The sequence below is a fragment of the Haliotis asinina genome, chromosome 3 (genome assembly GCF_037392515.1).
Source record: "Haliotis asinina isolate JCU_RB_2024 chromosome 3, JCU_Hal_asi_v2, whole genome shotgun sequence".
NCBI classification, from domain to species: domain Eukaryota; kingdom Metazoa; phylum Mollusca; class Gastropoda; order Lepetellida; family Haliotidae; genus Haliotis; species Haliotis asinina.
This window is the reverse complement of record NC_090282.1, coordinates 28,401,151-28,462,098: the sequence shown is the minus strand read 5'-3', so window position 1 is coordinate 28,462,098 and position 60,948 is coordinate 28,401,151. Positions and strand designations below refer to the sequence as shown.

Below are 60,948 nucleotides of genomic sequence, written 5' to 3'. Positions count from 1 at the left end.
AAACCCTCAGGCACGGTCACCCAATCTAGTGACACTCTGCACCCAACGTTGTTTAACTTCACCTGATTTGTGAACTGAGGACTATGCACAGGACCACACACCGTCACAAATGCATGTGTCTGGACACTGAGACACGGACACTGATCCTCTGTCGTTGATGTATGGTTCCAGTGCACTAAACCCGTGAAGGTCCCGGGGTAGAATAGGCCTTCAGCAACCCATGCTTGCCATAAAAGGCGACTCAGCTTGTCGTAAGAGGCGACTAACGGGATCGGGTGGTCAGACTCGCTGACTTGGTTGACGCATGTCATCGGTTCCCAATTGCGCAGATCGATGCTCATGTTGTTGATCACTGGTTTGTTTGGTCCAGACTCGATTATTTACAGACCGCCGCCATATAGCTGTAATATTGCTGAGTGCGGCGTAAAACTCAACTCACTCACTCACTTCAGTGCACTGGTCTGGACGTTGGATCGTTACTGATCCTGCAAGAGTACTGGGTGTGCTTAATTAGGTTCTTTGCGTATATGCAATGTCATCTGCCTGTATTATGGGCCGAAGGCCTCTTCACTGAATAATAACTGTCTGTCAGGTCTGTAAAAATCATCCTTTGAATAGTGATGGTGACATGTGTCATCAAATCATGGCCTCTTCCAACCGGAGGGATACCAGTGCTAGGTCTGAATTCATATTGTCTTTGTATACTTTGAGAGTCAGAGTATTTTTTCACTATGCAAATTGCTGAGAAGTGATATTTGTTTCAAATTCTACATTGGTGTATTGAACCATTGTGTAGGTATATCAATCATATACATTTGTGATCTACAAAGCTGTAGATCCAAGCTCATTTGTATTTTGCTCATGTCCTATGCGTCGAAATCTTTTTTTTATCTGAAATGTCATAATCTTCAATGATACGATTCAGTCTTCTACTTTCAGGATAGATTTCATATTGAGCCTGGTTAATAAGGACGCAGTAATCACTCAGAACCGGTGCTGATGTACTTGTAGATGTCAGGAAGCTGGGAGTAACTTTTACAGACATAGATACCCTTTGACAAGACAACGTCTTCTGACATAAATCACCAAAGAGAAGAATATATTTCATCCACTTCAGTCTCAGATATAAGGTGACAGGAAGTCGATTGTCATTAATTGGTTTTGGGTGGAAATCGAATTTTTGACTTTGATACGTATGCAAAACGGATTCCCATGCGTATGCACCAAACAACCGTTTGATCTTTATATACACATTGTAGAAGCGTTGGTTGAAGCAGCTAATGAATAAATCATTTAAGAAGTTGGATCATGTCAACAGTTATCTAAAATGTCACTAAGCTGATATCCCAAATGAACGTCGAATACAGGTGTTTGTGATATTTATGAGAATGAGAACCTGCGTGTGTGTCCAAAAATATGAGAACTTTCTCTCGAGTTTGCCTTGTACAAATACCTTGAAGATACTGAAAATGTCAGGAGACAGTATATGCTGACAACATTGATATATATGAAAACGCCTGACCATTAGATATTTGTTGACTAAACTCAGCAATGATTAGTAAGCTATATATTTTTGCCAGCATTTCAATATTCCTCATGACAATGGCCACTGAGGCATTTTACTCATACATAGAGATTTTTAAATGTTGTCTGTTATAGATACGAATAAGAATGTTTAGCAGGAAAACGCATTTATGTTATAGTATAGTTTATTATATGAAACTGTGTAGTTATATTCTAAGTGAGAATTAACGTCTCGAAACACATTCTTGAACTATTTGGAGTGTTATGGGAGAATGGTAGCAGAATCTGAATGAATGTTAACTGGCCTTCCCGTTTGATTGGGAGTGGATCCTTGTCTGGCATAGTGAATGTTTCAACATTTTACCAGTAAAATGTCGTTCCAAGTAATTTTCCTAACATGTCACATCCACATGGTAAGGTCGGAATAATGTCAAATTTACTGTACGGGCTCAATCACTAGAAAATTAGAAAGAAAAACCGTTATCGTGGATGCCTTTAATTCTAACCACATATGTCATTGGGGAAAGACACTACAATACAATGTCAGGAGTAATAACAATAGTTGATGGCGATGTTGGTACGATCTCCGATTTGGAAAGGAGTTGAACCCTCTCTGGCATTCTGGTTGTTGGTGTCTTCATCGTCCCAAAGCTGTGTCTCTTTTGTCACTGACATCCCAGTGACTTTCTGACACACGTCTTTCTTCATCAGGAGGTAGAAGGGTGCAGATATTGGCAATGCTATCTCTTGAGATGGAACAGCGTCCTCACGACAACAATAAAACAGCTTAGTGTCCTTGTTGAAGTCACCGTCGGGAAGGGTGCTCTGCTCTGTAACATGGTTCATGTTGTAGTTGTTTTCATCATCCCAAAGGATGGACCCTTCCTGAAAACCTCCAGGACAGACTCCGTTCTTCCTCAAGATGCAGTAGGCACCGGCAGGCCAGACCCCAGACCCGGTCGTGGCGTCATCCATGACACAGTAAGTATTCAAATAACCGTCTTTCTTCTTCCTGCCGCTCATGTTCGTGGTGTTCCATGTATTCCCGTTGTAATAATCTTCAGTGTCTTGATAGAAAGACCCTTCCTTCCACTCTGTACCAGGACAGCCAGCAATGGGTTTGGGAAGAGCAAAGGATCCATCCGGCCATGTTGTCGGTGTTTGTACGGTAGTTGGGGAAGCCGTGGGGACTTCTGTTGTGTGTCCACAGTCTCTGGCACTGGAGGCAGCGATAACGGTGAACAGCAAGAACAGGTTGTTCATGATGGTGGGAAGACGAAACCGGGGCTGTGAAACTCAACGAGAGTTCAGTGATGTCGGTAGATTGGGCCATGATTTTTATACATCATACACAGTTCGCCATAACGTCATCGACAGGTGTCTATCAGAATGAATGCATCACTGATGAGACTGATTGGAAACATTTAAGTAATTTAGTTATGGCTTCAGGCAGATATGTAGAATCTGACAATGGAAATCCGATATGATGTAATGAAACGTTCATGAAACAGTCACTTAAAGATACTAAATGGAAGGCCAATATATTCAGTGAACCGAAAATACACTCTCTTCAATTCAGCTTAGTGTTTCAACAGAAGTGGAAAGTGTTGAGTATTGAAAATTGTGAATACATGCAATACGAAACCCTTGTACAGTCACTCTAAACTATTTCCATTGCTGTATGTATAAAATATAATGATGTGTGTTTCCACCACATATATTTTGTTTAGAGTGAACGAATAAAGAAATAATTATTGCTTTACATCACATTCGCAATATTACAGCTATTCTCAACAAGAATAAGTTATCAAAGGGTCTAAACATGAGCATATAGAGAATACAAATGCATAAGAAAGTTTGGAAAAAATATCCATATTTCCAGAAAAAAGGAGGAAAGTCACTGCGGCAACTGATATCTACATGTTTCGATTATAATGAACTTCTTTTTACAATGTTTAAGTCTGAATGTTATGGACTTGAGTAATAAGGCTTGCATTGCAGAAACATGACATTATTTCTGATGTATTAAAACTGTATCCACGCAGTCGTGTTGTGTTTGATGGTTACCTGCGTAGAATCCACAATGGAGCACCATCCCATTTTAGTAAGAAAGCATGGGTCCGGTGGCAATGCCCTATTTGGCACCGACTTAATACAACGTTATCTCTATGACACGGGGAACTGAGAGTAGTATTTTTCATCACTGGCTCTGTATGTTATACATCAAGTGCCAGCATTGATTTACATGTTTCCTTATAGCAGACTTACAAACGGCGTGAGGAACAGTATTTGATACTGGTTACTCTTGAGCATCTTTAACGGTTACCATTTATTCTAACATGTCTTGGAATAAAAAAACACATCCTTATTGGCCACTGATAGAACAAGGTGATTCTTATTCAAATGGAAATGTTTTCAAAAGCATGTGAATACATATATGCCACACCTTTACTTTATTCTTGCTCTTTGTCGTAATATGTAATTGTATTTGTTTATGGTATACTTTACTACACAAATATATTCTCCTGTTCTATTTATGTCTCTCCAGTTGTGTGTTAAAAGCATTTTTACCATTATAAAGTTTCTCAGTAACATTTTTGGTCAAGGTAAAATTTTTGTAATACTGATACATTTATTTGTGTTGTAAATAGCGGCCGTATACCAAAATCCCATAAAACATCTGTGTATCTATTATAAGATTCTGTCTGTAGTACAATCATGAAATTAAAACTTGGTCAAATGTTGAAAGAGACATGTGTTGTTACATTCCTGTACATTAAAGAATAGCTTTATCAAGGTTTAGATGTAGTTATTCTAATCTTACTGTTAATGTGGCCGGTTTAACGAGCGACTATGTCCCTTTTGTAAAGCAAAGGTCATCACTGGCTGAACTGGAATGTTAAAATTACCAGATGCGACGGAAAATAGTTGTGGAATGATAAGGGATTTCAAGTTCGAGTTGTCTTATGTTGAGTTCCGTTCACAAGACGGTCTCGGTGCCTGTGTTAACGAATCTGAGCACAGTGATCACTTTGAAGAACCCGAAGTAGATGAAATACTTCCTGTTCGTACCAGAAAACCGTGTCAAGACAAAACGTCCGACTACCGGTAACAACTACTGTCAGAAAATGGATTTTTTTCAGTCTCAATGAGTCGCTTTCACGAATACAAGTTCTTATCCATTAAGTTTGATCTATAGTATTTCAAGTAATTTATTGATATCTAGCTGGGTGTCTCACTTCTTCTGCAACAGATCATGGATGTTCTATCTAATGTAAACCTTGTAATCAGAGTATGATTTGAAGTGGTGTCACAGATTTGTTGAGTACTGCTTTAGCAGGAAATTTGGTCATTGTGTTCCCAGAAATGCCTACATCGCTGGGTAACCAACAAAAGACGGTCCGCATTGGCCAATAGCAAGTTCATTATACACTTCAATAATTTCGATTAAAAGTGGATGTTTACAAGAAAGATTGCTATTAGCCTAAAGACACAAAAGAGAATCGGAAAGAAATATGTAACTATGGTTTATGTTTAATGTGTCTGCATATATCTAAGAGTCGTTAATATGTCGTTTGCTTCTGCTTTGAAAATACAGCTGTTATCCGGTATTCTAGAGGATATATGTCTCACCACCCTTGGACCCATCTGTATATAAGGATGTATATGTATCATACTTTAGTCTTAATTGATCACATTCTTGTTTATATTGTAATTTATTGGGTTCTGATTTCTTAAATATTGTCAGAGGTAGGTCAACTTCAAGCCTCACAAGCTGCCAAGGAGGAGAAGAAAGAAGACGGGAAGGAGTTATATTTTCCAGCTCAATGTCAGCAGGCAGCAGAAATGAGCGGTTTAATTCTTGTCCCATGAGACGGAACAAAAGAAGACTTGTACAAATCCTCATGAAGAGGATTGAAAACAGTCAAATGCAGATTTAGAATAGATAAAACAGAATTTTGTTATATACTGTAAGGATATTTGTATACGACGATGGTTAAGGGATGGCTCATCAGTTTCAGCATAGAGCCCGTCAACAGGAGAGTTTTAAAAGATCCAAGACAAAGTCGCACAGTTTGATTTGCATCCTCATCAACAGATCCCGTCAGTTCAGTATCGCATCATGTAAGAATGCGGAATTATTTAGAAACCAATATCCAGCGTTATAGACTAAGTCTTGTTTTGATATTACTGCCAAGCTACACGTTCTGTTTTACTCTTTGACATTTTACATAATCATAACATAGATGAAGATTATTTCACAATATCGGTGGAAATGGACGTGGGCATCAAGACTACAATCACTGTAAAGACGGTGCAGGTTTACGTTCTGTGTGAAGTTAGTCTTTAACCAAATTACGAGGCATAAAGAACATAACGCGGTAGCAGAAAATGTAGTTTGGATGGAATACCAGTAATGAACTTCCTTTAATAATATATTGATGTCATTTACGCTTTTTATACGACGCAGTATATAACACTTGACGTATCAAGGGTTGAATGAATTTGTCAGACCATGCATGCATACATGTTGCTTAGCTAGAAATTGAACAGCCATGCCGTATTTTCAAGAGCTGTTCCTTTATGATCTCATGCAGGCGATCATGTTGAAAGATAAAAAAAATATTGCGCAATGAAATGCCGTAAATACCGAGCCTTTTAAAGATAATTGACAGTAAGATTTCTTTCAGTTTCTGAGTCCAGGGACACATGGATTTTATCAAATGAATCAGAAGGGTTACGAAACTGTTATCACAAGGAATGTATTTATTTCTTCTGAGAAATACTGAGATAGAGGTATGAGTTGCAGGAATGTATCTACTCTTTAATAACAGGTTTGTAAAATATGACACTAGAAGAAAGTATGTGCGTGTGCATACATGTTGGAAATTAAATCGGAGTGTAGGTGTAGCTAAGTAGTCAAAGAGTTTGTTTGTCTTGCTGAAGACCCGGGTTCGATTTCCCACAGGGATATAATGTGTGAAGTCCATTTCCGGTGTCCCCGCCGTGATTATGTTGGAATATTGCTAAGAGCGTCACAGCCACCTTCATCTTATTACGACTTGAGTGAAGATTTGATCTAATGCTAGGAGATATTTATTTCGATTTTATCGATCGTTAACTTCCCTTTGTGGTTGATCAAAATACGATTTGCTCAGTTCTTCGTTTCTAAACGTGACCTGAGCTTCTTTGATAGGTTTCATCGTCGAAACCACGGTAGCGTCATTTAAAGAAATGGATGGTCGACATTTATCAGAATTAACACAATAAGCTTCTTGTCTATATGATTCGAGACAGTATTTTGAGGCGTAACCTTCACATCAGAGTTTCTGAAGTCTTTAAATTTTCAAGTCAAGTTTCGAATTTCAAATCTTTCCACAGATAATAATATTGGTGTACACTTTGAAACCAGTTTGTTTCATCCTGGAACAGAGGGGCTGAGATCAGGAAAAGTTTCATGAACAAATTGATTTTCACTTCAAACAAAAAAGTAAACCATTTGAATTATTTTACCTTGCCACTTGAACATTTAAATCTAAGAATTTTATTCCGCCTAGGATGAAAGTTGTTCAAGAAAACGATCACAGTTTCAAATAGCTTTTTTTACTTGTATTACAAGGGAGTATGCACATTAAATGAAACACCGAGACGCAGTGTTGCTAACGCTCATCACGTACCGCAGGAGCATTTGTTTCACTGTCCCAACTACTGCGCTTTCCCCCTTTAATACAAATAGCGATTTGAAACTATGATGGTTTGTTAAAGAACATTTATACTTTTCTTAAGTTGAATAAAATTCTGAGACTTAAATTTTCAAATGGCAAGCTAAAATTAGGAGGATTTGTCATCTTAATTTCACGATGTTTGGTTTACCTATTTGTTTAAAGTAAAATTCATCAGCATGATTTCACTGCAAACAGACTGTAGGAATAAAATGTATGTTTCCAGTCAGAGATGTGATACTCATATGTACCTGTCGATGAGCCTGCCGCAGTTTTTTTTATGCCACGCACTTACTGCAGAGCTATTCAACATGACTTTTCGGGTTAGAAGTCATCTTCAGGGTCGCATGCTAGTCGCAAGAGGCAAGAGGATGGACAGGTTCGCTAAGTTGGTTGACACAGGTAGGTCATGCTCACGCATCACTGGATTGTCTGTTTCCAGATTCGATTAGACAGAGATCGTTTCTACATAGCTGTAATATTCCTGAGGGCGGCGTAAAACGCACTCCCTCACTCAGCACAACTGAATTCTCCCTCGATTGTCACGGCCACACCCTCACGAATCCCTAACCACAGTGATCGCATGTCCCCAATACTGAAACTGAGGGCACACGACGGAAATCTCTACAGAAATAAAACCAGATGCGGCAAAATGTGGATCGCTGAAAAAATATCCGCGATAACACCAGGTGTTCTCGAAATAGGTACACATGTCGTGCCCATCGGTAGCATCTGCGAAGTACGCAATACATACACTGCAGCAACCTGTAAACAAACACACAAAAATGGAGAATCATGAGATGATGGACGAGGATATCCTGTGACAGGATAACAAGTTTTCAGGTGGGTTTGTAAAATATACATAACGATTGTAAATGATTACGTCTCACTCACACACACATGTAGAGATTTTGTTACAAGAAGGGGAAGAAAAATGTTCTTTTTATATCATAATTGTGCCATTTTTAATGTCTCCGTAGTTGACTCAGTAAAACTGACAAATGGTCCTGCTTACAATGAAGCTGCACCACCAGACCCAGCCCAAAGCAGATATATTACACCTACATCATAGAATAACCACTCTCGAGTAACCGACAAGGAGCAGCAGTACTGGACACGCGATGACATCCCAGTAAGTAAACCTGAACCATTACGTAGACCCCAGTACCCAACATACACCAACAGAATCGTCTGAAGGATCCACTGCTCTTTCCAAAAGGACTTCCAGTTTCCTCTAGTAAACTCTCCATGTCGAACAATATATCACTATCTCCGTCATTCCGTACCCTTTGCGCGAAAGGTTGGTGTAAATTACTGAATTTTAGTGATTGAGTTCTCCGAGTCAGTTTTTCTCTTCTATTTCTCGTTGGAATTACTTTTGCCAGAAGTACGAGACTCTAGCGTTGAAAAATACTCAACTAAACTCTGATACTTTTGGAGAGAACCATTCTACTTTCTATGTCGTTTATGCCGAACGCCAGGCAAGGTAACAACAAGCGCCATATTTTAACATGTTATGCTACGCTGCGGCCGGGGCTCGAGTCACTCGTGTCGCCGTCTTTGCACACGCTTTATTAACTGAACCGCAACGACGGCCAACAGGCATTGGACGTTAACAAATATATATCCCAATGGCACGAGTAATACGCGTGGCAGTACTCCTGTGATGGCTGAAGAAAGCAGAACATTCTTTCGGTACAAATTTCTTGTACAGTATCGTGTTTTTTTTTAGCTCATTAGAGCTTCGTACACTGAAATATTTCGTCAAGCTTGTGCACTGTTTCACTTGTTAAATAGGTCTTTAGTGGTTTGGGAAATAGTAGCCGTCCAAAATATACTGTGATACACTTGGTCAAACTACTCACGCTCTTCCGTTTAAAGTAATCTGTTTTCAGGAATACATTCGGTTGAAAAAAAACCTCAATTTATTACTCGCACGTGGAAGATACTCCAAAGCAACATTTTTACGTCAGTATTACACTCGTGTAATATCTTTTGACGTATGACGTCATAATGTTTTACGGTTATGACGTGACACTGCTAATATCTCTGTCACAGTTGTATCAGACCTTGCTTGACCCGCGGAAATTTGTGAGTCATCACACTGTACTTTCTATCAATATATGTTGAGGAGTAATAAACAGAAGACTAAATTCGCTTTTTCTTGTTTGATACCAAAGCATTAACTCATCTAAAAAGGTGGTATTACACGGAAGGTCTTTTAGTATCCTGTGTATATCCTAATCTTCAGGAACGTATGATACCTTCATTGTACAATCCAAGCATTGTGCAATGCATAAATTATGCTAGACAATCGATGTAAGAAATCCCCTTGTGAACCAGCAAAACAGAACAAAGACAAGTCATAAAAGTTCAAATTATGTATTATTATTATGCAAGAAGAGCAACGTATACAAAGTCACAAGTCAATTTCACAACACAGATTTCAAATGCAATATATGTGTGACAAAATCTATGGCAATGGGTCACAAAATATATTTAGTAGCAAACTCACCAAAGTCTTGGTATGAGAGAGAATCAACTATGCAGAATGTTAACACAGGGATCGGTCTGACAGCGGATGATGTAGATAAGGCGTTGATGATTGTTGGCGATGTAACTCCAGTTACAATTACTCCCGGAAGCAAACACATAGAAAACTAGGAGCAGATAAATTCCGGAAAACCAGATCCTAAAAGTGTTGATCACTAATAAAACGAAATATGACCCATCATAATTATTATTCAAAACACTAAATGTTGTGACCCAATAATAATTATTACTGAATTAATAACAAAATATACAAGAAATACACACTCGTAACATATATTTCAGTTTTACCTCAGCGTTTCACAGTGTATGCACTAATACGAAAAATGGTTATCGTATTAATTCCTATATGACATGTACATCATATTTGTTCATTTTTAGTCGGTACTGTACTTTAAATCTGTACATAAATAAACTTACTAATCTTAAATGAAAGTCATTTGGTGTATTCTTCATTCCATATTGATTTCACAATGACCCCGAGGAGACAGGAATCTGTTGATCAGACGGAGAAATCCAGGACGTCAGTGAAGATGGTGATACATAATGTCATATATATGACAGGAGTGAGTGAGTGAGTGAGTTAATATTTTACGTCACATCGGCAATATCTCAGCCATATCGTGACGAGAACATTTAAATGAAATATATGCATGTGGTAAAATCGGTCAACGAAGGACAGTAAAACAACTAGAATATCACAATTTCAATTAAAACTAGCATGGAAAGTCAAAACTAATATCACTATTTAGACAATACAATATACAAACAGACTATAGATCGCCAACAACAGAAGGTAGGTCACCACACTAGGGACCATGGGGACTTACAGTACCTTTGCTACCTACATGGACCCTAGTTGGATTTACACCATCCCTTCGGCTGCTGGCGATTGTACGAAAAGTTAGCCAAAATTAAATGAACATGAATACTATGATTAAAAACCTGGTAAACTTAAATTTACTGTGAATGTTTGTGGACTTACGTACCCTCTCAGGAGGACAATAATTTTACTATACTTCAACCAGCTTTGAGGGTACAGCCACCAACAATCCAAGTTACTAATTCAAACAACCAATCACTAAAATATTTACAGAACATACTATTCAAAATTCAGTCTATAATAAAATAAGAATTAACGCTGGTAAAAGATCCTTCATTGTTTTAACTGTAAAATACTTATCCCTTGTGATGGAGAATTCAACACAGTCAAGCAGAATATGCTTGACTGTGACTCTCTCATCACAAGGGATACAAAATGGAGGATCCTCACCTTTTAACAGGTACGCATGAGTATATCTAGTGGGGCCAACACGACATCGTCGTAAAATAACCTCTTCAAATCTGGACTGACAACCCAAATGGGTATAACCAATGTAAGGTTTTATCTCATGTAATTTATTGATACCCACTTGGGTGTCCCACTTCTTTTGCATCGGATCACGGATATAAGATCGAATGGTAGCTTTGTAATCACTATAAGGAATAAGAAGTGGTGTCACAGATTTGTTGAGTGCTGCTTTAGCAGCAAAGTAAGCCAATGTGTTACCAGAGATTCCTACATGGCTTGGTAACCAACAGAAGACGATGTCATATTGGCCAGTGGCAAGATCATTACACAATTCAATAATTTCTATTAAAAGTGGATGTTTACAAGAAATATTTTTAATAGCCTGAAGGCAAGAAAGAGAGTCGGAATAGATTATATATTGTTTATGTTTAGGGTGTCTTTCGATATATTTAAGAGCTGTTAATATGGCGTTAATATGGCGTTGACACACAGAAGGGAGCAAGCTACAAAGACATATTTTATATCATTGGAAAGATCTCGAGGAGATGAACACGAAAAGTTCATTTGCCAGTGTATTCACGTGTTAATAAGCTCAGAAACTGGCTCTGAAAATGCATTTCTGCAGAACTTTCTGACAGAATTTTTTTTCCCGCAGAAATTTCTGGCAGAAATTTTTTTTCCTGCAGAAATTTCTGGCAGAATTTTTTGATTTCACTACCAGAATTATCTCAATTTAACAAAAGTAGAGAGTATATCTGATATTTTTGTTTTGCTACCAGAATTATCTTAGTTGAATAAGATTAAACACAATCGTTAAATAATTTAAGATAGACTTGCTTTAAATGATGTCGTTTTCCCTGTTTAAAGCCTATTAGTACCAGTACCAGAACCACGTCCCGCCCGGCCTTATTGCTATATTTTCCAGCTCAATGATAGAAGCAGCAAGAATGGCTTAATTCTGAGACCAAGAAGCTGAACAAGGGAAGACTTTTTGTTATGCAAATGCTCATAGAGAGGATTAAAGACACAATTAAATGCGGGATTAAACTCATTAGAAGCTAATTTTGTAATGTATTGTAAAGATAGTTTTATGCGGCGTTGGTTGAGAGAAGGCTCATCAACTTCAACGTATAGACTGTCGATAGGAGAGGTTCTAAAAGAGCCCAGACAAAGTCTTAGACCTTGATGATGAACAGAATCTAATACCTTTAAGTTGCTGTTGCAGGCTCCACCATATACGATTGGAGCCATAATCAAGTTTAGAACGGACAAGTGATCGATATAGATGGAGGAGGGTAGCTTGATCACCTCCTCATTTAGAATTTGATACCACTTTCAACAAAGCAAGTGCTTTCAGGCATTTAGTTTTCAGAGTTTTAATATGAGGCAGAAACGTTAGGTGTGAGTCAAAAATTAATCCCAAGAACTTGGCTTCCTTGACAACTTTAATGGGAGTGCCATCTAGAGATAGTTCAGGGTCTCTATGTGGTTTGTATTTACGACAAAATGTATGCAATTAGTTTTTGATTTAGAAAATTTAAAGCCGTTTTCAAAACACCATTTATTTATTTTGTTTAAACACAACTGCAACTGCCGCTCTGTGGTATTCATATTTGAATAGTTTAAAACTTTTGATAAACTATTTATCTTTATACTAAAAACTGTGGCTGACAAAATACTGCCTTGTGGAACACCCTGATCCTGATTGTAATGATCAGACAGGGTAGAACCCACGCGGAAATTGTCTGTTATTTAAAAATTTGCCTATGAATTCAGGCAAACGACCTTCAACCGAAATCATGTAAATCTCTCAAAATGCCATATTTCCAGGTTGTGTCAATGGCCTTTCCGAGATCAAAAAAAGATAGACACAGCGTGTTCTTCATTAATCAGCGCGTTTTTCACAAACGGAAACGGAAACCACATTGTATATCTGTTATGAGGTTATTTGTTTCCAAGTACCAAACTAGTCGATTATTTATCATGCGTTCCATGGTCTTACAAACACAGCTAGTTAATGAAATCGGACGATAATTGGATGGATCCGTATGATCACGTCCAGGTTTAGGTATTGGTACTACTATAGCGTCACGCCATGAAGAAGGAAATTTCCCGGAAGTCCAAATATCATCAAAAATTGGTAAGAGCGTCTCTAAAGCGCTTCAGGAGTTGATAATGTATGTTATCAGCTCCTGTAGCAGTGTCATGAGCTTGATCAAGAGCAGTATGGAGTTCATGAATAGAAAACGTTTCATTATAATCTTCCCCATTATCAGAATTGAAATTAATAGTTTTCTTTTCTTCTTGTTTTTGATATTGCTGAAATGTAGGTATATGATTAGAAGAGGAAGAATGTTTAGCGAGAGTTTCGCCCAGTTTATTCGCAATATCTGATTTATCAGTAAGTAATTGATCTCCATGTTTAAGATGATGGACTGTAGATTTAGTACCCTTACCTTTAATTTTCTGGACCATGTTCCATACCTTGGACATGGGTGTCCGAGAACTGATTTTGGATACATAATTTTGCCAAGATTGGCGTTTGTTGTGTTTAAAAGTACAGTTTAAATTTATTTAAATTATGCACCATAGGATGGCAACGGAAATGTTGCTTCCACAGAGGTCACCGTGGACTGATCATTCAAATTCATTAAGTAGTTCTGAATTTGTGAGTGACAAATCGAGAGCAGAATACGTCCCTGTACCAGGGTGCAAATATGTGTTGGAACGTTTTGTCTGACTAGAGTGGATGATCCACCAGTGGCCCTATCACCCGGAGGTGCAAAACAATGATATGCATTAAATTGACAAAGGTCAAATGTGTCTGTTTGTTTTAAATATGTCTCTTGGAGACATATCGCTGAAGGTGTAAAATCGTGGACTAATAGCTGTAATTCATGTAAATTAGTCCTCAATCCTCTGCAGTTTCACTGTACAATATTATTGGAATAAACTATCTTTTGGGGGGATTTATTGGGGATCTATCCCGCACTCTTTTGGAGGGCGACAAGCTATGTGCCCTAGAATGGACGTTTTCAGAAACGTCCATGTCTTCAAGAGACCCGTATTTATTGAACAATTGAATTTTGTTCTGTGACCCTTTAGGAGCTCTGCCACATTGTTGTTTTGAAGGATCAGGCTTTGGATTCGGTTTACTTTTCACCGTTTGTTGACTATCAGCTGTCGATTGAGACGTTGAGCGTGACTGAGATGATGATTTGTGATCAGAAGAAGACTTTGGGGTAGTAGGAAGTGATTCCTCAGTCTGTGATGATATAGCAGGGTACAAAAGCTGTGGAGAATCGCAATTTACCCAAGTTAAAGTAGTGTGGCAGCATGTGGTTGATGTTTTAGAGCTAGACCCCGATGATGTTTTTGCTACTGTAGCATAACTTTCTGTAAGTTCAGATCTCTTTACCAGTTTTTTTTGGCCTCAGAAAAAGAGATATTTTGTGTAATGTTTTTTTATTGATCTCCATTTGCTCTTTCCAAATTGGACACTCTTTAGAAAATGAAGAATGGTCGCCTGAGCAATTGGTGCATTTTTTTATAATCACTGTCACAATCTTCTGTTGTGCGTGTCTTCTCACCACAGTGAGCACACACAACAGACAATGTGCAACTATTCACACCGTGTCCATATTTCTGACATTTAAAACACCTTAGCGGGTTGGGGATGTAGGTATCAACTGGAATGTTACAGTAGCCTGCCTTCACTGATTTGGGAGCATTAGGACATGAAAAAGTAAACAGATACGTGTTCGTTTTGATGGTTTCACTGTTTCTCCGAGTTGAAAAGCGCTTGACGTAGAGTACACCATGATCCTTCATTTCAGATCCTATATCAAGTTCCGACATATCATCAAACAATCGGCCTCGATCTCTAACGATACCTTTGCTTGAGTTCAAGGTTTTGTGTGCAGAGACCGTGACCGGAATGCCCACGAAAGATTTGATGTTCAGCAAATTAGTTGCTTGTTGCTTTTTCCCGCACTCTACTAGTAGGCCACCTGAACGTAAGCGTCCTATGTTCTTCACGTCTGCTGCAATACCTTGAATACCCTTGGATACAGCAAAGGGATTCAACTTCAAGGGTGTTTTGTCAGGAGTCTCAAACCACAATGAAACGCGGTCAATACTCAATCGATGCAGACGGTCTATGGTCAGTATCAACAGGGTCAATATCAAGTGGACGTTTTGTTGTTTTGTGTTGGGTTTTCATAAGCCATGGTTAGTGTAAATGGTTCATCATCCGAGCTCCCCACCCACCACGGAGTATCACAAGGACAATGCTAAAGTAACGGGCCTCCAGCTTACAGCACCAAGGATACTCGGATGACATACTCCAGCAGAAGAATTAAAACATTAATAATTCTACCAGATTGACCCATGCGCCACCGCCTTCTGGGCATACGACTCTAGCCAAAAACATGAATTAGTAAAATTTGAAATTCACAGAAGATAAAAAAATCGGCCAAGACCTAATAATAAACATATTACAATTCTCAAACCTTTGTACAACATTACATACAGTAATGCTCAGGGCTTGGCGTGACCAGCCGATTGGTTGAACCGGGCCCATTCAACCTCCCGTCTAGGTGAAGTCAGGGCCGAAGTGGTGTGTTGAGCAATAGGAACAGTGGTCCTGCTCCCATTGCCCTCAACCACCAGGGCCCCTCCTCCACCGACACAGAGCCGCAACCCACGGCAAACGGGTTGGTGGACCAAATATCCCCACGGGTCCACTACGGGGGTGTCGGCGAGCTCTTGGCGTTACCCAGCACCCACCACGAGGAGTTAGCTCGCCACAGGTGCCTATATGACAGTAGGCGGGCAGTAACTGTTGGCGATAACGTTCACAACACTGACCCCAAACCTCTGCGAATAGTATGGCTTCATAATTTATCTTTATATGCATGGATACTACAGTAAAGGTTACTAGAGTAAAGGCTTCTACAATAAAGGTGGCTACAATAAGGGTTTCTCTGTTTTGAATTTCTATTTCAGGATGTAAGTGAATGAGTGAGTGAGTCAGTCAGTCAGTTAAAAGTATACGTCACATCGACAATATTTCAGCCAATTCGTGTCGACATCAATAAGAATAGCTAGATTAATATTTTATGAAAAGTTGTCATCGAAAGACAGTATAACTACTAGATCTTCACATATGTTATTAAAACTAGTTTGAGAACATTAAAATGTTTAATTAATTATTACAAAGATGTAAATATGGGCTCTAGATTGCCAACAACTAAAGTCAGGGGTTCACTTGGTAACTGAAGTTATTTTGGTAACGTTTTTTATTTTACCTTTTGTTTTGTTGTCTACATCAGTGCATCTATTTTGGGCAGTTTTTTTTATCTGGACAAGCGTAATATGAATCCCGAACTTGGGTCTGAAGAACTCCTGCACACCGATATTTAAACACCATGATGTGCTCTAATAGCACAGGTGCTTCATTCATTCTACACTACGTCTTCAGTCCCACCTTGACTGATGATGGTTCAGAATGATAGATTCTCTGAAGAAAAGCTGTGAGGTGAAGAAGGGGAAACAAGGATGGCTACTTGTGTGAAGACAAGAAAACTATTCATCACTTACGTTGTCTTAAGACCTACATGTGAAGGTGTTTCTGTTTATAGTGTAACCTTATGCCACAGCGTATACTCGAGTAAACCTAATATGTAACGTAATGTTACATGCTGCCGTACAGTGACTGGAGTGAGTGAGTGAGTGAGTGAGTGAGTGAGTTTAGTTCTTCAATGACTAGAAGTACGAAACGTAAGTGGTTGTATCCTGGCAATAGTTCCAGACTACTCCAGCTACACTGATTATCATCAAGTACCAGGACTGTGCTGAATACGCTCGAGACTGAGAAGTGAAAATTGTTCATACATACACCAATGGATCTTATCTACTTATTCTTCACATAATCTGTATACATGTAATTCCAACATTGCGTCGCTCAGTAGTATACAGGAATTTCTATGCTCTCACTGGCGTTCAGATAATAAGATGAGTGAATGAGTTTAGCTTTATACGGGAGGTAAGCGCTTTTGGCAATATTCCAGCAAAATCGTGGCGGGGAACACCAGAAACGGGTTTCTCACAGTGTACAAATGTGAGACTTCACTGTGACGGGCAAAAGCTTAAACCACGGGGCTACAAAACCGCTCCTAGTACATTAGACCGTGTATGAATGAGATCAGAAATTTAACAGACTATACATTCCAACTGTTTGAAACAGTCATGTACATAAATAAGAGAGAGGGCAACAGTGAATTTCTGAAACCATGAAGGCATGCATGTTTTAAATGCTCATGCAGCCATTAAGTCGGGTAAATGGTGGGAAAAAATCAATATGAAATAATCATTTTCTAGAATTTGCTCTATACTGGCGCTTTATCTGATATCTTCTGAAACCTTATCGTACCTGTTTGTGTGACGCGTGAGTTAGTGAAGAAGTTGGATTGACAGAGAACGTAAACGGGCCCCACACAGAAATGTCAAACAACAAATATTGTCCTCCATCTGTTCATTTGTTCCTCTCAAATGTTCTGAAATATGCAGGGTAAAGCAGTTCATAAGAAAACCAGATCTTATGTTGATAATATTAGTGATTCCTCACAGGTGTTTTCATAAAACAACCACTACACCGATCAAATATGTATGTCTACCTACATGTACATGTACATCACGATACATCAAAAAGACATTCGTTTGTTGATTAATGCAATAAAATGTTAACTCAAAGGCCAAAGGTATAGTGACAAACAAACAACAAACAGAACAGGTATTAAAGTTTTATTGCCCCAAATGAAATGACGTTGTTCTGGAAGGATTCGGATAGCGTTGTAAATGTCGCTTCATCTCACCTCCAGACATGCTGAGTTGGAGCGGGCCGGAGGTTGCCCATTAATACTGCCCTGATTAAGATACTGCTGCTGAAAAAGGAAACGTGACTCATTTGTTGAGAGAACTCTTCTCCACCCACGTGATCTTCATCGCAAATGTTCTTTGCTCCACTGGAGACATCGATGTCGACATTCCAGCGTCAGAGTTTTCCCTCGAGATGAGGGTCTTGCGCAATAAATACGCAGACGTTGTCCACCCGTCCACACACACCTTTGTTGTGTTCATTTATATACCGCCAAACTCCACACTAGGTATGCTCATAGAGCTAACACTAAACCACAACATATTATTACCCCGCCCGTTAGGTGGCAGACGGTTGACCTATACTACCCGGTACCCATTTTCTGCTGGGTGACCGGAGACAATTTTGAATAAACTCACTTGACTGACGACTTAAAAACCCTCAGGAGTCAAACTGTACATGTTAAGCACGGTCACCCAATCTAGTGACACTCTGCACCCAGCGTTGGTTAACTTCACCTGATTTATGAATTGAGCACTATGCACAGGACCACACACCGTCACAAATGCATGTGTCTGGACACTGAGACACGGACAATGAGCCTATGTCGTTGATGGATGGTTCCAGTGCACTGGTCTGGACGTTGGATCGTTACTGATCCTGCAAGAGTGCTTGGTGTGCTTAATTAGGTTCTTTGCGTATATGCAATGTCATCTGCCTGTATTATGGGCCGGAGGCCTCTTCACTGAATAACAACTGTCTGTCAGGTCTGTAAAAATAGTGATGATGACATGTGTCATCAAAATCATGGCCTCTACCAACAGGAGGGATAACAGTGTTAGGTCTTATTGCCTTGTATACTTTGAGAGTCAGAGTCACTTTTTCACTATGCAAATTGCTGAGAAGTGATATTTGTTTCAAATTCTCCATTGGTGTATTGAACCATTGTGTAGGTATATTAAATCATATACATTTGTGAGATGTACAAAGCTGTAGATCCAAGCTATTTTGTATTTTTGCCCATGTCCTATGCGTCGAAATCTTTAATTTCATTATCTGAAATGTCATAATCATCACTGACAGCGATTTAGTCTTCCACTTTCAGGATAGATTTCATATTGAGCCTGGTTAATAAGGACGCAGTAATCACTCAGAACCGGTGCTGATGTACTTGTAGATGTCAGGAAGCTGGGAGTAACTTTTACAGACATAGATACCCTTTGACAAGACAACGTCTTCTGACATAAATCACCAAAGAGAAGAATATATTTCATCCATTTCAGTCTCAGATATAAGGTGACAGGAAGTCGATTGTCATTAATTGGTTTTGGGTGGAAATCGAATTCTTGGCTTTGATACGTATGCAAAACGGATTCCCATGCGTATGCACCAAACAACCGTTTGATCTTTATATACACATTGTAGAAGCGTTGGTTGAAGCAGCTAATGAATAAATCATTTAAGAAGTTGGATCATGTCAACAGTTATCTAAAATGTCACTAAGCTGATATCCCAAATGAACGTCGAATACAGGTGTTAAGCTCGAGAGTTTGCCATGTACTAATACCTTGAAGATGCTGAAAATGTCAGAAGACAGTATATGCTGACAACATTGATATATATGAAAATGCCTGACCATTAGATATTTGTTGACTAAACTCAGCAATGATTAGTAAGCTATATATTTTTGCCAGCATTTCAATATTCCTCATGACAATGGCCACTGAGGCCTTTTACTCATACATAGAGATTTTTAAATGTTGTCTGTTATAGATACGAATAAGAATGTTTAGCAGGAAAACGCATTTATGTAATAGCATAGTTTATTATATGAAACTGTGTAGTTATATTCTAAGTGAGAATTAACGTCTCGGAACACATTCTTGAACTATTTGGAGTGTTATGGGAGAATGGTAGCAGAATCTGAATGAATGTTAACTGGCCTTCCCGTTTGATTGGGAGTGGATCCTTGTCTGGCATAGTGAATGTTTCAACATTTTACCGGTAAAATGTCGTTCCAAGCTATTTTCCTAACATGTCACATCCACATGGTAAGGTCGGAATAATGTCAAATTTACTGTACGGGCTCAATCACTAGAAAATTAGAAAGAAAAACCGTTATCGTGGATGTCTTTAATTCTAACCACATATGCCATTGGGGAAAGACACTACAATACAATGTCAGGAGTAATAACAATAGTTGATGGCGATGTTGGTACGATCTCCGATTTGGAAAGGAGTTGAACCCTCTCTGGCATTCTGGTTGTTGGTGTCTTCATCGTCCCAAAGCTGTGTCTCTTTTGTCACTGACATCCCAGTGACTTTCTGACACACGTCTTTCTTCATCAGGAGGTAGAAGGGTGCAGATATTGGCAATGCTATCTCTTGAGATGGAACAGCGTCCTCACGACAACAATAAAACAGTTTAGTGTCCTTGTTGAAGTCACCGTCGGGAAGGGTGCTCTGCTCTGTGACATGGTTCATGTTGTAGTTGTTTTCATCATCCCAAAGGATGGATCCCTCCTGAAAACCTCCAGGACAGACTCCGTTCTTCCTCAAGATGCAGTAGGCACCGGCAGGCCACACCCAAGACCCGGTCGTGGCGTCATCCATGACACAGTAAGTATTCAAATAACCGTCTTTCTTCTTCCTGCCACTCATGTTAGTGGTGTTCCATGTATTCCCGTTGTAATAATCTTCAGTGTCTTGATAGAAAGACCCTTCCTTCCACTCTGTACCAGGACAGCCAGCAATGGGTTTGGGAAGAGCAAAGGATCCATCCGGCCATGTTGTCGGTGTTTGTACGGTAGTTGGGGAAGCCGTGGGGACTTCTGTTGTGTGTCCACAGTCTCTGGCACTGGAGGTAGCGATAACGGTGAACAGGAAGAAAAGGTTGTTCATGATGGTGGGAAGACGAAACCGGGGCTGTGAAACTCAACGAGAGTTCAGTGATGTCGTTAGATTGGGCCATGATTTTTATACATCATACACAGTTCGCCATAACGTCATCGACAGGTGTCTATCAGAATGATTGCATCACTGATGAGACTGATTGGAAACATTTAATTAATTTAGTTATGGCTTCAGGCAGATATGTAGAATCTGACGATGGAAATCCGTTTTCATTTAATGAAACGTTCATGAAACAGTCACTTAAAGATACTAAATGGAAGTCCAATATATTCAGTGAACCGAAAATACACTCTCTACAATTCAGCTTAGTGTTTCAACTGAAGTGGAAAGTGTTGAGTATTCAAAATTTTGAATATATGCAATACGAAACCCTTCTACAGTCACTCTAAACTATTTCCATTGCTGTATGTATAAAATATATTGATGTGTGTTTCCACCATATATATATTTTGTTTAGAATGAATGAATAAAGAAATAATTATTGCTTTACATCACATTCGCAATATTACAGCTATTCTTAACAAGAATATGTTATCAAAGGGTCTAACATGAGCATATAGAGAATACAAATGCATAAGTGAGTTTGGTAAAAATAACCATATTTCCAGAAAAAAGGAGGAAAGTCACAAACGTCAACTGATATCTACATCTTTCGATTATAATGAATTTCTTTTTACAGTGATTAAGTCTGAATGTTATGGACTTGAGTAATAAGGCTTGCATTGCAGAAACATGACATTATTTCTGATGTATTAAAACTGATTCCACGCAGTCGAAAAATTGTGTTTGATGGTTACTTGCATAGAATCCACAATGGAACACCATCCACTTTCAGTAAGAAAGCATGGGTCCGGTGGGAATGCCCTATTTGGGACCGACTTAATACAACGTAATCTCTACGACACGGGGCACTGAGAGTAGTATTTTTGATCACTGGCTCTGTATGTTATGCAGAATGTTTGTCATTTGTTTATCCGAATTTAAGTGCCAGGATTGATTTACATGTTTCCTTATAGCAGACTTACAAACGGCGTGAGGGACAGTATTTGATACTGGTTACTCTTGAGCATCTTTAATGTCTTGGAATAAAAAACATATCCCTATCGGCCACTGATAGAACAAGATGATTCTTATTCAAATGGAAATGTTTTCAAAAGCATGTGAATACATATATGCCACATCTTTACTTTATTCTTGCTCTTTGTCATAATATTTAATTGTATTTGTTTATGGTATACTTTACTACACAAATATATTTTGTTCTATTTATGTCTCTCCAGCTGTGTGTTAAAGCATTTTTACCATTATAAAGTTTCTCAGTAACATTTTTGGGCACTAAAGGCCCACTTTTCCTTGGAACTGATACATTCATTTGTGTTGTAAATAGTAACTGTGTACCAAAATTCCTTAAAAACATCTGTTTATCTATTATAAGATTCTGTCTGTAGTACAATCATGAAATTGAAACTTGGTCAAATGTTGAAAGAGACATGTGTTGTTACATTCCTGTGTATTAAAGAATAGCTTTATGAAGGTTTAGATGTAGTAATTTTAATCTCACTGTTGAGTGGGCGGTATAAGGAATTACTATGTCCCTTTTGTAAAACAAAGGTCATCATTATTAGAAGAATGAATATCATGTACTGTATATCCGTATGCCTATGATACACTTTGAGCATAATACTTACATACATAATTTCACTAAACAACCATATTCCTATCATTCAACTGCAATGCATTTGAAAAACAAAAAGATATATGATGTTATAAATATATATACAGTGTTGTTTATGTTTATTACATGTGCAGAAATTGATTTATTCGAGGATGTGGAGAAGCATTAGAGCTGTAAAGTCAAAGTGTACACTCCTATTAAATACACACAAAGAATTTAGTTAAGCACCCCTGACATATCTCACGGCCGAATGAACCCCGATCCTAACGCTTTAGAGCATATCTAGGAAACGATTAGTCGTCATGTGCAACAAATGGATACTCCTGTGTGCAGAACCTGGCCCAGTTGGACGGTGCTTTGAACGAGGAATGGCACAGACTGCCACGTCAAAGAATGAATTGGCTGACCGGGGTATGAAGTGGGGAGCATTGGTTATCATACAGTCACATGGAAGTTACACTCATTATTAACCATGAACCATGTGAGACATTCACCAATAAATTCAACTCGAAACATTCCAGTGCCATACTTGTACAGACATGATTTTGTTTGAAAATCAGTGCTTGGTGTTTTTAATGAACAGTTCTCGTAATAAAATCAAAACGGATTCCGATCAGTTTTATGGGCCAAAGGACCATTAGGGTCAGAAAAGAAAAACTGACGAATCTCCATCGTGGTCAAGCTTTATATACATGTTGAAAATCTATCACTGCAAAATAATTGGGTGTGCTTAATTAGGTTCTTTCTGTACATTCAATGTCACCTGCCTGTATTATGGGCCGAAGGCCTCTTTACTGAATGACAACTGTCTGTCTGTCAGGTCTTTATAAATCATCCTTTGAATATTGATGATGCCATGTGTCATCAAAATCATAGCCTCCACCCCCGTAGGATAACACTGTTATGTCTGAATGGATATTATTTTTGGATACTTGTGAAAGTCAGAGTACTATTTCAGTATGCAAATTGCTGAGAAAAGATATTTGTTTCAAATTCTACATTGCTGTATTGAACAATTGTGTAGATATATCAGATCATATACATTCTTGAAATGAACAAAGGTGTAGATCCAAGCTATGTATTTTGCTCATGTCCTTTGCGTCGAAATCTTTAATTTCATTATCTGAAATGTCATAATTTTCAATTATAGCGATTTAGTCTTTCACATTCAGGATTGATTTCATATTGAGACTGGTTAATAAGGGTTTTACCAGTCAGACACAGTAATCACTTAGAACCGGCAGAGCTTGTAGATGTCAGGAAGCTGGCAGTGACTATTGCAGACACAGATAGCCTTTGACAAGACAAAGTCTTCTGACATTAACCATCAAAGAGAAGAAAATATTTCATCAACTTGATTCTCAAATATAAGGTGACAGGAAATTGTCATTAATTGGCTTTAGGGTGGAAGTGGAATCTCTGACAATGATACGAATGCAAAACGGATTCCCACGCGTTTGCAGCAAGCAATCATTTGATCTCTTTTATACGCATTGTATGAGTGTCTGTTGCTGCAACCACTTAATAAATTGTTGAAGAAGTTCCTTGAAAAAGTATAACCATGCCTACGACTGATGAAAAAGTACACGTTTTAAAAACTTATTATTTCAATAACATAATTAGGTTTATATTGAAGCATAGCAGATGTTTAGTGTGTGAGTTCAGTTTTACTCCGGACTTGGTAATGTTAGATTAATAGTAAAGTTGGAATAGTGTCAGATTTACTGTACGGGCTGACGTAAAAAGAAATAAAAATCGTGTTGGATGTCTTTAATTCTAGCCACATATGTCATTGGGGAAAGACACTACAATACAATGTCAGGAGTAATAACAATAGTTGATGGCGACGTTGGCGCGACCTCTGCTTTGAAATGGAGTTGAACCCTCTCTGGCATTCTGGTTGTTGGTGTCTTCATCGTCCCAAAGCTGTGTCTCCATGGTCACTGACATTCCAGCGACTTTCTGACACGCGTCTTTCTTCATCAGGAGGTAGAAGGGTGCAGTTATTGGCAATGCTATCTCTTGAGATGGAACAGCGTCCTCACGACAACAATAAAACAGTTTAGTGTCCTTGTTGAAGTCACCGTCGGGAAGGGTGCTCTGCTCTGTGACATGGTTCATATTGTAGTTGTTTTCATCATCCCAAAGGATGGATCCCTCCTGAAAACCTCCAGGACAGACTCCGTTCTTCCTCAAGATGCAGTAGGCACCGGCAGGCCACATCCCAGACCCGGTCGTGGCGTCATCCATGACACAGTAAGTATTCAAATAACCGTCTTTCTTCTTCCTGCCACTCATGTTAGTGGTGTTCCATGTATTCCCGTTGTAATAATCTTCAGTGTCTTGATAGAAAGACCCTTCCTTCCACTCTGTACCAGGACAGCCAGCAATGGGTTTGGGAAGAGCAAAGGATCCATCCGGCCATGTTGTCGGTGTTTGTACGGTAGTTGGGGAAGCCGTGGGGACTTCTGTTGTGTGTCCACAGTCTCTGGCACTGGAGGCAGCGATAACGGTGAACAGGAAGAAAAGGTTGTTCATGATGGTGGGAAGACGAAACCAGGGCTGTGAAACTCAACGAGAGTTCAGTGATGTCGGTAGATTGGGCCATGATTTTTATACATCATACACAGTTCGCCATAACGTCATCGACAGGTGTCTATCAGAATGATTGCATCACTGATGAGACTGATTGGAAACATTTAATTAATTTAGTTATGGCTTCAGGCAGATATGTAGAATCTGACGATGGAAATCCTTTTTCATTTAATGAAACGTTCATGAAACAGTCACTTAAAGATACTAAATGGAAGTCCAATATATTCAGTGAACCGAAAATACACTCTCTACAATTCAGCTTAGTGTTTCAACTGAAGTGGAAAGTGTTGAGTATTCAAAATTTTGAATATATGCAATACGAAACCCTTCTACAGTCACTCTAAACTATTTCCATTGCTGTATGTATAAAATATATTGATGTGTGTTTCCACCATATATATATTTTGTTTAGAATGAATGAATAAAGAAATAATTATTGCTTTACATCACATTCGCAATATTACAGCTATTCTTAACAAGAATATGTTATCAAAGGGTCTAACATGAGCATATAGAGAATACAAATGCATAAGTGAGTTTGGTAAAAATAACCATATTTCCAGAAAAAAGGAGGAAAGTCACAAACGTCAACTGATATCTACATCTTTCGATTATAATGAATTTCTTTTTACAGTGATTAAGTCTGAATGTTATGGACTTGAGTAATAAGGCTTGCATTGCAGAAACATGACATTATTTCTGATGTATTAAAACTGTATCCACGCAGTCGAAAAATTGTGTTTGATGGTTACTTGCATAGAATCCACAATGGAACACCATCCACTTTCAGTAAGAAAGCATGGGTCCGGTGGGAATGCCCTATTTGGGACCGACTTAATACAACGTAATCTCTACGACACGGGGCACTGAGAGTAGTATTTTTGATCACTGGCTCTGTATGTTATGCAGAATGTTTGTCATTTGTTTATCCGAATTTAAGTGCCAGGATTGATTTACATGTTTCCTTATAGCAGACTTACAAACGGCGTGAGGGACAGTATTTGATACTGGTTACTCTTGAGCATCTTTAATGTCTTGGAATAAAAAACATATCCCTATCGGCCACTGATTGAACAAGATGATTCTTATTCAAATGGAAATGTTTTCAAAAGCATGTGAATACATATATGCCACATCTTTACTTTATTCTTGCTCTTTGTCATAATATTTAATTGTATTTGTTTATGGTATACTTTACTACACAAATATATTTTGTTCTATTTATGTCTCTCCAGCTGTGTGTTAAAGCATTTTTACCATTATAAAGTTTCTCAGTAACATTTTTGGGCACTAAAGGCCCACTTTTCCTTGGAACTGATACATTCATTTGTGTTGTAAATAGTAACTGTGTACCAAAATTCCTTAAAAACATCTGTTTATCTATTATAAGATTCTGTCTGTAGTACAATCATGAAATTGAAACTTGGTCAAATGTTGAAAGAGACATGTGTTGTTACATTCCTGTGTATTAAAGAATAGCTTTATGAAGGTTTAGATGTAGTAATTTTAATCTCACTGTTGAATGTGGGCGGTATAAGGAATTACTATGTCCCTTTTGTAAAACAAAGGTCATCATTATTAGAAAAATGAATATCATGTACTGTATATCCGTATGCCTATGATACACTTTGAGCATAATACTTACATACATAATTTCACTAAACAACCATATTCCTATCATTCAACTGCAATGCATTTGAAAAACAAAAAGATATATGATGTTATAAATATATATACAGTGTTGTTTATGTTTATTACATGTGCAGAAATTGATTTATTCGAGGATGTGGAGAAGCATTAGAGCTGTAAAGTCAAAGTGTACACTCCTATTAAATACACACAAAGAATTTAGTTAAGCACCCCTGACATATCTCACGGCCGAATGAACCCCGATCCTAACGCTTTAGAGCATATCTAGGAAACGATTAGTCGTCATGTGCAACAAATGGATACTCCTGTGTGCAGAACCTGGCCCAGTTGGACGGTGCTTTGAACGAGGAATGGCACAGACTGTCACGTCAAAGAATGAATTGGCTGACCGAGGTATGAAGTGGGGAGCATTGGTTATCATACAGTCACATGGAAGTTACACTCGTTATTAACCATGAACCATGTGAGACATTCACCAATAAATTCAACTCGAAACATTCCAGTGCCATACTTGTACAGACATGATTTTGTTTGAAAATCAGTGCTTGGTGTTTTTAATGAACAGTTCTCGTAATAAAATCAAAACGGATTCCGATCAGTTTTATGGGCCAAAGGACCATTAGGGTCAGAAAAGAAAAACTGACGAATCTCCATCGTGGTCAAGCTTTATATACATGTTGAAAATCTATCACTGCAAAATAATTGGGTGTGCTTAATTAGGTTCTTTCTGTACATTCAATGTCATCTGCCTGTATTATGGGCCGAAGGCCTCTTTACTGAATGACAACTGTCTGTCTGTCAGGTCTTTATAAATCATCCTTTGAATATTGATGATGCCATGTGTCATCAAAATCATAGCCTCCACCCCCGTAGGATAACACTGTTATGTCTGAATGGATATTATTTTTGGATACTTGTGAAAGTCAGAGTACTATTTCAGTATGCAAATTGCTGAGAAAAGATATTTGTTTCAAATTCTACATTGCTGTATTGAACAATTGTGTAGATATATCAGATCATATACATTCTTGAAATGAACAAAGGTGTAGATCCAAGCTATGTATTTTGCTCATGTCCTTTGCGTCGAAATCTTTAATTTCATTATCTGAAATGTCATAATTTTCAATTATAGCGATTTAGTCTTTCACATTCAGGATTGATTTCATATTGAGACTGGTTAATAAGGGTTTTACCAGTCAGACACAGTAATCACTTAGAACCGGCAGAGCTTGTAGATGTCAGGAAGCTGGCAGTGACTATTGCAGACACAGATAGCCTTTGACAAGACAAAGTCTTCTGACATTAACCATCAAAGAGAAGAAAATATTTCATCAACTTGATTCTCAAATATAAGGTGACAGGAAATTGTCATTAATTGGCTTTAGGGTGGAAGTGGAATCTCTGACAATGATACGAATGCAAAACGGATTCCCACGCGTTTGCAGCAAGCAATCATTTGATCTCTTTTATACGCATTGTATGAGTGTCTGTTGCTGCAACCACTTAATAAATTGTTGAAGAAGTTCCTTGAAAAAGTATAACCATGCCTACGACTGATGAAAAAGTACACGTTTTAAAAACTTATTATTTCAATAACATAATTAGGTTTATATTGAAGCATAGCAGATGTTTAGTGTGTGAGTTCAGTTTTACTCCGGACTTGGTAATGTTAGATTAATAGTAAAGTTGGAATAGTGTCAGATTTACTGTACGGGCTGACGTAAAAAGAAATAAAAATCGTGTTGGATGTCTTTAATTCTAGCCACATATGTCATTGGGGAAAGACACTACAATACAATGTCAGGAGTAATAACAATAGTTGATGGCGACGTTGGCGCGACCTCTGCTTTGAAATGGAGTTGAACCCTCTCTGGCATTCTGGTTGTTGGTGTCTTCATCGTCCCAAAGCTGTGTCTCCATGGTCACTGACATTCCAGCGACTTTCTGACACGCGTCTTTCTTCATCAGGAGGTAGAAGGGTGCAGTTATTGGCAATGCTATCTCTTGAGATGGAACAGCGTCCTCACGACAACAATAAAACAGTTTAGTGTCCTTGTTGAAGTCACCGTCGGGAAGGGTGCTCTGCTCTGTGACATGGTTCATGTTGTAGTTGTTTTCATCATCCCAAAGGATGGATCCCTCCTGAAAACCTCCAGGACAGACTCCGTTCTTCCTCAAGATGCAGTAGGCACCGGCAGGCCACATCCCAGACCCGGTCGTGGCGTCATCCATGACACAGTAAGTATTCAAATAACCGTCTTTCTTCTTCCTGCCACTCATGTTAGTGGTGTTCCATGTATTCCCGTTGTAATAATCTTCAGTGTCTTGATAGAAAGACCCTTCCTTCCACTCTGTACCAGGACAGCCAGCAATGGGTTTGGGAAGAGCAAAGGATCCATCCGGCCATGTTGTCGGTGTTTGTACGGTAGTTGGGGAAGCCGTGGGGACTTCTGTTGTGTGTCCACAGTCTCTGGCACTGGAGGCAGCGATAACGGTGAACAGGAAGAAAAGGTTGTTCATGATGGTGGGAAGACGAAACCAGGGCTGTGAAACTCAACGAGAGTTCAGTGATGTCGGTAGATTGGGCCATGATTTTTATACATCATACACAGTTCGCCATAACGTCATCGACAGGTGTCTATCAGAATGATTGCATCACTGATGAGACTGATTGGAAACATTTAATTAATTTAGTTATGGCTTCAGGCAGATATGTAGAATCTGACGATGGAAATCCTTTTTCATTTAATGAAACGTTCATGAAACAGTCACTTAAAGATACTAAATGGAAGTCCAATATATTCAGTGAACCGAAAATACACTCTCTACAATTCAGCTTAGTGTTTCAACTGAAGTGGAAAGTGTTGAGTATTCAAAATTTTGAATATATGCAATACGAAACCCTTCTACAGTCACTCTAAACTATTTCCATTGCTGTATGTATAAAATATATTGATGTGTGTTTCCACCATATATATATTTTGTTTAGAATGAATGAATAAAGAAATAATTATTGCTTTACATCACATTCGCAATATTACAGCTATTCTTAACAAGAATATGTTATCAAAGGGTCTAACATGAGCATATAGAGAATACAAATGCATAAGTGAGTTTGGTAAAAATAACCATATTTCCAGAAAAAAGGAGGAAAGTCACAAACGTCAACTGATATCTACATCTTTCGATTATAATGAATTTCTTTTTACAGTGATTAAGTCTGAATGTTATGGACTTGAGTAATAAGGCTTGCATTGCAGAAACATGACATTATTTCTGATGTATTAAAACTGTATCCACGCAGTCGAAAAATTGTGTTTGATGGTTACTTGCATAGAATCCACAATGGAACACCATCCACTTTCAGTAAGAAAGCATGGGTCCGGTGGGAATGCCCTATTTGGGACCGACTTAATACAACGTAATCTCTACGACACGGGGCACTGAGAGTAGTATTTTTGATCACTGGCTCTGTATGTTATGCAGAATGTTTGTCATTTGTTTATCCGAATTTAAGTGCCAGGATTGATTTACATGTTTCCTTATAGCAGACTTACAAACGGCGTGAGGGACAGTATTTGATACTGGTTACTCTTGAGCATCTTTAATGTCTTGGAATAAAAAACATATCCCTATCGGCCACTGATTGAACAAGATGATTCTTATTCAAATGGAAATGTTTTCAAAAGCATGTGAATACATATATGCCACATCTTTACTTTATTCTTGCTCTTTGTCATAATATTTAATTGTATTTGTTTATGGTATACTTTACTACACAAATATATTTTGTTCTATTTATGTCTCTCCAGCTGTGTGTTAAAGCGTTTTTACCATTATAAAGTTTCTCAGCAACATTTTTGGGCACTAAAGGCCCACTTTTCCTTGGAACTGATACATTCATTTGTGTTGTAAATAGTAACTGTGTACCAAAATTCCTTAAAAACATCTGTTTATCTATTATAAGATTCTGTCTGTAGTACAATCATGAAATTGAAACTTGGTCAAATGTTGAAAGAGACATGTGTTGTTACATTCCTGTGTATTAAAGAATAGCTTTATGAAGGTTTAGATGTAGTAATTTTAATCTCACTGTTGAATGTGGGCGGTATAAGGAATTACTATGTCCCTTTTGTAAAACAAAGGTCATCATTATTAGAAAAATGAATATCATGTACTGTATATCCGTATGCCTATGATACACTTTGAGCATAATACTTACAAACATAATTTCACTAAACAACCATATTCCTATCATTCAACTGCAATGCATTTGAAAAACAAAAAGATATATGATGTTATAAATATATATACAGTGTTGTTTATGTTTATTACATGTGCAGAAATTGATTTATTCGAGGATGTGGAGAAGCATTAGAGCTGTAAAGTCAAAGTGTACACTCCTATTAAATACACACAAAGAATTTAGTTAAGCACCCCTGACATATCTCACGGCCGAATGAACCCCGATCCTAACGCTTTAGAGCATATCTAGGAAACGATTAGTCGTCATGTGCAACAAATGGATACTCCTGTGTGCAGAACCTGGCCCAGTTGGACGGTGCTTTGAACGAGGAATGGCACAGACTGTCACGTCAAAGAATGAATTGGCTGACCGGGGTATGAAGTGGGGAGCATTGGTTATCATACAGTCACATGGAAGTTACACTCGTTATTAACCATGAACCATGTGAGACATTCACCAATAAATTCAACTCGAAACATTCCAGTGCCATACTTGTACAGACATGATTTTGTTTGAAAATCAGTGCTTGGTGTTTTTAATGAACAGTTCTCGTAATAAAATCAAAACGGATTCCGATCAGTTTTATGGGCCAAAGGACCAAATGATCAGAAAAGGTCAGAAAAGAAAAACTGACGAATCTCCATCGTGGTCAAGCTTTATATACATGTTGAAAATCTATCACTGCAAAATAATTGGGTGTGCTTAATTAGGTTCTTTCTGTACATTCAATGTCATCTGCCTGTATTATGGGCCGAAGGCCTCTTTACTGAATGACAACTGTCTGTCTGTCAGGTCTTTATAAATCATCCTTTGAATATTGATGATGCCATGTGTCATCAAAATCATAGCCTCCACCCCCGTAGGATAACACTGTTATGTCTGAATGGATATTATTTTTGGATACTTGTGAAAGTCAGAGTACTATTTCAGTATGCAAATTGCTGAGAAAAGATATTTGTTTCAAATTCTACATTGCTGTATTGAACAATTGTGTAGATATATCAGATCATATACATTCTTGAAATGAACAAAGGTGTAGATCCAAGCTATGTATTTTGCTCATGTCCTTTGCGTCGAAATCTTTAATTTCATTATCTGAAATGTCATAATTTTCAATTATAGCGATTTAGTCTTTCACATTCAGGATTGATTTCATATTGAGACTGGTTAATAAGGGTTTTACCAGTCAGACACAGTAATCACTTAGAACCGGCAGAGCTTGTAGATGTCAGGAAGCTGGCAGTGACTATTGCAGACACAGATAGCCTTTGACAAGACAAAGTCTTCTGACATTAACCATCAAAGAGAAGAAAATATTTCATCAACTTGATTCTCAAATATAAGGTGACAGGAAATTGTCATTAATTGGCTTTAGGGTGGAAGTGGAATCTCTGACAATGATACGAATGCAAAACGGATTCCCACGCGTTTGCAGCAAGCAATCATTTGATCTCTTTTATACGCATTGTATGAGTGTCTGTTGCTGCAACCACTTAATAAATTGTTGAAGAAGTTCCTTGAAAAAGTATAACCATGCCTACGACTGATGAAAAAGTACACGTTTTAAAAACTTATTATTTCAATAACATAATTAGGTTTATATTGAAGCATAGCAGATGTTTAGTGTGTGAGTTCAGTCTTACTCCGGACTTGGTAATGTTAGATTAATAGTAAAGTTGGAATAGTGTCAGATTTACTGTACGGGCTGACGTAAAAAGAAATAAAAATCGTGTTGGATGTCTTTAATTCTAGCCACATATGTCATTGGGGAAAGACACTACAATACAATGTCAGGAGTAATAACAATAGTTGATGGCGACGTTGGCGCGACCTCTGCTTTGAAATGGAGTTGAACCCTCTCTGGCATTCTGGTTGTTGGTGTCTTCATCGTCCCAAAGCTGTGTCTCCATGGTCACTGACATTCCAGCGACTTTCTGACACGCGTCTTTCTTCATCAGGAGGTAGAAGGGTGCAGTTATTGGCAATGCTATCTCTTGAGATGGAACAGCGTCCTCACGACAACAATAAAACAGTTTAGTGTCCTTGTTGAAGTCACCGTCGGGAAGGGTGCTCTGCTCTGTGACATGGTTCATGTTGTAGTTGTTTTCATCATCCCAAAGGATGGATCCTTCCTGAAAACCTCCAGGACAGACTCCGTTCTTCCTCAAGATGCAGTAGGCACCGGCAGGCCACATCCCAGACCCGGTCGTGGCGTCATCCATGACACAGTAAGTATTCAAATAACCGTCTTTCTTCTTCCTGCCACTCATGTTAGTGGTGTTCCATGTATTCCCGTTGTAATAATCTTCAGTGTCTTGATAGAAAGACCCTTCCTTCCACTCTGTACCAGGGCAGCCAGCAATGGGTTTAGGAAGAGCAAAGGATCCTTCCGGCCATGTTGTCGGTGTTTGTACTGTTGTAGAGGTTTGGGTAGTGGGGGCTTCGGAAGGGATTTCAGTTGTGTGTCCACAGTCTCTGGCACTGGAGGTAGCGATAACGGCGAACAGCAGGAGAAGAATGCGCATGATGGTGGGAAGACGAGATCTGAACTGTGAAACTCAAATAGAGCTCATTGATGTTGGAGGATTGGGCCATGGCTTTTATACTTCAAAGATACTTTGGCATCAACAGGTGGTCATCGTAATTATTGCATTACTGATGTCACTGATTGGAAACATTCAATTAATGTAGTAATAGCTTGAGGCAGATACACAAGAAGCTGACAATGAAAATTCGTTATCATTTAATGAAACGGTAATGAAACTGAAAACTATAGTGAAAGGAAGACCAGGATGATACGGATACTACTTAGGTCTACTCTAGCTTAATCATTAAGCTTAAATGAATAAAAGTGACTCTTAAAATGTTGATATACTTTGACTGTAGATGTGAATGTCCCATCTGCAACTAAGAGAGCAAGTTCATATTTGCATGACATATGTCATTTACCATTATCTCCAGTCACCATAATTATTGTCTTTATTTGTTGTGGAAAGTGGATTGATTTGATGTTTCAAAATATATGCTTCATGTTTAGATGCAAATGTCCCATCTGCAGTTCATACATGTCATTATTTAGTTTATTCTTCCTCCTATTCGCCATATGTAATTGTATGTTTGCGGTACACGTGCATTTCTGCCATTCCGTGTATGCCTCAATAACTTTGTTTTCAAAGCACGTTCTTCGCATTTTACCTTTAGTGATTCTAATAAACAGTTTGCTAGTCAAATGAATCTGTTTTGTGTTCACCTTTCACTGCCGGTTATACATGTCTGCGAGGGGCATAAATAACTAAAATCAAAGCTACAACAATCCTTTCCATAATCACCAATATTCTCTGTTAAATGCCCTAGTGTTTGGCACTAGTTTCAACGAGAGTTGCATCAGTGATGTTTTTTTTCTGCACGGTCAACCAAAGGCTCTAAAAATTACGAAGGTGCTCAACCTTTTATAAAATCATTGACAAAGGTCTAATATTTAAACATGAAAACTGTTTGGAAGGAGCATGCTCGATTTTAGGGTGGACATCGGTTATAATGAACTCAAAGTGATCACAAGTTCCGGTTTGTTTTAATCGTAGTTCGTTTTAAGATTTCCTTAACACTTACACTAAGTGGCTGGGACAACATAAACAGTTATTTTTATCCGTCAGTTTGTTATAAGCGTGTTTCAGACATTCTGAAAAGGAAAAAGGCTATATGTCGCGAAAGGGAGACAATGCCCGTCTAAATAATCACTGACAAAGACTGATTGTATTGGTTTTTAAAGCCATAATGGTGGGAACAACTATATGAATTGATTTTGTTTTTGTAATGATCAAAAGTACGTACTGCGAGATAAGAGGGAAAGTTGAGTCGTGGAAAACCGAGGTCATCTCATGGACAGCTCTCCGAATTTCCCAGGATGTAATAAATACAAATCAGATGAGGTGACTCCACTGGTCACTCATTTGTAGCTTAGATTGTTAAATCAGTCGACGGGAATTGACCGTTTAAGAATTATTGAACGATACTGGAATACTGACCTGTCTGGAGTCTTAACGAGCCATTATCATTCTGAATGTTTATGTTTCCAAAACCAAGCAGGAGGTTCGAAATGAAGGAGTGAGTGAGTTAATATTTAACGTCACATCGGCAATATTGCAGCCATATCGTGACGAGAACATACGTGACAAAAAGAATATATATGTGTATTATGAAGACCCTGTCTACGAAGGACGGTAAAACCACTAGACTATCACAGTTAGTATTAAAACTAGCTTGGAAACTTAAAAAAATGATAGTATCACGGTACTTCAACCCCCTTCGTGGATACGGCCACTAACAATCCTAGCTGCTAATTCATCGAAATGAAGGAATGGTGGTAGACAACGCGATACATGTGTTACAGTGTTTCACATAATTTCTCCTGAGCAGACTCTTTCAGGGATATCAAGGGTCTCCACTTGTTCTGGCCCAATATGATCATCAGAATCAATAGATTTTATCAACTTGTAACTTTCTACATTAACTTAGATAAATACTTATCATGTTATAGATATTTTCTTCTTTGTCGCATTTTGAGGTGTAACATCTAAGCAATCATAAATCCGGATGGTGTTCAAATGTGATTAATATAAAATTGTCATAATAAGAAAACCATAAATGCGTCTTAAGATATTGTACATGAACCAAAGAAAACATTTCACATGTCAGCCAGTAAGAACCACTCACAATTGTCCAAACAAGCATTTAAATACATTAATGTTTTTAGTTATCATGCACAGATTATTTATATTTTAGTTTTAATAGAGTATTAGTCCAACTAGCTTACATTTAAAACTTTCAAATGACAGGACTACGTTTTAAAACTTAGTAGCATTTGTACATTCCTCCAGCTCTCTATTATTAATGTGTCATCTTAATTGCCATACTAATTGTCATATTTTCAATGTAAATGTCAGACGCTTACATTCGTGTATACACAGTACCTTATGATCATCTTGATAATTCCACGAGAGAGAAATGTTTGAGTATCAAGTGTTAGTATCAAGAGGTTTGCGACAGACGTTTTCTCCTTTCTTTGTAACTAACAGATCTCTGAATTCCGTCTCGGCATGTGTTGTATTTACTCCAGTCTGTAGCCATTCCACAGAAGCCATTCCGTATTACACACTTAAGTTCACATGTTAAGTTAATCAGATTTGGATTTGAAGTCGGTTTGAGACAGAATAAAAAAAGATGTCCTGTGCCAGTCAACCAACAGTTCAAGGAGGGTCATTTTAAATCTGGTCACCCATTTCTATTTGAGGATAGTCTGGCTTATCAATGATTTCATCAGACACTTGGTTTGGTTGCTGGAATGAGATTCCTAATTTATTTTGTGGATAGCGTCATCCTTGACCTATGGCCAAATACAGCTTACCAAGCTCTATTGTTCATAATGACGCGGTAGTTATTTCTCTGTACATGAAAGGGATAATGTTGAAAGTCTCATCTTCCCAGGTTTCATTGTTGTAATGGTCTCAAGGGACTTTGCGTCATATTTCACGGAATGTTTTCATGTTCATTTCACTTCTGCATTTCCCAATCTAGACGTCACCATAAAGTATTTATTTTCTATTTTAATCATAAGGTTAAAGACTATGTGAAATCGAAATGAATACATTGTTAATTTGCTCAGAAAGTATTACAACAATTAACAGTGCAGAATTGTCCCTCTGACTCTGGTACAGGACAATGGGATAGAATCTCTGTTCGCCACGAATTTGTTTTCATTTTTGTCAGCACCCGGGCACCCTGGTGATAAAAATGAGAACCTTGCACCGTCATGGAATCTCCTTCCACATAAAAATGACTGACCTTAACAGGAACACTGTTTGACGCGGCCGTAAACTCAACTCAAACAAGATTACATAGTCCCCTTTCAGTTTAAGTTGTCACTTGATAAACCTTTATGCCTAAGGTATACCTTTAGATGGGATATTAGGAGTGAAATATCCAGAAGATTCCACAAGTAAAACCAAATCCGATTAATACAGAAAGTAAAACTATTCTCGTGACTGTCCACATCTATAAGTACTCCGACACGATCTTATAAAACTGTGCTGTTGCCAGGGTTGCGATGCTGTACTGAAGGTGTAAATGTGATTACCTTTGTAGAAAGAGAAAGGTCGCGTCACCAAAATTAAGAAAAAGGTCGAGTGCAAATACATTTCATAGGTCATTATCAGTGTGCGGAGACCCTTGATATTATTGATTGTCTAGACTATGACAAACTGGTTCAGCATCATATAACATTGTATATCCGAAGGGGTTTGTTTGATAATTGTCTCGGTTAAATTAAATATTTGGTGTGTGTTCATGTCTTTAGGGTAGATTAGTCTGCTTGGTGTTTAAAACCGTACTGAGCAGTATTCCAGCTCTATGGCTGTCATCTGTAAAACCATTGAGTCTAGACCAAACAATCTACTGCTCAACAGCATGAGCGTCGATCTACGACAAGCATAAGTGTTCTGAAGTCCAATTCTAACCGCATATGTAGTAAATTCTCAAACAAATGCAATAAATCCCTGAACACACGATCTCGTTTGTCACCTTTTACGATAAGCATGGGTTCCCGAAGTCCAATTTTCACCGTGTGTTTACTAAATTCGCAAACAAATATAAACAACCAGCGAGCTTGACCACGCGGTCTCGTTAGTCGCCTCTAACAATAAGCAAAGCTTGGTAAAGTCCAGTCCCAACTATTTAGTAATTGCGCAAGCAACTGTAAACGGTTATTGGTGTACACTGCATTAAGAAGGGCTTCACTTCCAAAAACTCCATTTGGGAATAATTCTGTGTTTTGCTGTCTAACGCTGCTACTAACAATGTTATAGCGATATAAGCTATATAAGCCTAGAAATTGGGTTTCACTGTAAATGAGAAAGAATATAAAAGAGCAGTTACGTTGGATGTCATTTATTTCTAAATAATGCCACTATTAGGAATAATAACAATAGTTGATGGCGATATTGGTACGATCTCCGATTTGGAAAGGAGTTGAACCCTCTCTGGCATTCTGGTTGTTGGTGTCTTCATCGTCCCAAAGCTGTGTCTCCTTTGTCACTGACATTCCAGCGACTTTCTGACACACGTCTTTCTTCATCAGGAGGTAGAAGGGTGTAGATGTTGGCAATGCTATCTCTTGAGATGGAACAGCGTCCTCACGACAACAATAAAACAGTTTAGTGTCCTTGTTGAAGTCACCGTCGGGGAGAGTGCTCTGTTCTGTGACATGGTTCATGTTGTAGTTGTTTTCATCATCCCAAAGGATGGATCCTTCCTGAAAACCTCCAGGACAGACTCCGTTCTTCCTCAAGATGCAGTAGGCACCGGCAGGCCACACCCCAGACCCGGTAGTGGCGTCATCGATGACACAGTAAGTATTCAAATAACCGTCTTTCTTCTTCATGCCGCTCATGTTCGTGGTGTTCCATGTATTCCCGTTGTAATAATCTTCAGTGTCTTGATAGAAAGACCCTTCCTTCCACTCTGTACCAGGACAGCCAGCAATGGGTTTAGGAAGAGCAAAGGATCCTTCCGGCCATGTTGTCGGTGTTTGTACAGTGGTAGAGGTTTGAGTAGTGGGGGCTTCGGAAGGGATTTCAGTTGTGTGTCCACAGTCTCTGGCACTGGAGGTAGCGATAACGGCGAACAGCAGAGGAAGGATGTTCATGGTGGCGGAGCTAAAACTTTGGACAGTGAGACTCGATGAGGAGGTCAGTGATGTTGGAAGATCGAGCCATGACTTTTATACCTCACAGACAGTTGGCCATAACGTCATCAACAGGTGTTCATCATAATTATTGCATCACTGATGAGACTGATTTGAAACGTTTAATTAATGCAGTTACAGCTTCAGGCAGATTCAGACAACTGCTAATCACGAAAGTCCCTCAACAAGCTGCTAATAATGACAGTCCCTCAACAAACAATGACACTGTAAATTTCGTGTCCAGATGTCCAAACTGCATTTCCGAAAACATGTTCATACACATGTGGCATCATTCAGAATACCTCGCCTCCTCTTCACTAGAACTAATTGTAGTTTTGGTTCGAACATACAATGAACATTTAGATGTATGTGTCATTAAACATAAGCCCAAATAACGCTGTTTTAATAGCACATGGTTCGCTGTCCACGTTTATATGCACTTAGTTACAATTTGCGTGTCAGTTAAATTAGTTTTGTATTCTATATTCCCCATGTTGTGCATCCAAATGTGCCTAACGTCATCATTGTCTGTTTGGACACTAATCACTAAAAATACGACAAAACACGTTGGTCCCCGTCATAAAGATATGCAAGGTGAATAGGATAAGTTGAAAATGTCTACACGGAGACTTTCATAAACGTTTTGACAGCAACATCTGAGCGAAAGTGACAACAATGGCGGCCATTTCACCATTTCCGTTAACTTTTGAATAGTCTCATACATGGTCAGCATGAACCGCTCTTAAGGCGATGACCTTGATACTGTTATCCCACATCGAAAGAATTCCCCGCAACAACGACATTTGAATGTTTAAAGAGTGAGCAAGGGTATTTCACGTTAACCCCATAGTGTAACCACAGTGTCCGAGTGTGCGAGCGTGGTGTAAGTATTCTTTTGATTTGTCATTTTGAAGTCGGTTGTGACCAAAGATAGGCCTGCTTGAATACTGTCCGTTTGAGAGGCTACAAAGTCCCTGCTGTATCTACACCGAAAGCCTTGACTTTCATTTTGTGTGTTCGTTTAATACGGGAACTATGAAGTAATTGTTCAATATAAAATCTGAAACGAAAAATGTACCAACTGTTAATATTTACTACGTACTGTGTAAACTGAATAATCAGTTATAAAAACATAATTCTGTATTTTATCTTTACATATATGATATTAATTTTCACACCATACACACATTGGATGTAGAAATGTGTTTTTGTTTCAGTGTTTACTGATTATTGTACGACATTAGAAAAATGTAAAGTAACATACACAGTGTGGAGGCTTCTGACGGAAACCGTGATAGAAGTAGTCTACAAAATGCTTGAAGATTAAACCTAATCCAGTAATTATCAGTTAGATAATTATGAGTAGGTGTCGCTGGGTGGCATTATGAATAGGTTCACGAAGAAGATTTTTACGTTTCCTATACATCGACTTGTGATGTGGCTCATCCACACTGGCTGACCCATTTACAGAAAACCTGCTAATCCGAATGAAGATGGACGAGCTGCGGTTCATCATTACACAACACACATTTATCTGTAATCAGTTGATAAACTTGTATAGCATGTTATACTGGAAACATAAAGGCAGAGTTAGAAGCATCAGTGACTGAAATATTGTGTGTGGCAATTTGTTCAGTGAAGCAGGATGCAATCTGATGCTGTGACGACATGGTGTCATCTCTATTTGATAGCGAGTATTAAGTAAATGCTTATCATACAGTACCCATGGCGAGATACAAAATGAGCTTCTCACAATTCTCCTTCATGATCGTATCGCTATTGTAACGTTTCTGTGTGAGAACAGCTGGGCTGGTATTTTATTCATATCACAGTATTAGATGTAAATACTTAATGCACAAATCTGACATGGGAATTTGAATCTCGTTTCAATAAAACGTTCAATATAAACACGCGAAGATTCTGTTCCACGGCGACTGAAAAACGTTTGTTGAACGACAACCCCATATCAGAAGTCTCAATGTTATGACGATTGCGATATTCAAGAGTGAGTGTGATAGTGAAATCCACGAATACCTCTAGTGACGCCTGGAGCGTCGCGTTCGCCCACAATAACAAATGTTTCCCTTTTTTTGTTCCAGTTGCAGGTGTCCGAGCGACATATTCTATTGGCGTATTAACTCAACAATGTTTGGCAATAAAAGAAAAAATGCGTTTGTATCAAGAACATTTCTGAAGAAATCTAGCTCTCAAAAACATCATTTTGATAGTCGCAGGGCACATGACATCGCACAACAGGTACAGGGGGGTTATTTACCATCGACACACGGATTCGGCGAGTGCAGTCACAGATAGATCCCTTGGGACAAAATGTTCACAGGTACGTATTAATGCACATACAATCATGATAGAAGTAATAATAATTTTGTGCGACGTTTGGAACATGCTGAACGTTTATATGCCTTCGGCATGTTGGAGGTGGACACTTGTCAGAACATTGTTGCCCCAACGGTGCACGTTTCTCAATCTGCCAAGAGCAGATTGTAGGCGAAACCAACTCGTTGATGACGAACACCGCTGTGGGCGCCCACGCTCAACTACAACAGCCGCTGATAGACAAGCTTGGATAGATTAGCCAGAACGATAGCATTACGAAAACGGTTGCTAATTTCCAATTAGACTAGTTGCAACAGGAAATTGGTGTAGGAGTACATGCCCAGACAGTTGGAACTTGTGTACATAGATGACATTTGCTTGCTCGACGTCCACGTGTCATCCTACAACTTACTGCTCGTCGTTTGAATCAGAGGTGTCAGGGAAAGTCAGTGCTGGGATAATCGAATATAATTAAATGCTTTCTGACGAATGGAAGTTCACTTTCGAATACAATGAAGCAATCGAGTCACGAGACGTTCTAATGTGCCCTTTATAGACTTAAACGTGGTGTTATCAGCGCAATGATTGGCCAAACTGAGCTCAATATTGTCAATATTGTTCAAAATTCAATATGATAGTGTACTTGTTCATCTTGCCAGGATTGTGACTCAACATACAAGCTTTACTTGTCCACGTACAGGACGTCACTGGTAGACGTACGCGACAACACCAACATCCACCCGCCAACGTCAATGAACATAGCGCTGGTCTCACTCGCGAGTTCATCAAAATGAATCAAGGTGACATTAGTAGACTCACCAGTAGCATACCTCGGCGATCTTGTAAATATCTGGCCAAACAAAAATGTTCAACAGTTGCTAAGTTCACTTTAGCTGCAAAACGCCAATTTCGAATTTGACCTCACACTATATTTGACTTTATTTATCTTTCTAAGATGCTTCGGTGAAAGATCAAAGGCGCCGATAATACTTTATCAGACGATAATGTGCATTACTTTTTGCATTACGTCACAATGTGTTGACGTCATTGCGCCATTCCAGTCTGCCCCCTCGTAATCGAACTTTTTTTCATTACGTCACAAGGTAACCAACGTCACGATGGATGTCAGTTGCCATCGCCTCGTACAGCCTCCCATAGTAAACTGCTTCGTCGCATCCCGTTGCATCACACAGTTAACATCACTGGTGGAAACATTACGTTTGTGTTTTCCGAAGGATAAAATGTCTCATAGTTCGACTCAAAATTTTACGGAGACACGGTAATGTTTGCAATGTTTCCATTCCCACAATGCACTCGTGGAATGTCGCATGACTAGTCAGTTTCAGCTGAATGTACTGATCTAAACTTTCGTTGGTAGTAGAAATGAGACAGTCGTATTACCTTGTATGGTTTAAGAAAATCACAGATGTAATTAAAATGATCTAGAGAAGATATTTAACCCGAGCATAAACCGTCATCCAAAGACGTATATTCCAATCCTGTGAATATACGTCTTTGCGTCACCAAACTGTCCAGCATTTGTTTTTCTAGTAACAAATCTGCCTGTACAATAAAGATCAGACGATACCCACTATCACTATCTCCTTCTTTCATGGCTTAGTAGACATGTTTATCATCCATAACTGTTTTCCACCGGAGATATTGCTTGCGTGAGATCATATCGCTTTGACAGTAGATTGCGTACAATGCCCTGCCATAACGTCATGAACATGATGACGTCACAATGATATGACAACGCTGCACTGCAAGTCTCACGGCAGTAGCGTGTGCTGACATACACATTTCATTGCAAACTGATGAAGAGTGCTTTTTATGACAAACGGAATAGCTCCTTCGTGTCCTCTGATATCAAATATATCAACACTCGCTGATGAAAGTAAAAATGTCCTCGGCAATTTGTAACTTTTATCAATTCTTGTTGATATAATCAGTAGACACTTGGGTGAGATTCTCTATGTAGTTGTAGATTCATCACATTTTCAGAGATACGTCGATTACTTCAATATCGGGATTAGGAGTGACACCCATGGCAAGTGTTGAGATAGTCATGAGTGTAAGGCAGTGGCGTTCAACAGTCCAGTGACACGCAATTATGAGGTTTATCTTGTTAGTGTGTGTTGAACCATGGATGAGAAAAAAAGGATCTTCCTGGGCAGTAAACCTTCGGGATTTCCATACATTCTTTGATGTTCTTGTTTTATTGATTCAGGGGATTAAACGTCTGGGTGACCAAAGGAAGCGTTTTTAGAACACATTCAGAAAAACACCGACGCCGATTATCTCCAGTTGTCTCTTGAATGGTTCACAAGATACGATCTAAGAATTCAGGCCTGAAACACACACGAACAATGTTTAGTTCACATCAGCAAACGGACAAATGGGTCGAAATGGTCTAAATTGACACACTGAAACATGAAATATATCAGTTGTAAACAATATCACACGATGGCATATTGTGGCGTTCACGTCTTCGTAACTCCATGTATTTACGGAGTATTTAATTTTTAAGTGAGTCACAAAAAGGTGATTATGAAATCATCACAATAATATCAACTATAAACATTTGGTCTCGGTACTGGTAACCAGGTGCTCAATTTATCAAAAGTGCAGCAGCATCAACAAAACCTTGTGAACGTTTAGTAAAATATTTTTTGTAAGACTTGTACAAGGAATTGAGAATAAGCAGAACTATGTAATTGTGAAATCTCTTCTGAAATGTCAAATAGATGTTTCTAGCAAACCTGGAGACCAAAGTCAAAAGTTGTATACAAGTTTAAACATCAATGTACAATTTAAACCTGATGATAGTTACCATTAATTCCTGAGAGTATGGACACCAGTAACCCTGCGTCGGACATATCTTATTGTAATTCCAATGACAGCGTTTATGCAACTACACCCTCTGGGTCTCTTGTATGGTCGTAGATGAGCACCAGTGCAAATACGGGGTAAAATAGCTGTTCACTAACCCATGCCTGTCGTTAGAGGCGACTAACCGGATCGGGTTGTCCGGCACGCTGACTTGACTGACACATGTCACCACATCCCAGTTGCGTGAAGCGATGCATACTTTTGATCATTGGATTGTCTAGACTCAATTATTTACTGGTCGCTGACATATAGTTTGAATATTTTCCAAAGCGGCGTAAAACTAAACTCATTCAAGTAGATTAGCATTTGGTTGCAATTTATGTCATTTGTATAACGTGTTTGGTGACATCATGTTCCTTCAATTTTAACAACCTTCCGAAAATATATTTTAATACAGTTCAAAATTTATATCTATCACGCCTAGTAAATCTAGCTAGAAATGAAAGGTCTAGTGGACCTTCTGCTGATTATGATAGGAAAGTTAAAACTTAAAAAGGTATGTAAAAATACGCTGATAACATTCTTACATGTGCTGGTGTTTTGTAGGTTATAAGCGCATTTGGTGCATGAAACCTGATATGTTTAACATGTAGAAGTTTATGAACAGAGAATGAAAATATTTTGTTTCACCATTTTATTTGCTGTTGCTTCGTATCGATATGTACTTCCCGAACTTACACTCACTCGGATATATGTCCTTGCTTGATTCCTTTCCGAAATCATAATGTATCGGGTGAGTGAGTGGGTTTAGTTTAATGCCATTTTTAGCAAAATCCCGGCAATATCAAGTCCATCAGAAATCGACTTCATACATTGAATCGAAACCGGGTGTTCCGCGCAGGAACCATAAGGCATCTCCACCGTCCCTGTCATGTATCGAAAATGATCTCATCTTCATTCAACTGATAACAACATCCTGGGGAAATATGACTTTGGTTATAACAAGACTGGAACACTCAGTTTGTGAATTCGAGACGTATACTACACACACGTCATACCCTACGGGGGCGAATGTTAACAGAAAGTAATTTCCTAGTTTTATTCTGTTTTACACGTGCGCCAGCTGATTACATCGGGATGATACCGCTGCAGTGTATATAAGTTGGCATTTCTTTGTCGTCGTCACTGAGCTATCAGGGAGTTTCACAGGAAGGTTCTAAGCTCACGCTGCCCAAATCACCATGAAGGTTCTTTTCCTGCTGGCCGTTGGTGTCGCTACCTCCTATGCTCGAGACTGTGGACACACGACAGCAAACCCCACTGCTGCCCCCACTACTCTGCAACCATCAACGACATGGCCGGAAGGATCCTTTGCTCTTCCAAAACCTGTTGCTGGCTGTCCTGGCAGTGGGTGGAAGGAGGGATCTTTCTATCAAGACACTGAAGATTATTACAACGGGAATACATGGAACACCACTAACATGAGCGGCATGGAGAAGAAAGACGGTTATTTGAATACTTACTGTGTCATTGATGACGCCACGACTGAGTCTGCGAGTTGGCCTGCTGGTACCTACTGCATCTTGAGGAAGAACGGAGTCTGTCCTGGGGGTTTTCAGGAAGGGTCCATCCTTTGGGATGATGAGAACAATTACAACATGAACTATGTCAAAGAGCAGAGCACCCTCCCCGATGGTGACTTCAACGATGACACTAAACTGTTTTATTGTTGTCGTGAGGATGCCAGTCCGGTCCAAGAGATAGCATTGCCAACATCTGCACCCTTCTACCTCCTGATGAAGTCAGGGACGTGTCAGAATGTCGCTGGGATGTCGGTGACAGTAGAGACGAGGCTTTGGGACGATGAGGACACCAGCAACCAGAATGCCAGAGAGGGATCAACTCCTTCCGAAAATAGCGATCTTACCAACATAATCATTAACTATTGCTACTACGCCTAACAGTCCAATGTGGTGTTTTCAGTTGACGGTATGCCGAAATAAAATAGAACATGCAAATTTACCTTTGTTTTCGTAATATTTGTCCTTTGAAATGTTATATATTTATAGGTGCTGTAGATATCCCAGTGTCATGATTATACATATGCTGTACACATGTGTACACACAAACGACAGTAAATATGGGTTTGCATACTGCGTAAAAACAAAAGTGCACAATTCACTGCGTACTGACAATAAAGAAGCAATCTCACAGAAGCAAGTTCCATGCTTAGTGCAACACGTTCTGAAAGTATTTCAGTCCATTTATACTATGATGCCAGGAGCTTAAGAACATCCAACGCACTTGGTACATATATGAATGCATTGCACGCATTTCCTTATTTTCAAGAAAAAGAAGGAAGAGTGAATGAGTGAGTGTGGTTTTACGCCGCCTTTAGCAATAATCCAACATTACTGGGGACACCAGAATGGGCTTCACACATTGTACCCAAGCGAGGAATCGAACATGGGTATTGACCGGGCTTGAGCCAGGAAAATCCATTCGGAAGCCACAGACATTAGACATCCCTCTAGGTACCACGTAGGGAGCTAAACATGAATCCAGTGGGTGGGACGCTGTCATTTTAATCAATACGAGTTTCCCAACTTCCGGCTTACGTTCCTACATCGAAGCTTATCTCTTTGGTGCTTAATACCATTCATGTTAGGTCGTCTGGAGTTAGCTCTTCGGAGGTATTTAACTTTTCTCAGAAGCTTTTGAATCTCAGATTGTGCAATGCCTACAAATACTTAAGGATCCTGTTATTCGTGCGTGTGGTATTATGAAAACCATTAGAGTTTAACCTGTTTTAATCACGTGTGAAAAGATAAAAGCAGTTGCTCTAATCAGACTCCTCAGGGCACACATGGTTCTAAAATAACCACTGTAACTTGGTGCGTCATAACTCGTAGAATTGCACAAAAACATTCCACCATCTGGAGAGATAAGGAACTGATAATGGATCACTCCTATAGAAGTGCTTCACTAGTGGGCTTTAATCCTGATACCTGACAGCAGAAAAGATAAAATTAATCTTTCGTGTTGGTATTTTCTTGAGCAATTACAACCGGAAGGACTGGTGACCTATTTCAGTGTAACCCTCAAACTTATATCAAAAATGTGATAGCTCGCTTTACATGTGTGCGTGTGTTAAAAAGATGGTCTGTATGTGACTGATCAGGGTCTTCCGCAGTTCAACAAGCTACACTCTGGGGTTCGTCAAACTACTTCATGCCTTCAAAAGCAGGATTAAAGCCTTAATCAAGCCGTATCATTGAGGACGAGTCAGTGTTCGATTTGTTGAAAGTTTAAAGACTTTGGCCATCCGTTCTGTAAAACATCGTATTGAAGCCCGCGATATTCATTCATCAGAAATTCGTTCACATTGGTTATTTGATCGTAAAGGCTGATTCAAGTACACCACTTAAGAAACTGCAGTCTCTGTTGGTGGTGATCGTAATGGGGTTCTTAGTTTACATTTCTGAATTGTTAGTAGATGGAACAGTTACTATTATTGATGATATAAGAGTTGGATAAATGAACCCACTTTTAGTTTAATACTTAACAAATACCGGAAATGATTGTGCGAGTCAAAATTGGGAATTTGTGCTTTTAAGCATTTAGAAATGTCCACCACAATTAAAATACTTGAGCCATGGTTTTCATAATCCTTTTTTCAAAGTTTGCAAAATGGGTATTTCTGCATATATTCTCTATTTCTATGTTTGATTGTAAGAAAAGGTTCGTCAGTTGAAACTCAATGATGTGAAAATAGCCATATTTGAACTGCGGTCTGACAGTTACATCTGGAAGAGATTATCCACTTGTAAGCAGCATATGGCTTAATCTTGTATTGTTACTAAAACATAAGATGCACGATGATACTTGATAATGATCTCACGGCAATTCTGCGAGCGGTTAAGATTTTACGACAATTTGATAGTTGTGTTTCATGATTCATTTTCAGAGAGTGCGCCCTTAATCTATTTATACAGAATCTAAAATTAATTTATTCTGACGAAATAACATATTGCGCAGACCAGATGTCTGTAATCTTGAACTGTTTTATGCAATATTTACATATCTGGTCATAAACAATGTAAAGCGAATGCAATAATTGTAAAAGGATAACGACACTGTCACATTGAAATTTGATAATTGTTCATTTAATGATTGTTAGAATCCAGCACTATCCTCTTTAAATAGGAAATAAATAGAGATGAGTGCCTGTTTTCATTCATCATTGTTCGCTGTCTACCATATCTGTATAATGCGAATGTTTTTGAAGTGCTGTATCACTGATTGGGTGTATTTGTTTTTCAGAAATGTAGTGTCTATAATATCGCTGGATGTTGACTGATGCTGGTCTGGTAAGTTTGCATATGGCATCAGTTAGTTCAGAGCTTTGTCTGTTTCCTAGGCCTGTTGAAGAGTGCATGGTTACCACCAAGCGACAACTAGGTAGAGACTTTCGAAACGTTACAGTAAGACAGTTGACATTTGTAAATGTATGTCTACCTTTCGATATTCAATTAAAATGTCACCGATCAGTTATTTCTGATTTTCAAACGTTGTTGGGGACCTGTGTGGCATTTATTCAAAGTGAATTATTCTACACATTAAACAGGATACAGTCAGATATCTGTGAGCTTATCTTGTCCAGACGAAGTTCGTGTCCATCACTCACTGCTTTTAAAACGAAACAATATTTTATTTCACATCGCCGCTAGCTTCTACTGTAAACACACAATCTACGATATTAAGACAGCCATGTATGGTATATATCTGAAGTGTGTTCCGCTGTTAGAACAGTATACACTTTGTGAAACAGGTGTGATAAATGCTAGTATTAGCGAGTGAGTGAGTTAAGATTTAACGTCACAGAGGCAATATTTCAGCCATATCGTGACGTGAACATGCTTGAAATTGACATGGAATATGTGTAGTATATAGAAAACTGTCATCAAAGGACAGTAAAAGAACTAGAATGTTACAATTAGCGTGTAAAGTTAAAACTAATAGCACTATTTAGACAGTACAATATAAAGACAGGCTATATAGATCGCCAACAACGGAAGGTAGATCACCATAAAAGGAACTTGCAGTACATTTGCTACCAGCATGGGGCCTAATTGGATTTACAAATGCTAGTATTATGTCATGTAGTACGGGTAAATGGCAGGAACTAAGTTATGTGGTTGTAATCAATACTGAATCATAAGGTTAAGAACAAAATGGCATCATGAAGTTTATGTTTATGAAGTCATACCTTGCAGTATTGAAAAATGTAAATATATAATAAAGTACTGGTACAGGCATTATTGTTAATGAAAAACTATATATGAGTTAACCATGTTCTTCGTCTGCATTGTGATACCAAACTCCCCTACTAACTTCATACAACACTAGATGACAGCATATACAGGGAGAGTGCTGCTGCTTTGATCACTTTGATCACATCCTAGCGTTGCAGTATACCATCACTTCTTTCTTGATCTATTGTATGTTTCCAGTAATCTAGGACAGCTCTGCATCGCGTTTTGCATTATTCGAGGTATTTTGTGACTGGGATCAACAACAATTGACTTCACACATTCAATTCACTATTGAATCAGTCTCAAGCGGTGATAACAAAATGTGTTTCCATCCAGGCCTCTCTGTAACCGACATTTTCCGCTATATCTCCCCACGCATGTGTCCTTTCACCACGGAGGCAGCTGAATTGGATTCCTTAGGGAGTTTATTCAGGGACTTTAAATGTTTAGAGAGGTTATCTAAATTAAATCTCACTAAGAAGTTTAAAAGTTTCTCAGATCAATTACGTTAAAAACATAAGTTACCTAACCAAACAAAAACATGCCATAATCCCCTTTAATTCATATTGGTAATGCATTTTAATGCTTAAAAAGGTGTTAAAACATCCATATTTCCCCCTGTATATCACACACGAATGAGTGTATCCTTTTCACAAAGCTGAAGGCAAATCAAATTCATTTGAAGTTGAATTTAATTGAAAAACGTTCTTGACACACTTGAAAAGAAAGCGTAGTCTATAAAAAATCCGATAAAAATTGCAATACGTTGATGCCACAGGGAGAGTTAAAGGTAAGTGGTGCTTGGAAAATAGAATCTGTTTTTGTATAGCCATCTCCTATATTTTGTGGGGAAATAATTCCTTTTAAATTACAAGTCACATCAAAGGGGTACTACTGGCATGTCAATGTGGATTTTCTGTGAGATCGGATTCTGTTTCCATGCTGGTTTTTGGCCTGGGGTCTGGGGTGTATGTGATGAGTTTAAGCGTCATGGGGCAGTTGTGATACATGTTATCAGCTGAATGGTCGTGCACAGCCGGGGAGCGATGCTCGATGTACGTAAAAGGAGTGAGTGAGTGATTTAAAATATGACGTTACGCGTAAAAGGAGGAGTCATCTCAAACCCGTCTGTACACAAACGCCACATTTCATGTCATTTATGTACTAAGTTAAGTCATTTAGTTTGCGAGTAATAAAGACAAAAGAGGTTTTACGAAAATGATATCTTTGGCTGAAAAGGTGACTTGTAACGTAACAGTTAATTGACGCTGTAACATTAATCATGACAATAGTTTGTGGGTACAGGCCAGCCAAGCCTCCGTTCCACGTTCCGTTGCCCTGACATGTACATTCGTAGTTGAAGTGCTAACGTCATTTTGTGGAGCTTGGCACAAACACAGGTTTCTTCAATATCATGTATCCGATATCTACAGTGAGTACTGATGTGATTCCACATGATAGTATACTTTCTAAAGATTTTGCTGGTAACCACGTAACTAAATCAAACTGAATATTGATTCTTTTGTTGTTTAACGACACACCATGATTGTTCCCGATAGTATGACGGCACTGCGTATATAACGACAGTTAGAACTTATTGCTGGAGATGTAAACTTACCAGTGGTCGACATGAATGGCGAGGGATTAAAACTAGCGAACTACTTAACATAAGATATACAGAATGTTAAAGGATGTTAATGGTGGTTATTTTTTCAGAAATAAACTGATTGATTGAACATGACAGTCAGGTTGTGCTGACCTCTCCGCAATAAATGCGTGCACTTGCTGGTTGGTCTCGGTGGACTGATATTTGAGTCCAGTATTGATTTTAAAATGTCTAAATAGATCAATGCCTCAATTCTGAAACTTATCGAATCATTGTGACGAGACTGGTAAGCTGACTATGGTTATCAAACTCAAGCTTGATGATAAATCTGTTCTTTGATAACCAAAGTAAAGTATTCAGCATAATTGCTCCAGGGAAGTCAGCATGAGACTGAACAGTGCTTGACAACTTAATCCCTTGCCAGACAAGTAAGGACAACGATTATGAAACAAATTCTGATCCGATGGCTGCTGCGAAAATGTTCTGCCCGATAATGTAACTGTTTTTGCAGAATCCTGTAAATCGTTTCTATAGCGTTAAGCATTGCGATATTTTATTTGTAATATGACTATGATATAAAATATGATATATGATATTCCTGCTAACATGTGTTGCATTATCATTCAGGGGTATTTGTTTTCAGTGGTGACTGATCACCCAATTTCATGAAAACAATCTCGATAAATATTCATCCTCCTCAACGTTTTATGCTCAGTATGATTAAATTGCCGTTCTTTAAGCGGTAAGCTTATCGACTGAGCTAGAATTAACATTCAGTGACCAAAGATGAAACGTTCTGGAGCCATTGGTGCTACAGAACACAGACGTTGACATGTCTATAGCAGAAATAATAAGCTAACAAAAAGGTGATTCGCTTTAGCTCAAGCATGAAGAAGATCCTTAAATATTGACGACAAACATTGTATAACTGAGACACACAAACAGAAAGAGGTATAATTTCCATGTACAACTTGGAACTCTTCAGCAATGATAGCAATGCTCTGTGCCGTGGTCTGATGCATTACCCAAGATGGCTGACAACAGGACAACATTTTCCCATCTACATAGTGGTTCCTAACATTAACACTATCGTTGGAGTCATGCCATTCATTTACTGTGATGGCTGTCTGTCTTCAGGTCATATGGTTTCTTGTAAGATTACTTTCGTGTCATCCCGTTATTAAATAACAAGAAACCTCTGACATCACGACAGATTGACTGTCTGTGATAATCCGTCTGAACATGGTTACTTTCAAAATGAAGATATTGAGCGACAGTCGCCTGTTCCGTCTGAGATGCCATACAGCAGTTTTACATAGCTATCATACTCAGACAGAGCACACTGATTTCGTACAGACCAGTCCTCTAGCACCACAAGGGTATTACCGTTCACATTCTCGGGAGCGGTGGGGTAGCTTTAGAGATCATTAAAGCGTCGCTCGTCACGCCAAAGGCCCGGGATCGTTTCCCCAAATTCGTGCAATGTGTTAAGCCCATTTCATGCCCCCATCCCCACCCCCACCCCCACCCCTTTGATATTGCTGAAATAGTTTTACTCACTCACTTTTACATTTTCTTGATTTCACTCGACCAGGGGATCAAGCAATCCACCTATACACGCATGTCAGGAGCGCTATGCTAATCACTATGAAGGCAATCTCTAGGGTAGAAGTAGTCCATAGCTACCAATAATTATGAGAAGTGAGTGACATGGATTGATTGGGGACTAGGCTGATTAGTATATGATTGTGTGAAATGACTGGACTATTGCTGACAACACTGTGAAACATCAGGTAAAGGCTGTGAGATTTTAGGAACCTTTTCGTCTTCACTTTAGTGCTGCATCTTTGGGGAAAATATCTAACATTTACACCTCACATGCCAAAAGAGAAGTCGTCTTCGTCCAAGTATAACTCTTAATTTCTAGTTCAGACTTTGTCCCCTGGACATGGACTTCTTGATGTGTCACATGGATGTAGGGAAATGAAAGCAAAGTTTTAGGTTTAAACACGATTATCATGGTAGTTGACTCAACTGGACAGATTTCCTCTTTAAAGGTATCCGCTTATCTGCGTCTGTACTGGATCAAAGTCATCGACTGACATAGCCTATTGTCTTTAAAAACATAGTGTTTGCTAGATCGAGCGAGATCACCTCGAAGCAATTTACGCGCAGTCGTATTGGTTTGAAGCATTTCAGACCACCGAGAACATGATCGACCATTTAATGTTTAGGGAAGATGGTTGAGGGTGATAATGTTGTCCATTTGGTATTTGCACGAGTCTCTAAACGCTTATATTTCCGATATACACAAAGCTCTTCATGGTGTATGTCCATTTGGTGTGTGGTGTAAAACAGGTACGGGACTGCAGAGAAGTCATTGCAAGAAGATGAAATGATTGGCGTGTCACAAGGTTCAGATACAGCCTATTTCACTTTAGTCTAACATTAAACTTCAGCGTTCGGTCGTATGAAATCTCAGTGGGAATGTGCAGCCTCAAAGGATTCCTGGCGTTCACGCCACAATTCTGACATTTTAATGATTAATTCCTTTTCTGCAGGCTATTCTAATTTGATAGTACGACATCACAACCAAGGGTTTTGTTTGTAATTATAAATGAAAGCACAGCAATGGATAGTTATCTGCAGACAGCAGACGATATGGGTTTTCGTTTCACCGTTTGTTTGAAGATTACATTGCCACTTTAATGTTTTTAAAATCAGAGTTTTCCGTTAAAAGTACCAGAGCAGTAGTTGACGAAGGTGCATTACATGGAGCTATTGGACGAACACTTCACTCCCTTTTCTTCATCGCATCGAGAAGCCTTCAGGTTACTTGCGCTTCGTGGCGATTCCCACAGTTTGATACCCAGTTGTTTAATACATTAAAAACAATTTATTACCTACGAGGGCGAACATATCGGGGTTCATACTTTTCATACGATGCCGTAGGGAAACTTGTGACGTGACGTCATGAGCAGTGCTATAATTATAAAATCACTGTCGCATAAAGTATAATACTGCCTCTTAATAATCTCAATCATGTTTACCTGCAACTCAGGATAAACCCTTCTAACACGCCTGTCACTTCAGTGCCTCTTGATGGCGTCAAATAATTACACTGGTATCTATCCTAAATTTTCTTTTGAAACCTTTACTCCCAGACCACAACTGCAATCCCCTATACTCTGATCTTATTGAAGATGTATCGAACCTTGTATTATGGCCGCTCATCTGCCTCATTATATGTGATACCGGAAATATGTTTGTGTTTCAATTTTTATATCATAGTAATATTTCAACGAACATTTACAAAACTGACACAAGTCACATATATTATCTCTCTACATCAGTAACCACTAAGACATTTTCTGTACGAAAGACTTACATTTTACAATTACGAAGCAATTACATTTCTACTCGCCAAAAGAGTTACATATTGTCTGAAAAATCCACACATTCAAACTGAAAAGTGTCACTATTTTTTTAATATAATTTACTTTAAATGTCAAGAACGAGAGTCTGTTTCGTGACGACCTGGTGTCATCACTCACGTTTCAGTCGTCCATTTAATCAATGACAGACTTTGTTTTCAAGCTCAGTGACGACTGTCCGTAAATAATCCCGTCTGGACCAGCCCATCTGGTAGTTGAGACTGTAAGCAACTACACGCTCGTCCAAGGTTCGATGAATACAATCAACCGAGCCTAACAAAGTGATGCATTTCTACCATGTAGACCAGCATTTGTTGCTTGAGACCAACCCAAACCTAGAATGCCGTGGGGGATAAATAATTAGAGAACTGTCGTATAATGTAACGATTTAGAAATCACCACTAGAAAGTTTCAAAACACCATCGGTTCTTGACAAGGAGACTTGAATGATAAGACTAACCTTCACCTTGAGCAATGACCAAATGTATTTTAACTACAGTCAATGTTTACTCATCTGAGCAAGAAAATCATCAGTTTGATATTTAGTTCTGTACCTAAAACGTCTGTGATTATAAAAAAAACCTCCTTACAAGAGTACATGTGTATATGACCAGAGAGATAGCCTAATGTTCCTAATTCCAAAAGCTCCAGACTGTGACGGCTTTTGACAAGGTTTGATGTTTTTTCTATGAAGGTTCGGAGACAATAGGACACTCACCAAAAGTTGAGTTTCCAATATTACAGCAGTAAAGACCTCAACAAAGACTTCAAAGTTGTATATGGTAGACATTTGGAGGACATTTCCAAATTTGACAAATATCAAATCAGATACAATGTCCCATTTTTGTCTTTGAGGTACTATTACGTGTCTTTGCATCTGTGGTTATGGGCGGAATCGGCTGGCCAAAATGAGCTAAGCTTACTCGAACGAGTTGTACCATTTGGAGAGCGATCACTCATAAACATATGATTATGATAGTCGAAATTAGCCAACCTGTAGCAGAAAACTGTTGTAATGAAAATGATTCTGTTTCTTTTCATCAGTCTGTTTATACCATTTGAGAAGATCTATGAATAGCTTTCTCTGCAGGGATATCTCAACTCTGGAGGCATCAATGATAACAAGTATAAGACGAAAGTAAGTGCACCTGGAAAGGGGCGATCAGATAGTAGCCATGAAAACATTAAACCTTGAAAAGTACTCGTTACGGATTACAGGTAAACACTGCCTGCTGTTTAAAATGCTTAACTGGCACTTTAGTGTTAGAACCGCACATTTTTATAGAATCAAATTGGTTTGAGTGTATATGGATCCTTTACACGGCAGTATCTGAGACTATCAATAGTAGTTTATTGGGTGCTAACGTGTCGATAACCTTATTCCCAGGTGGCAGCTGAGTATGTCTGCACGGACATCGCAGCACTGCTGTTCATATCAGAAGAAAGGCTCAGTAAAAACTGAGTCGACGTCTGAGGCACTGGCGTGGCAGGCCTAATGTTCATAACAGAATGAATGCTCCCTGAAGGCTGACTCGACGTCTGTGGGCATCGCATATGTTTCGGTGATATATTACGAGAAGCAGTTAACTTCTCGTAACATTGCTCAAACAGTTGTCGTAGACTGCAGTTTAATGCGGGGTTTGTATTTTAAAGTGAGGTCTTTGGATTTTGGGTCATTTGTAGGCAATATCTTCTACATGTCAGAACTACGTGGATGAAATCTGTTTTAGACCCCTGCAACGTTGGTGAAACATACCGCCTGAATGTGCATTGTGGTGGGAGTATGAAAGAAGCAGAAATGTAATGACATAAGAACATTCTGTGTCCATGTCCATTCATTATGTAATGGGCGTCAGCTGATGTCGTGGTTCAGGGTCCTGTCGCGTCTTATTTAGGAACGTTAGTAAATGGTTTGTTTCGAGTGATGCTATGCTTTTCGTGTGATGCTCGTAATTGTAATTTCAACTTCCCGAACAACTCAGTAGGGGTTAATGTATCAACGGAGATAAAACCGCTCATAACATTCTAAATGTTTTGATAATGAATTGTTTAGAACCTTAGTGTTCTAGTATATATATATATATTAGCTATGGAACTTAGGAAAAGGAGGTGATCTGGTGTTGTACACTTCTCAAATCAAAGCTAAACGTTCTGGAACTCATCTTTGGGATGTTGTAGTGATCCTAATCTTGATTTTCAATTAATCGTTCTTTTACTTGCAAGTGATATTGCCTGTTGTACGTTAACACAGCCATTCAATTACGTCTGCGTTAACGATCATACTGCATGTGAACACAAGCTTAGAGCTATTTACCTTTTCATTTGTAAACAGCTGTAGTTTACAACGTATACGTAGTCTCACTGGAAGCAGTAATTAATTGAAGTAATTGGGGACGTCTAAATATCATTGATACATCAGATACATCCTGAGGGGTCACCTAGGGCGGGGTTGGAAAGCCTGAAGTGATATACACTTCCGTCGTTTGCAATTTAAGCAAATCACACGAGCGGATGTTTGACAACTACCTTAAGGGCAAAATGCTGATTGGACTAATTAAAGTTCAACAGAAGTGATGTGGCTCTGGAAAATACGTACCCCCTTTCCCGATTCTGACGATCTCGATGTTCCAATTGTGTGGAATAGTACAGTACTAACTCTTCAATCTACTGCACAGGTTGCATTTAAAATGATTCAATTCCATTTCATTATGTTTCATGTTTGGTTGTTTGTCTGAAAGATCGATTCTATTATGTGTACGTGCGTTGACAATAATAAAGTACTCAAAAAGGGAAAGGAAAATCACCACATATCCCACCGATATTTTAGTTTCCGTAATGTTCGTGCTGGTCAGATTGCTACTTGTACAATGGGAGGAGGACATAATCTAAAATTACATGGACGCCATAGAGTCCATCATCATCATCATCATCATCATCATCATCATCATCACCATTTCCCTCTGCTGGCACACGGTCTTTGTGTGAACTATTTGACATGAAATTACGTGGTTTGGGTTCAGCTGGAATCACACAAGGAAGTATGTTTGAACAGAGGTGTGTCACCAGTATGGAAAGGGCGTGTCTCTTTAGCACAGCATAACGTTGTACGCCTCATTGCTCTTCTTAAATATCATCCCAAACTGATATAAGCACTTACGTTTGCCCAATCGTATTTTCTCTCATTAGTCATCAATCTATATTCGTCGGTATCACAAGAAGATACTGGTATCGACATGTGGTTTTTGTCTCTTTTCATTTCTCTGTAGAACATCCATGACTCAAATGTTATAATTAAGCTGTACTGATTTCTGCACCAAGAAGAACCATCATTCCATACTTGACTGTTACGCATAAAACTAACAACAAATATGTGCCGTGTGTTGTGACCAGTACACATTTGTTGCTGAGCAAATTAGGTTAGTAGTTTTCTCCGATCAGAGAGACTAATGTACGCACACTTCAACACCTTCCAGTATAGCCGACGGAGCCCCTGTAAATATCCTTTTTGTCTTGTGAAGCGTGATTATCTTTTTCGTAAAATGTATACAGATACACTCGACAAAATGAACGTTGTAGCTGGTGAAACATCGTTATAATACTCGTCTTCAGCATTTGGTGTGGATCCTGGATGATCGTTTTACCGTATACATCTCTCTCGATGTTTAGTTTAGTTATGATTTAATCTTCATGAATCGTCAACACCACACAAATATATACCAAGTGGTTCACCAAAACTGTTCTAAGGATCATCTTGTCAGGTACACGTCATCGAATGTCATGCACATCTGGAATCATTTATAACAAACATTTTTAAAATGATTTTTACATGTATGTTTTACAAATGTTCGCCGTACATAATTACCAAATATAATGTTGTGCCAGGACCTCACTCTCATTTGAACAACCTCACCCATTGAAAGGTCTATTTCACAGCATATATGCTTCTGTTGGGAGTATTTATAGTAATGTTTAAGGGATTTCCCAGAAACGTCAATGTGTGTTTGGTACAAAGAGCAATACATCCCTTACACTACCAATCAGCTTTGTCAGTGTTCGGACCTTCCGTTATCTGTATCTCAAAAATGACAACTGGAACACATAAACGGTGAGATTTAACTGTCACGCTTTTGATTTGACAAATGAATACGCTGTCAAATCAGCACTATATTTTACAATTTTGAAGAAATGAGCAAGGAATTAATGTAATTAACCTGATCATACATGGTGTTTATTTTGTGCAAGAATGTTGATTATAAACACTCTGAGAGACCCTCAGCTTCTGATGCAGCCACTGAGAATGTGAATACAAGTATACGTTTCATGTGATACTTATGTCTGGTGTTCTTCAAGGACGAACATTTGTTAATTATCGATACTAGTCAAGTAGCATTGGTGTCAAATGAAACTGGCGTCAAATGTACACATATTTCTGCGGTTAGTTTTCAATCTCCTGGCAATGTGGTTCACATATAATGACATTGTTGTGGGCAAACGTAAGCAACCATTTGTAGAACAGTCAGATTTTTTCTATTCCGTAGTGAATGAGTCAGTGCAGCACTCTCATTACGATATCAACGATTTTATACCTAGTTTTGAAAACGTTATACATTATTACTGAAACAAAAAAAAACAATGCTTCGCAAAATATGACATGAAATTGTATATTTGTATGTAAGATGTATTCGCAGTTACTGGTCCCTAGCATGGTGATTTATCATCAGGTACTCGTGATATCAAGCCCGTTTTTATATTGTATAGATTGTACCATTTGTCTCATTTTAAAAGTTACTTGCTAGTTTTAATTATCTAACTGTGATAATGTAGATATTTTGCTGTCCTTTGTTAACGGTTTTCTATGATTTAATTGCGTTTGTTGTTAATTTATAACCTTTAAGCCACAATATGACTGAATTTTGACGATGTCACTATAAATTATACACGCACTCACCCATAATTACAACAGTTGGCAATAATCTATATTTGTTGCTGTCACGTTTCATCAGTTTCAGGAGCTTACGACTCCGAATCCACACGCATGTCCTTTGAATCATTAATGAGAGTAAATGGTGTTTACAAGATGTGATCTTTCTGGTTACATGGCGTCATACTCCGACAGTGTTGATTTATCCTCATCTCAGTTGCCAGGAACTTTCAATCCTAGCAAGGGTTATTTAATCTAATCAATATTTATTTTAAATTAAGATCCTACAAATTTAACATTAGTAATAACTGCTGGTATTTTCTAGACCCTCAAACCTAAGACATCCTACTTCAGAGGACACTTGCCCAAGGCTGTTCTATAAACTCTACAACGTCCATGCGTTTCCTGGCGAGAAGGTTTCCCCTCGTATATTCATTAGTGCCAGACAGGCCACTTAGAAGAGATTCTTCAACATACTTAATCGGAAAGCAGATCTGGATGACCAATTGAACTGATTTCGAGTCGGCGGTGATATATTCAAGTGCCGTCTCGAAGGAATGCATGTTTGATTTGTTACAAGCCATTGGAAAAAATATTTGCACTTCAGACCAGGTTTGAGACAAATCAAGCAGTGCACTGTGTTGTTCTGCAGAAATGTAATTATCCCCTTGCTGAACCTCATGAAACGACGAATGACTGAATATTTTGGAGCATGTCGACAGCTCCAGTTTCCCTTACTAAAATAACTTAGCACTGTAGATAGAGGAGACCCTTACCAAAAACCAGAAACTGACAATCGAGATCTCTTTGACAGTTTTGGAAGACATTTCCAACAAAGTCCTTATGAACCGATAAACATTCGGAGGCATTTGAAGATCTACCAGGGGAAGAAATAGATATTAGCTGGAGTGAGTGAGTGAGTTCAAATTTATCGTCTCATATACAGTGTTCCCAGAAATTATTGAGAAAATCTTTGTTTTTTTTCTAATGATGCTAAGATTGGAAAAAGGGCTTTCACTATGCACTAAGCACACTAAATAAGGGAGACAACTCTTGAAGGCTTAGAAGGCAGCTCATTACGTCAAGAGTTATCTCCCTTGTCTGAGCAGACGGCTTCCTGTGTTGACATGGCAGAATTTACAGCAAGAGAGAAAAGAAAGCTCATTCTAGATGATTTTGAAAGGGGTGAGGCTGATGCTAAAGTGTTAGCTTGTAGACATGGTATTCCTCTGTCTACAGTATACAGAACTTTGAAGAATATTCAAACAGGAACCGGGATAGAGCACAAAGAACGGGCAGGTCGGCCTAGGAAATTCAGTGTTATGGATCGCCGAAGACTTGGGCAGATTGTGAGTAGGGGCAAATTGAAAAGTGTTGAGAACATCAGAAATGAAATGATTAGCAGAGGAAGTCCTCAGGTATGCAATGAAACAGTTAGGCAGGAATTACAGAGACTTAATTGGGTGAAAAAACGTGGAATTCCCTCGCCGTTGATGAAAGATGCACAAAAGGAAAAACGTTTAAACTGGTGTCGGGCCCATGAAAATCAAGATTGGGATAATGTTTTCTTTTCGGATGAAAGTTCTGTTTGGCTTTTCCCTAATTGTGTGAAAATTTGGACCAAAGATACTGTCAAACCTCTCTACCAGCGACCAAAACATAGCCCGAAGTTTCACATGTGGGGTGGCATATGGGCTCGCGGAGTGACGCCATTGTGTGTTTTC

General features: G+C 38.7%; 7 protein-coding genes across 7 annotated transcripts; 1 reads left to right on the top strand and 6 right to left on the bottom strand.

Moving 5' to 3' along the window:
- Positions 1-2,067: 2,067 nt before the first annotated feature.
- LOC137276720 (uncharacterized) lies at positions 2,068-2,787 on the bottom strand. Its single transcript, XM_067808348.1, has one exon. It carries the CDS (start codon positions 2,785-2,787, stop codon positions 2,068-2,070), a length of 720 nt encoding a protein of 239 aa, XP_067664449.1.
- Positions 2,788-20,146: 17,359 nt separating this feature from the next.
- On the bottom strand, positions 20,147-20,866 carry LOC137276719 (uncharacterized). The gene has a single exon (XM_067808347.1). It carries the CDS (start codon positions 20,864-20,866, stop codon positions 20,147-20,149), a length of 720 nt encoding a protein of 239 aa, XP_067664448.1.
- Positions 20,867-24,371: 3,505 nt separating this feature from the next.
- Positions 24,372-25,091, bottom strand: LOC137276718 (uncharacterized). The gene has a single exon (XM_067808346.1). The coding sequence runs from the start codon at positions 25,089-25,091 to the stop codon at positions 24,372-24,374; it is 720 nt and encodes a 239-aa protein (XP_067664447.1).
- A 3,507-nt stretch (positions 25,092-28,598) lies between these two features.
- LOC137276716 (uncharacterized) lies at positions 28,599-29,318 on the bottom strand. The gene has a single exon (XM_067808345.1). The coding sequence runs from the start codon at positions 29,316-29,318 to the stop codon at positions 28,599-28,601; it is 720 nt and encodes a 239-aa protein (XP_067664446.1).
- Positions 29,319-32,834: 3,516 nt separating this feature from the next.
- LOC137276715 (uncharacterized) lies at positions 32,835-33,569 on the bottom strand. Its single transcript, XM_067808344.1, has one exon. It carries the CDS (start codon positions 33,567-33,569, stop codon positions 32,835-32,837), a length of 735 nt encoding a protein of 244 aa, XP_067664445.1.
- A 4,421-nt stretch (positions 33,570-37,990) lies between these two features.
- Positions 37,991-38,743, bottom strand: LOC137276714 (uncharacterized). The gene has a single exon (XM_067808343.1). It carries the CDS (start codon positions 38,741-38,743, stop codon positions 38,009-38,011), a length of 735 nt encoding a protein of 244 aa, XP_067664444.1. The 3' UTR covers positions 37,991-38,008.
- Positions 38,744-45,189: 6,446 nt separating this feature from the next.
- LOC137276713 (uncharacterized) lies at positions 45,190-45,909 on the top strand. The gene has a single exon (XM_067808342.1). The coding sequence runs from the start codon at positions 45,190-45,192 to the stop codon at positions 45,907-45,909; it is 720 nt and encodes a 239-aa protein (XP_067664443.1).
- The last annotated feature ends 15,039 nt before the right edge of the window (positions 45,910-60,948 follow it).

What these genes read in the sequence shown, in the direction of transcription:
- LOC137276714 (XM_067808343.1), bottom strand. Translation starts at nt 38,743, where the DNA reads ATGAACATCCTTCCTCTGCTGTTCGCCGTTATCGCTACCTCCAGTGCC.
- LOC137276713 (XM_067808342.1), top strand. Translation starts at nt 45,190, where the DNA reads ATGAAGGTTCTTTTCCTGCTGGCCGTTGGTGTCGCTACCTCCTATGCT.
- LOC137276720 (XM_067808348.1), bottom strand. Translation starts at nt 2,787, where the DNA reads ATGAACAACCTGTTCTTGCTGTTCACCGTTATCGCTGCCTCCAGTGCC.
- LOC137276715 (XM_067808344.1), bottom strand. Translation starts at nt 33,569, where the DNA reads ATGCGCATTCTTCTCCTGCTGTTCGCCGTTATCGCTACCTCCAGTGCC.
- LOC137276718 (XM_067808346.1), bottom strand. Translation starts at nt 25,091, where the DNA reads ATGAACAACCTTTTCTTCCTGTTCACCGTTATCGCTGCCTCCAGTGCC.
- LOC137276719 (XM_067808347.1), bottom strand. Translation starts at nt 20,866, where the DNA reads ATGAACAACCTTTTCTTCCTGTTCACCGTTATCGCTACCTCCAGTGCC.
- LOC137276716 (XM_067808345.1), bottom strand. Translation starts at nt 29,318, where the DNA reads ATGAACAACCTTTTCTTCCTGTTCACCGTTATCGCTGCCTCCAGTGCC.